General features: G+C 46.6%; 2 protein-coding genes across 2 annotated transcripts; both read right to left on the reverse strand.

Annotated features, from left to right (window-relative positions):
* Positions 1–1,950: 1,950 nt before the first annotated feature.
* On the reverse strand, positions 1,951–35,560 carry CASQ2 (calsequestrin 2). The gene is made up of 11 exons (XM_066340996.1): positions 35,078–35,560; positions 21,048–21,132; positions 19,485–19,585; positions 17,140–17,251; positions 15,711–15,784; positions 15,120–15,250; positions 10,476–10,521; positions 7,682–7,736; positions 6,897–6,997; positions 6,442–6,516; positions 1,951–2,779 (listed from the first exon to the last, which is right to left on the reverse strand). Exons 1-11 carry the CDS (start codon positions 35,309–35,311, stop codon positions 2,570–2,572), a joined length of 1,224 nt encoding a protein of 407 aa, XP_066197093.1. The 5' UTR covers positions 35,312–35,560; the 3' UTR covers positions 1,951–2,569.
* Positions 35,561–68,793: 33,233 nt separating this feature from the next.
* Positions 68,794–70,166, reverse strand: NHLH2 (nescient helix-loop-helix 2). Its single transcript, XM_066338869.1, has one exon. It carries the CDS (start codon positions 70,089–70,091, stop codon positions 69,660–69,662), a length of 432 nt encoding a protein of 143 aa, XP_066194966.1. The 5' UTR covers positions 70,092–70,166; the 3' UTR covers positions 68,794–69,659.
* Positions 70,167–71,150: the final 984 nt, after the last annotated feature.

Here is a 71,150-nt window from a genome sequence, read left to right on the forward strand (position 1 = left end):
GCCTGCTCTGCTGGGGTAATCTGTGCCTCTCAGAGCAACTAGAGTGGGGCACTTGGGAACAGAGGGGCATCCACAGTGTAAGAGGGGCACACAGAAAGCACTCAGGCAGTCGGCCTGTCTGGAGATTATGCCAGTTAGGAACGGCAGTAGAGGAACTTTTCATTATTCTTCATGTTTGGAGTGACTGATGAGGAGATGCACGGCCAGTGCACGCCTTACCTTATGTAGGGTGAAACTGTGCATGTTTTGCTCCTGGGAATAGCCCAAAAGTAAAGATGAGCTAGTTCTTTTCTCAGGTCAGTAGTTATTCCCTTAATCACAGACCAAGAGACTACCAGAGGGCTACTTCTACCTCTTCTTGCTCCTTACAGTGCAGGTGAATGAGACCTTGAGTCCTGCTCGCTCCCTCTCTGAGCTCCAACAAAACTCTTGAGGAAAAAGCAGAAGGATAGTGCTGGGCACCCTGTTGGCCAGCAGACAGTAGGGTGTGAGTGGAAGAGAGGAGGAGACCTTCATGCTGAAAGCACTTTGAATTTCAAAACTTTTGAAAGTTTTTCATCACTCCAGAGCAACCAGTTGATTGTTCTCACTGAACAAATTTAGTTCATCCTCCAGGCAATCATAGGGAAGCACAGAAGAGAAAATGGTTGAACTGGGGGTTTTGCTGCCTTGTCTACTCTTCTAATAGGCTCTATATGAAAAGCACATGTTGAGGGTTTGATGTTCAACAAGGAGCTAACTTGGCCTACAGTCATCTACCATGTTAGCATACTATTCATTCAAGTGCACAGAGACAGAGACAAGTCCAGCTCTGTGTTGCTCATACTGGCATTTTTCACCAAGGGGATATGGCACACATGGGAACATTTCAATACTTTAGAATTTTAAAACTACTGGTATAAAAGAGCTATTTCAGCTAATAGAGAAAGTCAAAGAAACTGATCAACAGGCCGGGAAAAAAAAAATCTTATAAAACCTTGATTTGCAGTTCATCTGAAAAAGGAAATATATAGTGTGTAAACCTTGTTTCTTATCAGGCTGATTCACATTTGTATAACTCTGGTTTTTCTGTCCCTCGCAATGTTATTTTGCCTCACATCACGCATTTGTCCTAAGCCCGTATAAGGATGGTCAGAACAATGTGGGGTTTTTTGCAGCAAGAGAGGAGATGTGTACACTACCTATGCTAGCAACCCTGAATAACTGGAGAACATCTTTATAAATGTATTTATAAAGATAAAACCACCTCTGAACTCTCCATTCATTGCACTATTGCCAAACATAAGAAGCTAAGACAATTGAACTCTTCCAGCATGGGAAAGCAGGGAGACCTAATGCTGCCACAGTGAACTGCACGTGGATGGTGCTGCACTCACCAGGGCCGTGGTACGGACCCTTGGACCCTTTGTGAGTGACCCCCTTGACTGCAGACTGGTACCCTGAGCTCCTTCTCAGCCTGCAGTCAAAAGAGGCTTCTCACATGGGATATCTGAGTCTCTAAGGAGGGAGTAACTGTGCAACTAAATACTCAAAAGCCAAACAGCTTGAATCCCTCTGCTTGAATCCCTCACACCCCAATGTACCTCATCCACTATCTGTTTGGATAGATGTGCTCCCTCCCAACATCTCGATAAGGGGAAAAGATGCATCATGGGCTTTGGGCAAAGAGTCAGCAAAAGCTGGAAGGTCATGGGGAATGCTTCAGGGTGGGCCCCTATGGATGTTTCTACTGGCTTCGCTCAGTGCCGTGATCTTCAGTCTCAGTGTTTTGGACTCACATTGGGCTCAAAGCTGGACCAGCCCATCGACCCCAGTTCAGGGACTCGTGAGCTTTGTGTCTCATATCAGCCCCCTGCGGTGACTCCAGCTGTGGCCTGATCTTTCAAGAAGAAAGAGGTTCAGACAGGGGACCCCGTGTTTGGTTTTGCATTGTACTGCCAGACAAGAATATCCTGTCGTTATGTGGAACCACTGAAAACTTTAATAGCATCCCTAAAACCTCCCTCCCCTCCCAAAGCATTTTTCTGGCTCTTAGCATGTCAAGGAGTAGCTACAGACTCCCGCAGCAGAACTTGCAGGATTGAGTGGTCTTGGCAGAGTAGCTGCAAAGGGCATTGTGTTTAATAAAAGGGCTAAACTTTACAGTTAGGGTTTTCCCTTTGTCTTGAAGTGAAATTTGGTCTTTGGATGTTAAGTGCTGGGCTGATGAACACAGAAAATACAAATGGGCTCCCTGCGTCCCTCTGGCAGCAAGCAGGCAGGCACTTTTCTCCTGCCCGGGACACTGGGGGCAGATTCCCTGCGGATTCCTACTGTCCTTACTAAGGAGGCATGATTGGCAGCGGTGCTGTGCGCCTGCGGGCGCTGCCCTCCCCAGGGGCAGTCCCGGCGGCTCAGCACCGCTGGGAATCAGGCGGGGGGCTCCCGGCAAGGGCGAGGGCAGGGGGCTGGGGCCGGGGGAAGGAGGAGCAGCGGTGCTGGCTGATGCTCAAACGGGTCTTCCGATGGAGGGACCTGCCGCAGGGCGAGGGCTCTCGGGCCCCACAAGTCAAACTGCACGGAGCCACAGTTAGTCATCGTCATCGTCGTCGTCGTCATCGTCGTCGTCATCATCGTCGTCGTCGTCGTCGTCATCGTCGTCGTCGTCATCGTCATCTTCGTCGTCGTCGTCATCTTCAGTGTTTATCTTCCCAGAAAGCACGTCCTCTATCCAGTCCTCCAGCTCCTCGGCTGTGGGCAGGTCGTCATCATCTCTGATGTCCATCCAGACGCTGTCAGCCTGTGGGGACAGGTGATGAGGGGTTAGCTGCCCTCAGGGACACGAGGAAGAGGCGGGAATGCGGCTGATGGAAGCAGAGGGTTGGAGCACGGGGGGGATACAGGGCATTGGCTCCCTCTTTCTACAGCCTGCGGACGGCTCAGCCAGAGCGTCTCTGCCCATGCATGGGGATCACCACTCCCCCTGGAGTGCTGCTGTGCCCGGCCAGGGGCTGTGGGACTGGTCAGCAGCTTTACAGGGGGCTGTGTGCCCTGATGAGATGTGTGCCTATACCTGTGAGCAGGAGCGTTGCTCACCTGATGCATTCCTCACTCTATCTGGATAGTTCTGTAGAGAGATATCAGAGACCTCTGCCAGCACCCACTGTGTCAGCCTGGTTTGCAGGACATCACAGTGTTTCCCTCCTTCCATCCAGAGCCCTTCTGGGACCTCTTCCTCGGAGCCTCCACGAGCCCCTGTCAGCAGCACCCTTTCTCCCCAACATCTTTTACAATCACCTTTGCCTCAGGACCTCGCTCTGGACTCTCCATGTGTGATAATGATTCCTGCTCTTGGAAGGCCCTTCCCTTAGGTCACCTCAGCCATGCTCCCATGCGTGGCTGAGATGGCACACTGTGCATCTCAGCTGAAGAGTGGTGAGAAACACTCTCTGGCCCTCTGGCTGTCATTACTTCCATAAACCAAAGGAGAATTCAGTAAAAGAAGACAACAATAAATTTGTGACTGTTGCCCAGGGACAGCAAGCTTATTTGGTCTCTGGGGTCTAGAAATGAAAGTTTTCCTCTCTGCTTTGCTACAGGTTCCTTGGGTAAATTCCTGGATAAGCTCCTCCATTAAAAAGGATCAGCCTCCTATTTTGCTGAGGCACTGTGAGGTTATCTTATTCAGAATTTGATGTTGCAGAAGCATCCTCACATATCAGAAGATAACTATCCATTTTTGCCAATGTATCCAACTCCTTTCCCTGTCTGTGGCACTTAATTCTCTTTGATTTATGGCTTGCTTAAAAGCCAGACCAATTTCTGCTCAAGGAAAGCTGTGTCTCCCATACAATATTTTTCTCCTAAATCACAAGAAGTGTAATAAAAAAGAACCCCTGGAGAGGCATGCAGCTCTTGCTTCACTCAAATGTTTATGTCCCTAACCACAGGACTGTTCGTGTGGCAAAAAAGTGACACTTTTAAATAATGGGAGTAGGAGGGGCTCCGTTTCACCTCGACAGTGTGCTGTGCAAATAAAGCAGTGATATTTTGCAGGGCATCATGGCCCTGGTCCTGAGCCACAGTCACCACAATGTGATGAGCCAGTTGGGGCTGCTGGGAGCTCTGGTGTTTGCATTGGCAGGTTTTTACAAAAGTGATGGGGTCACGAGGGTTATGTCCACTGAAGCCAACAGCAGTGTTTATTTTCACTCTGTTGTGTAAGCCCCACTTCGTACCTGTGTAACTTGGCTGAATGCAGTGGTATAACACTGAAATAACAAAATGAGCTCAATGTTTGTTTTAGGTATCACCCACCAACCTAGAACTTCCTTAAATCTCTCTTGAGAAATAAAGAAAGGACTTAAGAGGAATGAAATAAAACCTGCAAATACTGTAATCAACAACCTGAAACATTTACTATATCAAAGCCAGATAATGCATGAGTTTTTACAGGTCTCTGAGTGGCTGCTGAATAATAAGGCACATGTTCTCACCTAATTCTGCTTTCTATATGATTCTCATGCTGCTCACAATCCAACTTCAATGAATTCCCATTGATTGCTGTTTAAAGTAGCTTTGACATGACTTAAACATGACCAGTCACAGTAAATATAATGAAGGGAGATACTGTATTAAGGGCATAAGACTGGAAGAATTGGGCTCTCTTCCTATCTCATGATCTTAGGTGACAGGTGCTATTTTGCCCCTTTTTTCTTTTGTATCTCCCTTAACAATTCTCCTAAGAAGTGTCAACTCACTGCTCAACTCTCTAGGTGTCTGTTTCATGGTCTGGTGGAGTACTGCTCTATTACAGGTAAAAAGCTCACATTGCAGCCAGGGCTGAAACTACCCTGTGACTCCCAAGTCAGCCTCTCAACTCCCTTGGTGGCATTAGCAAGATCCAGGGGCTCTGCTTTCTTCATGACATCGTTGCTTTGCCTTCCCCACCACGTCTCCCATCTATAGCCTCGCAGCATCTCTTATGACAGGAAGCACAACTGATGCTGTCCCTCTTTTTTCTGGGGTGATACAGGAGACAGGATGTGGAGGCTGGAAGCAAGGTCAATGTTGAGCCAAACCAGCAGCCAGCCCCACACACTTGTCCCAATTTTAAGTCCCTCACTGCTGTCTTCTGTTGAAACCTCAAGTTCACTTACGACTCAAATTTCAAACATGAAGTCAAGCACCAATTTACAAACCCCACTCCTGCGGTGGAGAGATTTCTGCATCCAGAGACACTCGCATACCCACACAGGTTCAATTCAAAGAGATTAAAGCAGACACCCAGCACTTAAACATTCAAAATAAACTAAGGTAATAGGTGAGTCAGGCAGGAGCATGCTGCATTACGGGCTGTCTGATCGTCTGGACTGTCATTGTCAGAACGAGGAAAGAAAGGTTTTTCATTGCATCAGGACTGTGAAGCATGGTACATCTCACTCAGCAGCTCTCCTGAGACCCTACTGATGAGGGTCAGATGAGGGTCAGATGGGTCCCTCTCCCACCTGCCTTAAAAGCTCAGAGTGTGTGGGCAACACGAGATCAGTCCCATGGCTTTTTGGCTTGAAGGCAACCACAGTGAAAACAGAAGCTGCTAGAAAGTTGTCCCAATAGCATAGCTGTGGCTGCTGTGGGTACTGTTGCTCCCTCAGCTGTGCCACAGTAGCACCTGCCTCTGCAGGTTTCCCTCTGCAGCTGCAGCCTGTGGGATGGTGTGGAAACCTTCACTGCCACCAGGTGTCGGATGGGCAGGTCTTCTTTTCCCACCCAAATCCCTCCAGCAGTACCTGCACAGCAGTGGCTGAAGGGGATGATGGCCTGGATGAACCCCAGTGCACCCTCTTTACCACAGCAGGAGCCCTTGATTACCAGTTTATGCTGTACTTCGGTTAAAGCTGTGTATTTATTTAGCTTTTTTTCCACGCTGTGCAGTTTCTCCCCATCATCTGTTGGGGACAATCTTTCCCTCCTACACTCAAGCTGTGCCCTTTTGCTTCTGTAGAAAAACTCAACCTCATTTTTCTCCTCTTCTCCTCCCCTAAGCATGGCTTTCTTTTCCCCCATGCACAAAGCCACCAAGCTGTCAGAGCAAGGAATGGACAAAGCTGTGTGCTGTGAGTTGTGGTGGAAATGCAAGAACTTAAAAACAAAACTGGGCAAAGCCCTGAATCCCAGGCCACAGAGGCTGGTGGTGTCCTCAGCAGATGTGGTTTGTGTGTGATTCGGCAGCAGAAACACACTCAGACTGAAGCCCTCAAACCCAACCTTGGAGGCGTTAGAAGCCCTCTGGCAGGTGTTACAAACTCCTGGTGAGTTCTTCATATTTTTTCCCCAGGGGAAAAGCCTGTTCTACCTGCACTTAACAGTGGCAATCCCACTGATTCCAGTGTACCTCAGGACCCAACCTTTCCAACACCCTAATTTTGGGATCACTGAATTTTCTGGGCACGTGCTACTCACGTCTGTGACGTTCACCACCCCGATCTGTGGTCTGAACAGGTCGATCTTGAAGGTCTTCTCCCAGTAAGTGATGAGCTGCAGGAGTGAGACACAAGGCTCAGACTGTGGTGTTTGCAAGGCCCCATCGCATTAGTTCACTCAGCTGTGGAGCGAGGGTGTGCACCCATGTGTGCACTGGAGACAGGAGAGGCTGAACACAAGCTTGGGCTGCCACATGTGGCAAAGGGAAGTGCCGACTCCGGGGCTGTTCCCAAGACAACGCCTCCTTGGGAGGCAGAGCCAGACAAGCAGCTTCCAAGGGGATGGCCTATGGTCCAGTTTCCCATCCTTCCCTGTCCCAGATTCCCTGGAGCAATTTCTGCATGCATGTGTGCACACGCACACTCCCACACCCCCCCAATGCCCACCCCATCCATGAATTAAACCAAGAAAGGCAAAGAGCCTCTGCCACTCACCAGAGGAAAGTCGTCAGGGTCAATCCAGACAATGCTCAGGTCAGGATTATCGGTGTTGTCCCTGGCAACCTGCTTCAAGATTTCCAGGAACTCAAAACCATCTGAAATGATATATGAACCACTGCAACTCTCCTGCAAGTGCACAGGCACTTTTTGCTTGTGGGGTTTCCAGCTTCCCTGGCTCCCCTAGGCACACAGGAGTTGTTTATAGTTCTCATTAAAATGCTGTCTCCCAGCGCTTTCTTTTGATAATAAGGCTTTTAATTTCAAGCATCCTCCTCGGGTATTGAAATTAGTTACACATGAATTAAGCCCCATAATCCTTCCGTGGAGTGGAACAATGTCACTATTTTCTTGTGGTGAGGGAAGAACTGAGCCCCCAAGAGGCCAAAGCTTTCCAATTTGCTGATGCCTCTGAGAAGCGGCGATGCCACAGCTTTTCAAGAGTTGGTGGCTTTGGGTTTCCTGAATGCTTATCCCACACCCAGCCCTCAGCACTCTCCCAGAGCCACACAGCAAGATGGATGCAGAATTCAGGAGTGAATCCTGGTACTGGGGTAGAGGAAATGACTTTTTTTTCCCCAGGCAATCATCCATTTCTATCCAAAAATTGAGTCCTGGCTAGCACACCTGCTAGCATAAACACCCAGAAGCATCCTGGCTCCCACCCCAGTAGGCTGGGGCTCCCCATCCTGGCCAGGGTGCTAGGCTCCACAGTCAAAGCACATGAAAATACACTTTCTTGAAGGATGGAGAGCCACACAAGGAAGAAATTGGCTTCCTACCTGGGTCATCTTCTTCAGCAAAGGCTACAATGTGGATACCCTCCATGTCATCCTCCTGGAAACAACAGAACAATTACCGATGGACCAGGGAGGGAGGACAGAGTCTGGGTCGTTCCTGGAGATGAGGAGCAGTGGGGTGCCTTCAAAAGGGACAATTACAAAGGGAGGATTGACTAGAGCCCCACTGAGAAACAGAAATGGGAGCTGAGGTGAGGCTGACACAGGAAGGTATTTAGTGTTGAAGGGTAGCGTTAGGGTAGTGTAGGTAGTGCTGAAATTCTTCAGATAAAAATGAGGTGGGCACCATAATGGCAATGGCAAGGGAGCTTCTGATGGTGTGAGGCAAAAGCTGCTCTGCAGAAAAGGTCAAGGGCTCTCTGGCACGAGAAAAGAGGCTCCCCCTTCATCCCTGAGGCCACCTACCCTCATAAATTTTCAGCTACCAAGGTATGGTTTGCAAGGAAACAAATATCTGCCACTATGCTCAGCCCCAAAACATGCTCCTTTGGGGCTCACAATTGCCTAACAATATGAGAGGCAAGATGGCTCATTTAGGCCCCTTTTTGGAGGTGAAGCGTCCCTGCTTTAGGTGAGGGTCTCCGTGACCAGTGAGGGAAATTGAGTGGGGGGGGGGGGGGTCATTTCAGGACTCCAATGAGCGGAGGACAAAATTACAGCCTGGTGGATTACTTTTCTCTATGAAACACATGAGGAATGACATTGGCAAAGGCCAATGGATCTGCTGGCCAGTTCATCATCTGCCTGCTATGAATGTCATCTCTGAATTATCCCATGGATCGGTTTCGCCTTCCTCACCCGCTGTCGGTCCCAGTTTCCATTTCAATTGGTTTTAATGCAAGAAAAAATTCCCATCTAAATGCTAATTTCTTTTCCCTTCTGAGCCCAGAGGTGACAAAGCCACCATCAAATACTGAAAGGGAAAAAGCCCCCTGAAAGATTAAGTGGAAAACATTATCTTTAAAAACAATAGCGGATGCTCAGCCTTTGTGGATGTCTTCAGGGAATATGTTTTCACCAGGACATTCTAGGTAGATTTACTTGGGATCCAGACCACTTACAGCAGGAAAAATTTACACTGTTGCTTTTTCTTCGTATTTGCCAGCAGCATTGTCAGACAGCAAAATAAGAAGTATGTATCTATGTGCTATATATAATTACATGTATATACCTATATAATGCAGCTCTATTCCGGCCTAAAAGGTAGCAAACAAAACTGGTCTAACTCCAGTGAAGGCAGTGAGGATGTTGTGAATTTGCAGTGAGATCAGAATCCAGCCCCTTGTCTTCTGTAGTTATGAGCCCACTGCTCATAGCAGAGGCAAGCTCTGTATTCCCAGGCTGCTGGTTGAGCAAGCATCCTACCACTGGGAGTTCACACTTTTTGTGAGGCCATTTTAGAACATGGTCAGTATGAAAGAGACACCACTGCATGTGAAATTTGGATCTCACTGAAGCGCCATTAAAAAAGCCTTGGAGGGGTTTTGGTGGATCTTGGAAGCTGTGTTCTATACAGAATCTGTATTTCAAAACAAAATGAAAAGCTATTTTCCTTAAGTGACTCATAACTCTTGGTTCAGTTTTATTACCTCTTGCCTTGCTGTATTAAAGGCTCCCAAGGTTTTTGCCACTTTGGATTGCTGCGGCGTTTCATGTTACACAGCCAAGAAGGGGATATCTGAATGCTGTTATAAACGTGTTGAGCCTTTTGGAAGAATGACTGCATCTTCCTTAGTGTCTGTAAAGCACCTGTTCAACCTTTTTTTTCAGCATTCATCTGGCACTTGAGAGTCTCTGACTAGTTTTTAACACCATATTCACTCACAGTGAAGGGATAATTTGTTATACAGTTTTTCTTTCATTTTCACCCTTCTCTTCTTCACCACCCCTGCAGACCTTGAGAGTCCTCTGTGTGTGATAGGGGCCAAAATGTGGGTTAGTTCTTCATAGTCGCTGATTTGCATCTTGCTTGCACTGTGAGAACTGCAGTCAATGCATGGCCTGCTTTGAAATCTGTATAATAAACTGTGCTGCCTGCCTTCACTTCCATTTTGAATTGTACAACTGCTCCGGTACCTTTACAAGGACATGTAGTGACAGGATGGGGGAGAATGGCTTTAAACTGAAAGAGGGTAGACTTAAACTGGATGTTAGGAAGCAATTCTTTACTGTGAGGGTAGTGAGGCACTAGAACAGTTGTCCAGAGAAGTTGTGCATGCCCCAGTCCCTAGAAGTGTGCAGGGTCAGGTTGGATGGGACTTTGAGCAACCTGGTCTAGTGGAAGGTGTCCCTGCCACAGCAGGGAGTTGGAGCCAGATCATCCTTAAGCTCCCTTTGAACCCAAGCCACTCTATGATTCTGTGAGTTTCCATGAGACATCTGCACAATCTCCATAGCTCACCCAGCTTGCAGGCCACAGAAATCACCCCACCAGCAGCACTGATGTCCCTTAGCTGAGATGGAGCATCCTCAGGCAGGATCACTACACAGGCCCCACGCCTGCCTGGCACACTGCTTAGCTTTCCCTCTCTTTTCTATAAAGCAAGGAGGAGCCAGCCCAGCTCTCCATTGCTGCTGCACAAAGCATTAGAGCACCCTGTGTGAACTGAGGCACCAGGCATCGCAGCCAAGGCTTTCCCTTTTCCCAGAAGTGAGGGAGTAACTTTGCAAGAAAGGAAAGGTAATGTTTTGCCCAGCCAGAGGCTGGAGCTCTTGAGTAGCAGTTTCTTGTTGGAAGCTGGCAGGGGATACAATGGCTCCCACCACATGTGCTTACCCACGTCTCAAACATGTCCTCTGGGCGCAGCTTCCTCAAGGTGGCCCTGGAAGGAAGACAGAAACACTCTCTGAGGACATGTCCAGCACTGCCACACATGACACTGTCAGCATCACGGGAAAGGTCACCACGGCACGCTTGGCTGGTGGCTGGAGACAGCCACCACCTTTTGAATGCAAGAATGGGGGCACTGTAGGTCAATTTATGCCTTTATTTGTGGTGATAAAACCCTGCCCATGGCTCCACTGGAGTCACTGCAGCCACTATTTCTGCTTGGGAAGATGAGACGGTGTTCTGTGCTGGGATGTGCTGATGAATTAGTCCCACACCTAGCAGACTGTTCTGTCTATGCTGAGAGCATAAGACAACATCCACTTTTGTTTTGGAGTCCCTGGGACATGCCTAATGGGCTTGTCCTCACTTTCTCCTGCTTTCAGCCCGGCATAATTTCAGAACAGAAATCCTTCCTGCCTCTGCTGAAGCAAAGAAAACAGAATAAACTCTGGAAAGGAAATTTGGATCCTAACAACCACTGACAAGAAAATTTAAACCCTAAGACTGGTCAAAGCAAATTTTTTTTGAAAAGTAGTTCATAAAGGAAAAAAGATTCACAGCAAATATATTCAGACACATCTGTAGCAGGAAGCCTGTCAGAGAGCCTGGCAGGCTGAGAGTTGACTGGGGTGTTAGAGGGGCACCCAAGGAACACAAAGCCATAGAAGACAAACACAAATCATCCTTTGCACATCTGCTTGCTGTGTTATTAGCTGTTTGGGGAGGATGCCCCAGCAGAGCAGGTCTCCCAGGATGACCTAGGACCCAGGACCTACTGCAAAGAGAAGTGTCAGTCTATGAGGTTTTAGAACAGATTGGTAGGAGTGGCAGCATGTTGCCAGAAGCAGGTGGAATAAGTGAAATGTGTAACCTGTCTCTTCAGTTTGCCTCATAAACAAAGCAATGGAAACAAGGGAATATTTTTTAGAGTTTCCTAAAGGACCTGAAGAGCCACAGAATTGAGTTCCAGTTAGATCAGAGGAGGGAAATCTCCTGTGGATTAATAATATTGAATATAATGGAAATGAATGGCCAGTTTTCAGGACAGAGGAAATTATCCAATTAAGATTCATAGCATATTATTTGGCATGATCATATGCATAACATATCCTCATATAATCTGAAAAAGATAGGAAATAGGGATATGGAAGTATTTGCTTGCCATATCCAATTTTTTGGCAACCAGCGAAGGCCTGACTATGAGTTGGTACAGAGGATCCCCTGAGACTTGAATGTCTGCACGATAGACACATAGCAAGTAACACACTTGCAGAAAACCAGCATTGATTGTACAGGTGCAGCAATTGGTTCTAAATTAGTTATAATTAAATATTGCCTCTCAGGAAAGGGGCCCAGGTGTCACAAATTGAGAAAAGAATCATCTCCAAAGGAAAAAGCCCAAAAGAAGGTTGCAAACAGTTGGGAAATGGCCAAAAAGTAAAACAGACCATTATGGCAGTGGACAGCTACACCGTGAGCCTGCACAGTGAAGTTATGTGTAGTTCTGGTCATTCCATCCCAGAAATTATATGGACAACTGAAAAAGGCACTTGGAAATGTGGGAGTGGTAGTGAAGGTATGGAACGACTTCTATTTGATGAAGATTAAATAGATAAGAATTCTTTGTTTTGTGAGAGAGGTGACTGAAGAAGGTTTTGGCAGGTATTCTTAAAAAATTGGAATGGTAAAGAAAACATGAATAGCTCAGAACATGGCCAAGGTTCTAATACCATCAAGATGGCAGGTTTGATTCCTGCACAAGTCATTCACTTAAGAGCTGTATTTGATGATCCTTGTGGGTCCTTTCCAACTCAGAATATTCTGTCATTCTCCCCCCATAGATTACCTTAAATGTTATTTGATGTTTCTCTTAAGACAAGAGTTAGTAGGTGCCCAGAGAAATTATTAGGTAGCAGGTATAAACTAAGCAGCTAAAAATGGTCTTTTGACACAATGCATGTTTTAGCTGCTGAACTCATTACAATTTGGTACATTCAGCATCAAAACAGAAGTAAGGTAAAAACGGCTATAGAAATAGCCACTAAACACAGGATCAAGGATACAATTTTTGAACCAGTAAGTCCTTTCATTGTTGATGGTCCAAAACCAGAGATTTAATCAGGTGAATGCATATTATGTATTTAGGCATAATTGTACTTGGCTTTTAAGACACTTTCCCTAGCTGTTCTCTGGGGGAGGCTCTTGGAGAAAGGAAACTCAGTGGGAAGGATCTGGCCACAGCCAAGTGTACTGATTGCTGTGCTGATTCTGGATACTTCCCTGTGTTGGAGGAGTGAGGCAGGTGGGGTTTGGGTAAGTAAGAGAGAGCAGAATTCAGCCCCCATGTCGCTACACCAAAATTGCAGAGAAGTGGGGGTCCAACCCCAGCCTTTTGCACGTGAAAGAGTCATCAACCCAGAAGACTGAACCATGTAATTTGTATTTGTGCAACTGAGAGTGAAATCTGGGCTTAGACCTTGGAGTGGCAGTGACCACCATGCCCAGATGGACACCCATCTCTGCAGCCATGGACGAGTCACCCCACGGTGCTGAGCACCAGCTTCCTGACCTTCTGTGAAGAGGATGAACTTTCCCACCACAGCCTGCAGCTGCAAAGAGAAGCCTCAGCTGGGAGGCTGTGCATGAGCTCCTCCTGCGTACCTGCTTCAGCTCCTCTCTCAAGGTTGTAATGAAAGCTCAGCAAATCCTAGTTTCTGTGTAGGGTTGGAGGAAGTGATTTTTATCATCACTGCCTGGGCACAGTAGTGGGAAAGCTGGTTTTGGAAAGGCTGTTTAAGGCATGCCAAGGAGTCTGGGTACAGCTGACCAGCGGTAGCTCTTCCCAGTGATGTGGGGGGCTCCTTTAGTGGAATGGTAAGGTGGCAGTGGGGCTTTGCACGTCTGAGGAGGGATAGTCCCTGCCTATGAAGAGAGAAAGTCTCCTGTGTGAGGGGGAGGGAGCCACTGGTCCTCCATACCTTCCTCAGGAAATATCCTGCTGAGCTGTCTAAAGGGAACCAGCACATGGGAGCTGCTGAGGTGGCTTCATTTAATCTACAGCTCATCTCCATGTCTGACTAATTCCAGCCTGTGGTTTTAGGTTCTTTACTGGTGGCGAGGCAGGATGAAACACTTCTTCTCTGAAAAGCTCAATATGAACTACTGCGAACATCACTATCACTCCAGGCTTCTTCCCCTGCCATGGCAGCATCTTGGCAGGTTTGGGATTTCAGACATATGATTTTATGGACTCCTTTTAATTATTTTCTGAGCTTTGGCACTTGCAAAACACACGGCCCATCCCCTTGCTTCTACCAAGCACCACAAAACATCTAAGACTTGGGGGAATTCCACTGCAATTTTGTGCTAGTGAAGGATTTGCCTTATTAGGATAGCATTTAGATGGCTGTGTTTAATCAGCCTTCTGATGCTGCTGCTTGACAGAAGGAGCTTGGGGAAAAGAAAATGGGAAGGACTAAGGCCAAGAAGCCTAGAAGGTCAGCAAAGTGAATTGTGGGTACATAGAAAGTAGAGGAGCCCTTCATATTTCATAAAAATCAGAGAACTGTTTCTGGTGAGTCTCAAATTCTGGAGATGATCTCCTGTCTCTGTGAACACAGATCTCCAGCTGACCCTGATTTGAGATTCCCCCCTCTACATATATGGCCCTGCGTTCCTCAAACTCATCTAGTCCCTTGATTGTCTGCTGAGAAATGCAGTTGTAGGAGCAGCAGGTAGCCTGTGCCACTCTCCTGAGAGGTTTTTCTAAGGGTATAAAAATACAGCACTTCCGGGGAGTAGTGCCCCTATTCTTAACCCTGTGCCTTTACCCAGGATCAGCCTCCCCGGTGACTTCCAGACTATTTTTGTAGCTGAGTCCCTAAACAACTGTGCAATAAACCTGATTGCAAAAAGCATGAGCATCCACAGCTCCTGCTGAGTAGATCAAACACTGTAGATGCTCAGCATCTTTCCCACATGAGGTTCAACAGAGCCATAACAGCTGTGGCTTCTTCTCTGTGCTTGTGGTCAGCAGGAGCCTCTTAGTCCCTTGTGGTTCCTCTGAGCTTGGTCTGAGCTCAGAGACTGCCTCCAGACATGTCTTACATCAGGAGAGGGATACATCCATTAGCAAAGCTGTTTTCAGGAAGGAGGGGATTGGACAGGATTTGGATTTGGCTTGAGAGGCCTTGGAGAGGGTCATCTTCTGTGCAGACCTAAATTAAATGCATGAGCAATTAGGGTAAGGATTTCACTCTCCACTGCCTTCCAGCCTCACTGCTTTTTGAGAAAGGACTAACCAGGGAAAGGGAAGAGCAGGAGGAGGGAAGCTGTGATATCACAGCTCCATTGTGGTGAACTATGACTGCTGTGTAGATACTTGCACCTTGGGGGAGTAAGAAAAAACCAGATTGAAAAAACCAGTAAGAAAAAAACCAAATTTCACAATTTAAAACCTGGGTTGGAAAATCATCAGAAGTGGTCATCATCCTAATTTTTTTTGAGAGCGATGCCCTAGAGAGGCAAGGTCACAATGACAGACACCTTAACCCACTTCCCTTGTCCAGGAGCATCCTGTGTGCTACATACCTTCTGTGCTCTCTCACAAAATCAACCAGCTCCTCTTCTGAGTAAGGCTTATCAGGGATGTGAACAGGCTCATCCATAAAGGGTTCATAGAAGTCCACCTCATTCATCTTTAGGCCCAGCTTCTTGGCAACCTGTTGCAGTGCAGAAGTCACAGGTGAGAGAGCTTCATGTGCCTTTTTGCCTACCCAGAGTCTTTGCTGGTGGCAGAGCTGAGATCAAGGTGCTTGCTCTCTCTCTCAGAGCATGCACTCCTAGGGGTGACCCAAAATAGAATGGATCTTTCCTTGTTTAAAAACCCACTGATGCCCCCTACACTACTGGCGTCAAGCAGTGAGGCAGAGCAAAGCCACAGCCCAGGGCCTGAAGACATAGAGGGGCTGGGTTCCAAACCCACATCGGGACCTGCCTCCATGCTGCAGAAATGGCCTTTTATCTTGTGACAGGGTCAAAATATCACTGCAGAAAACAACAGAATCCAGGAATGCTGAAAATGGGAAGCTGAAACCAGATAATGAATCTGGGAACATCCTGAGCCCTCAGAAAACAGGTGGTGGCATATGTGAGCTACCACGAAGATGTGTGGATGCTTACCCCTTTGTCAAAGGTAGCAAAGAACTTGACATAGGGCTGGAAGTGTTCAGCAGCTTCTTCAAATGCCTTGAAATCTGGAAGGAGAAAAGGGGAATGAAGAAGTTGTTTCACAGACAGCTGGCCACACTCTGATCAGCCCGAAAGGTATCGGGGAAGGACAAATACAAACTACTGCAAACTCCATCAGATGATACACAATGTTTTTTCCTCCCTTCTGGAGTGTACAAAGAAGGATGATCTCATGTGTAGCAACATGCTGTGCAGTCCCACAGTGTTCAAGAATGCTGTAGAGCCCAGCATGCCACACTTAACTGGGGCTGAAATCAGCAGCTCTGTGAAGCAGGTCCAGGGTTAGTTCAGACTGGGAGCTACATGGAGTTGCTCCAGCATTAATGATGGCTGCCATTCCCTAAACAGTCACCAAATGTGATTAGGCATGCTTTTCCCACTGCAGGAGAGTGGGGCAGGAAGCAGGTAGGCTTTTACTGTAACTCCTACCAGGTCCTCCTGCACCTCAGAGTTCAGGAAAAATGCTCTGAGCCTAGCAGGGGATTTTACAACAGGCATTTCCCACCTCTCTTCCGAATAGTTATAACTGAACAGTGTTAGAGTCACAGAGCCCTGCCCAAACTGCCCTGCAGCCCAATTTGAGAAAGATGACGGGAGAGGTGAGTGTGCTGTTGCATTGCAGACCTGGTGTTAAGTGGCTTGTGTAGGTAGGAATGCCCATCTTTCTGCTGAAGACAGGACATGCCAGGGTGGGGTGCACACTGCCAGCACTGCCCGGATAGCAGGGAGAGCATTTGAGGCTGCACGGCTTAACAGGGAAATTCTCACGTGAGGATTTTTCTAGGCTTGTGAAAGTTGGGTTTGCCCAGAATGGTCCCTGAGTTGTATGTCCTTCAGGGCATGGGACCAGCCTCTTCCCAGTGTTGGGAGTTAGCAAGGAGGAACAGGAAAATGCCTCTGCCAGGCTTCCCCAAAGGGCTCTGCTTACTGCTGCTGTATGTTTGCCACAGTAGTATGTCCCCTTTCCCCTTCCCCACCCCCTTCCCTCCTTTCTTCTTTGATTCTTTGGGCTCACTGCTCACACCAAGGGGCACTTTGCCCCTTTTAGTTGCTCTCTCAGTGTAACTGTAACCTCAGCTGATTTTTGGGTGACGTAAACTCACTTTACTGCAGGAGTCCCTGGATTATGGCCCTCTTCTCTTGCCAGCACCTTGCAGAAGGGTCAGATGTTGGTGTAGGACTGGGCTTATGCATTACACAGCAGAAACTTGTCTGCAAATGCACTCATCCTCCAGCAATTTTCACTCTCACAGGCTGCCATATACCACAACACCCTTCATGTTCATGCAGAACAACCAGTGCCTGGCTCCTACAGCCCCCAGGCAGGCTCCAAGGCCCACAAGGAACACGTTTATCTTACGTTCTGAGTCTTCTCCCTTGAAGTAGCCAATGAGTTTGATTTCGTCGTCGATCTGGTCAAAGGCCTGAAGCTCCAGCTTGCTGTTTATGACCTCCACGGGGTCTTCTAGCAACTGCCATGACAAATGCATGTGGTAATGCAGTGATTTGCAGCACCAACCTATGCCTGGCAGGGTGTGTCACAAGCAGCCTAAGCAGGGAGAAAGAGGTCACCCAATTTCTCTCTGCTGTTGGAAACCCTGCTTAGTGCTCTCTGCCTTAGCATGAGGAGCTGAGAGAAGCAGGTCACCTTCAAAGGGAGATGTTAGTAGGTTCATTGCAGAGGTGGAAGCATGGAGAGGGAGGCTGATAGAGGACTGGGTAACCCAAATGAATGCTGAGGGACCTACAGTGATGAGGAATAAGGAGTAGCAATTGCAGCTGGCTTTAAGGAGGCCAAGAAGAAAGAAGAGCAGTTGAAAAGAAGTTGGTACGATCATTGTGAACATCTGTGAACGATACCTGTGTATCTAAATCTATATAGATGTTTTTTCAAGTGTCATTTGCTGGAAGAGGTCATTGCAAAGATCTTGCTTTTGAGAAACATTAAAACCAGCATGCTGGAGGGTGACCCAACAGTGGTTTGGAGCAGTAGAAAGTCTGAATGAGAATTTTCCTGGCTAGTCCTCCTCGTATGCAAAATAGTTTAAACCTATTCTTTGGTCCTACACACGTCACAGTGTTAATGAGGAAGTTGGAAGACCTGTCTGGCACTTTAGACTGTCATTGATCCAAACTTTGTTTCTCTTTTCTTAACTAGTTACTGCTGGTAAAAAGGTTCAGTCAGATTATTTTGCCCAGAAATAGTGGTATAAATCAAGTGTGCTTTCACTAGAAGGAAAAAAAAAAAAAAAAAAAAAAAAAAAAAAAAAAAAAAAAAAAAAAAAAGGCAGGTAAGCCACTGCCTACAGAGGAGAACCTCTGAGTTTCTTTTACTTTTCAGATCAGGCTGACAAGACACCACAGACATGTCTGGTTTGTCTGGTTTTATTTCCTTGCTTTGCCAGGTATTTTTCTTCCTGAGCGGAAAACAGAAAACCAGAAATCCTTGCTCTCTTTCTTTTTTCACAGAACATGATTTTTCAGTGACACACTCCATGACATAGCAAGCAAAACCTCATGAAGTGCCTTACAGTATCCTTGAGACCCATGTTCCTGTGTGAGGCTGTGCCTCTGCTGTGCCCGCAGCAGCATGTGCAGTTTCCTGCTGCCGTAGTGGCCTGAGCCATGGGAACCTGGGATCCCACTGCTGCAGGGCCATGGCAAAGCTCTGCCCGGTCTGTGGCCCTGATGGGACAGATGCCCATTTCTGACCGTGAAGTCACTTGCATGTGTTTCGGTCACAATAGCCAAAGCACATAACCACAGACATTGTCATGGGAGAGCTGAGGTCCTAGGGATCTGTTTTAATTCCCTGGCCATGCCTCTCCTCACCAGCGGTTTTTAACCACAGGTGACTATGTAGGCAACCTGCCACCCTGGGAAACAAACCTGACCTCCCTTATCTGCATTACTGCACGGCCACTTACAAAGAAAGCCTCACTTCAAAGGAAAGGCAAGCCACTGCAAAATGTTTTCATTTATAAAGCAAAGACTATGGGTTTAGTCTGTTGCCTCTCCTAGGAATAAAATGTAAATAAAGATAAGTGCAATGTGTAGATGTGGGATTCAGCATCGCTTTTGCATTTAGGCACAAAGGTGAGTACATCATTGTGCCCATGCACAAAATGATCCCAAACTGTTTAGTTCTAAGATCATGATCTTCTCTCACTCGTGGCAGTGCAATTTGGCAAGTTCACTGAAGAGATGATATGTTGCTTGTGCCTAGAAATGGGCAAATAGTTTGCAACATAAACTTTTTCAATGCACTGAGCTTTTTTTAGTTGCTCTATGAGAATCCTAGTTCTTGGATAGTCTTTTTTTGAAAATAGCTCTTTTTTAAAAAAAGAAAGAAAAAGCATGAAAGATTTTGCAAATGGCAAAGTCTGCACACAAGCTTGCTAACTGAGGTGGCTGAACAGCAGTCAGTTATATGGATTGTAGCTGACTTCCATTCAAATAGTCTGTAAATAGGAAAGAGGGGAGGTTGCCTCTAAGATATAAAGTGTGTAGTGGCATATAAGGGTACCACCTTTCCTGGGAACTCATGGTCAGACAGGTATTGGGGAACATGCCAAATGCCATCTCTACCTGTGAATAGCAGGGATGAGATTTCAAACAAAGGCACACTTGGTTTTTTAGCAAACTAAGTGTTTGCAAGGTCTTCTCTGAGGGATTTTATCTAGCTCTGAGCTTATTTGTGCTTACATCCAAGAGGAATTCCACCAAGACATCTGCAGACAGTTCTCCATCAAATTCAACCAACCGCTCGTCCTTAAAGACATAGAGACTTCCCTCTTCAAGCAAGCCTGAAAGACAAAGAGACGAAACAATAAGTGGTTAACATGTTGTTAAATGCATGTTTTGTGCAGAGTGTCTTGCTTCTTATCCCAGCAATTCCTCCTGGGAAAATGCAATTGCCAGTTTTCTGTGTTGGTCTAGTTGGAAACAACTAAGTAATTCTCTGACTGATGTTTCATGACACAGGGAACAGACTTCAGCTACAACTGGTGCGAAATTCTTCCCAAATGTTGAACTTTTCATTCAGGTCACAGTTTGGTCTCAGCTGGAAAAATTCTGCACTAGGAACTTGTTTTAGTTTGGCTGTCTATCTTGCACTAAATACTGGGCTCTAACTGACAGCTCAGATTTTAACAACCTGTCACTATATGGAAAATGGATTTTGATTCGGGTTGTGTTCAGTGTCCGGAGAAGACTGAACTATGTGAGCGTCACCCGTGACCTGAAAGTGAGCTTCAAACTGTCTGAGGCTTAGCTGGCCTTGGCAAAAGCGTTAGAAACCAATGATAGAGATACCACAGACTGCAGGGTGACAGATTTCAATGCTGTATCACTGGACTGAGCTCTGAGTGCCACAGAACCTTGTTGGAGGCTCCAAAATCAACAGCATTGGCCTCCTGCAATGTAGGTTGGCAGGGCACCACTGGCCAAGGAGGTTGGTAGTTTGTTCCTTCTTGGAGAGGCAGAAGCTCTTGTCTTTAGTTTAGCTCCCATTAGCACCCACTAATGAGTCTAATTTAGGAAAGCCTGTAATTTAGGAAAGAAAATTACAGTCCAGAATGATTAAACCTTAGGTTTAGTGGTATATTTGTGTACTGTTGTATTAATGTGACACAGTATTTCTGTACTGCTTTGTGGGCTGAAATATGAAGGGACTGCCAGCCCCTGGAAGGGTGTCCAAGGGTGGGCAATGCAGCAGCCTGACACCTTTAGAGCAGATTTCCTCTTTCACTGTGGGGAACAAGATAGAATGATTGGCACCTGACTACCAAGCCATTGCAAGGCTGTGGCTGCCCCAGTTGTTGATGGAGTCACTGTGTCATAGGGCTGATGACATTTGGGGGACTAAGTGTTTTCCCCATATGTTCTGGTTCTGCACTGCTGCGTTGGTCTTATCTCTGTGTAGGAAGAGCAGGAAGGTACTCCATGGCACCTATTTACAATTTCTGCACAGAAAGCTGTGAACTTACACCCTGTCATCATTACAGCATGAATTGCCTCTCTTTTTCTCTTGGTTTGGTTTGTTTTGGTGGACAGACCGCTTTTTCTGGAAGGGTCTTGGCTTGTCTCTCTCATCCTCACCCCCACCCCCGATCCTGCCCCTGTTGGGGTGGCAGGTGGTCAGTGTGCAGGTGCCACCATCATCCTCCCCATCCTGGAAACAAGGATTTGGCTGTCCTCCATGGGGCTGCCTGTTGGACATCACTCCCAGAGATGGGACATTCCAGGGACATCAGACCTGGGACTCACCTAACTTTTTGGCAAGCTTGGCATCCTTCTTGGAGTCCACCATCCCAAAGCCAATGCTCCTGGGCTCCAGGACCTGAGCTGCCAGCTGTGGGAGAAAGCAGAGAGCTCAACATTAATAGTGTTAAACACCACAGGGTAGCTAAAGGGCATCATGCCCTGCTAGCATGACAAGACAGACACAAGTGACCCATATTCTGCTGTTGAACAGCACCAATGGGTGGGATGTGTCACATGCTGCCTCTCTGCTGAGATAACCCAGAGGTCACAAGGGTTGGGTTTCTTCCCATTGTGTTGCAGCAGGGAGTTTGCTGGCACTACTGTGTGCTGTTCACTGCTGTTTGACACTGGCCTCAGGACAGGGCTCCTGAGTGAACTGGGGACACCAGAGCAGCGGGGGGTGGCTGGAATAAAGTCCTGTACCACCAGCACAGAGCAAAACTTGTTTCCTCTGTGGTGCCTTGGTGGCCTCCTGCAGGGGAGTGTGACGTGGGCACCACAGACATTTTAACTCTGGAAGTGCATGGTGCCAGGCAGCAGTGAGTGCAGGACTCTGCAGCATCATGTTTTCTCCATGCATGTTATGGGGTGGCCAAAGCAGGCTCCTTTTCCTATGAAGTGCTTGAAGTCATGCCTCCTGTCCAGGCTTCAGTAAGCCCCCAGATCCTGGTCCTCTGTTTTTACTAAAGAAATGCATCTAAGCCCAGCCATGCTCATGTTCACCTTCTCACAGCTATACAAAACCACTGCACCCTGTTCCCACCATCTTTGATGAAGGGGCCTCTTGAAGATATCAAGTTCCTGCCTGTTTTGTGAAAATAGATATGTGAGGAAAGGAGAGACGCTCTGCAAGCGCCCTGTGGTGAGAGCGACCCTGGGCGAGACCCTGTGAATTCTAAATTGGCTCCTGGAGATGTAGTGACCCTGGTAAATGGATCCACTTATGCACTGGATGACTGACAGCCCCACCATAAGCATACTAGAGACCCTACAAGGTAGTAATGATGCTCTGAGAATGCAACTGTAAGAGCCTCCTCCTCCCTCTCCCTTCCTGCTGCACAAATGCCTTTGATGCTGATGGTCTTCTTGCTGTTCCTCCTCCCAGCCCTGCCGGAGGGTGGGGGGATGATGGAGATGAGGGGTCAGGAGCCTCTGGGGCAGGAATGTCCCTATTAGGGCATAGCTGTCAGTGCTTGGCAGCAGGAGGCTGGAGGGGGGCAGAAGAAAGCCATAGCCAGAGAGATGGTGGGTTGATTTATGGGGAAGCTCCCGCCCTGCCCCAGCTCAGTTTGGCTTCCTCCCCCAGACTCAAAGCCAGTTTGAATGTCACCCAGCGGTGCTGCCACCATGGCCACGTGGTCCCTTGGCTCCCCTGCTATAAATAGCTTCTGCTAGTGCCAGGCCTCTGTGAGAGAGAGTAGTAATTAGAGGCATTGGGGAGAAAAAGTGGCAGGGCAGCCACCTTGCCTGTGCAACGGGGTGTCATGGGGCCAGCTAGCTCCCTGTGCCATCAGTGCACAGCCTGTCCCTGAAATTCTGGGGGATGGTGGCACACACCCTGGTGATCAAGGCTCAGCGACCTTGCTTGAGCAAAAGGGAGAGATGGAGATTGTAGTTGCTTTCTCCCTTCCACCAATTACACATCCTCAGGCCTTTCCCAAAGCCCTCTAGGAGGACACAGACTCCACCAACCACCACAGCATTGCTGCAACTTTGATCATCCTGCAGCCACCTGCTCTGTTGTCTTTAGGGGCAAATGCCACCATGGGAGGCAAAAGGGGTGCCTGTGTTACACAGGAAACAGGGGTGTCGATGCTGCTTCCTGGCTCTTTGCCAGTGCTTTGAGATAAAGGTAAGGCTGGACGTTCAGGGCTTGTGCTTACAGTGGACACCGCCTGAAAGGGGCAGAGCACTGGTTTGCATTTGCACATCCATTAATTAAGTTGATAAGGCACTGGTCTGGTTTGGTGTCCTACCTGGTGACTCAGGCCACCTTGGAACACCTTGGAACCCCATATTTTCAATGAGAGATGGACACCTCTCATGGGCTCTCTAGACAACTGCAAGTGAGTGGTGGTAGGAGATTTTCTGTTTCCCATTATGGGGATTTGCCCTGACTGGACAAAAGGATGGAGCCTTTAGGATCATCAGCTTTCTGGGATATTGTCAGCACATCCCTGCTTGCTGGTGGTTGTGTACACCAGTAAGAGATTCCTGGGAATCACGACTTGACACTCTGGCTGCTCTGTGACCCGAGGAAAACACAGAATGGCCATCGGAAGAAGGCTTGTTCAGTCATGTCCATCCATACTTGATTTAGTTACTTACAGTTATGTCAGCCATGTGTCAGGCAACGTCAGGGAAGTTTAAGCCCACTAATTCTTGACTCCTGCACACAGGAGGTGGTTAGGGTTTCTTGTGGGTGTTTGAAGGTCAGAAATATGCAGAAAAGCTGCAACACCTGCTACAGACAAGTGGTTGGATGTAGCAGGGATGTGTGCAAGAGAGGAGGCATTGATCAGGAGTCATGTACGTCAGCACGCTCTTCAGAGGGGTGTGGGTGCAGCTCTTGTAGATGTGAGCATGGAAGCTTGCTGGGAAAGAGTAAAAGTGTCAAGAAAACGTGGGTGATGTGATGAAAGCCCCGTTGTGTGAGACTGTGGGAGCGCTCAATGGTCAAAAATGGTCTCAGTAATGCTGGAGGTGTCCCTGTTTGTGTGGCAGGGCTTGTGTGACTGTGTCTAGCAAGACTGTCTCCTGGAGGTGTATGTATGGTGGGTATGAGTGTTTGGAGGTGCTCCTCTGAAAAGGCTCTTCCCCAGAGATGTGCAACAGTTTGGGCATGTAGGAGAGTGCCTGTGTATGGTGTGTCAGTGTGCCTGAGGGGACAGAGGTGGGAGCTCAGTGGGCAGCCTGCCTCCTCTGCAGGGACCTTCATGCCAATGAGACAATGAGGAGAACAGTACAGCCTGAGCTCTCCAGAGCTGGGTCTCACAACAGGGAGATCTTTGTGCAACATGAGACTTTCAGGAGCCATTCCCACTGTGGCAGAGGCTGGAGGCAGGAGAATTTGCAGGATGTTTATGGTGGCTTTTGCAAGTGCAAGCTATGCATGGGCTGGGCATTGCTCCTGGCCTTGCTTTCCCTGCTTTCCACTCCAGCAGGTGAGTCTAACCTGTGCATAGATGATGATACACTCCCACATCTATATTTGAACCTCAAAAAGGCAGCAAAATATGGAGTATGCCAGAGGCACAGCAGTTTGGCTAATTGCCCCCTACTCATTACAGTATCAAGCATTTATATATCCCCTTACAGTATTTTCTGATTCCATAATGCTAGTGGGATTTGAATGCAGATAATGTTTCTAATCTTGACAATCCTCTTGGCTCAGGACCTTGGGACAGAGGCATCTGTAATCTAAGAGCACAGCCCCTCCTCCTCCTCCTGCTTTTAAATTCATATTGCTTGAAGTCTTGGCCAGCCAGAGCCCTTGCCTTTGTGTCAGCCTCTATCTCTATAGCATGTAATTTAGCTTCAACAGCTGCACGGAGACATGGAAGAACTGGAAGAACTGCCCTGGAAGAACTGGACATAACAGACCATGCAGTCTCTGAGGTAGAGCAGGAGCTTTGGGCTGTCAGAGATGGCTGACAGCATGAGCAAAGAGCCCAGTAGGTTGTAAGTGCATGTCCCATGTACATTTTACAGACTTACTCTCATGCACACGAAGTCTTCACAATGCATACTTTCTACCCATAGGATCCCAAGCTGGGCACTGTGCAGCACTGGGAAAAGGAGGTGTAGGTTGGGCAGCATTCCTCCCTCAGGTAATAACCATACTTGAATTTGGATGAGCATGAGGGGGCAAATGGCCCTCTGGGATGTGTGAGAGGTACAGCCCAAAGTGAAGTTTGAGTACTACCAAGAATGCAAGAACCCTATCCTCCTGGATGGTGTCAGCAGTTACAGGCACTCAGAATAATGGATATGGAAAGGCACAACTCCCTGCCCAACATCTCAGCTTTACACCCACTATACCTATCTGAACCTAGGTGTGATGCTGGGAAGTTTTGGAAGATTTAAGAAGTCGAATAGGGTAATTTTGAAATTCTAGGTTATGCAGCAGCAGAAATGTCACTGTCTGCCTGACCATTCTCCTATTCCAGCTGCAGGCACCACTGATTGTGCCAAACTTTTTTGGTGCTAAATGGCAGAGAAAATCCTTTAGAGAAGGTTAAAAATGGGGATGGGAGGAGTGGCTCTCTCAGGATGGTCAATTTTCATTATGAAATAACATTATGGCATTCTGGCCTGGATTTTCTTCCCACTTCTCTAGCACCTGCCCAGAGCTCCCACAGACAGTAAGGCTCATCTTTCTCAGCTGCTCAGGCTGGGAGGATGGGGGCTTGGGGCATTTGGATGTCTCTGAAAGCCATCATGAGTATACTTCTCTTAACCATCTTCTCTTAATCTGTTTTGCTGTTTAGCAGTGGAGGAAGAACAAAACTCCAGCAATGCAGGGAGAAGAGCAACAGGACATGATGAGAAAAAGCCTCCAAAGCAATCTACAGTCCTCTGCTGCTTCTCTCCTACTCTCTTTAATGCTGCAGTTGATGCTGATGATCAGAAACTGGTTGATGAAATGATGATAATTGTATATCCCCAAATGTTAGGTTTTTATTTTCAGAAACAGCAGGAGGAGATGGCAAGTTTTTAGTGTATTACCCCAGAAGTTTTGAATCCTTACTCAGGACTCCCCGCCTACATGCTACAGTTGGCCACTCTGTTTGAGACATCGGGCAGTTTCTTGGGAACAGAGGTTGTTAATTTCTCATTCCTAATGCTGTGCTGTCCTGACTAGCATCCCCTTGCATACCATGCTAGTAATGTCTTAGGCTTTTCCATAATTCAGGCTGTCCTGAAGCACTGTGGTGATCAAAGAGAATGGCCAGAAGCTTGCTGAGAAGCTGCCACTAGAAAAGTCACTTTGCTGGCAGTGGGGACTGAAGGAGAGTATGCTGGTCCCACCTTACTACACTTTTCCACCACCTGAGCTGCTTGGAGAGGTTGAACCTCCCCTCCTAGGGATCACTGCTCCTTCGACTAAAAGGCAAGTCCCCAAATATGGAAAATGCAAAGGTCACTCCCTCAGAGCTGGCTTTCACAGGTAATGCCTCAAAAATGCTGCCCTGGAGCTTTAATTGTTGCGCAGCCACTCAGCGGGGTCAGACATACGGCAGCGTGCTCTTTGGCTGCCTCTCTAAAGGTTTCACATAGCTAGGGCTGTATTTTTATCTGCTCCTGGCATCCCTAATTTTAGCTAGCTGCAAGCCAAAGCACAGCCTCCCCAGCCGTGAGCTAACCGAGGCTGGTGCCCGTGCCACCGAGCACCCATGGGTGCAAGGGCCACCTGCCACTGCTCCCAGCCAGTCCCTGCTGGCACCACATCGCAGATGTTTTGACAACTCAGCTGTGCAACTTGCACGTCAAGGGCAGACAGGGGCGTGTGTGTGTGTGTCTCTGTGTGTGTGTGTGCTGCCCCAGGGGTCTGGGACTGGGCAGGGGCCACACCACTAAGATGCTCCTTCCAAAACAGAGACTGATGGTGTAGTTTGGGGGCTGTCCTTGACAAAAGTGAGGCTGTCACTTCCTGGTTCTCTTTCTGACCTCAGAAAAGCTGCTTTGAAACTGAAGGCTGGAAGTTGCTGTGAAACCCATGCAGGGCAGAAAGCTGAGTGCTTTTAGTGGGTGTTGGAGGAGGGAGGCATGTTTGGTATTAAGCCTGTTCACCTACACATGCCTATGTCATTTCCATGCCTCTGGCTCTCAGGAACAAGACAGATTTGTCCAGTTTCTGACCCAAGTGAGTGTAAGCCTGCACCTCTGAAATCCAAGAAAGTCCAGGATGCTGCAGATGAGAGCTGTGAGCTCCCATTCTGCATCCAAAGAAAGGATCAGCCAGGCAGGGCCCTGGGGCAACAGAATGGTCCTTGAGACAAGAAAGACCTTTTCCTCAAGGAGTGAGCCGAGAGAAATAAGAACTGAGGAAAGCTTTAAATATACACAGCCCTCCTTGCACTGGGTTCGACGTGTCAGAGGTCTGCTAGCTGGCGGCAGTGTCTCCTGCCAGGGCTGGACAGCGTTCCCAGAAAAAGAACATATCATGTACAGCAGCTGGCCTTCACCGGAGCTGTGTCAGAGAGCACGCAGGAATGAGCACCATCAGCACTGCTCAGGAGGGAGCGCTGACCCTCTGGGGTGCCGGGGAGGGACGAGTGACTGCCTGGGAATTGAGTTCTTGGTTGCTGCTCGCTCTATTTCCTTGGGCAAGATTTTTTGTATTTTTTTTTCTCATGTATGTAGGTAAATCCCAATGTGCAAACGGAAAATACAAAAAAAAAAAAAAAAAAAAAGAACTTGGACCTTGCTAAGTCACTTCTTTCCTAGGGCATGGATTTTGTGCCTGGTTGCCTGTTATTTAGGGACAGAGGCTGCAAAAGGACATCTTTGATCATCAAGACTCAGAATCGTGTCATTCAATCTCTGTCACAAAGCAGGCAGTGTCCATTTAAAACCCATTGGACTGTTCTCCCCTTCCTCCTCTGGTGATGAGGGACTTTGTAGTTCCAGACTTGTTTTATTCATAGCCCATTTGTCCTTAGGCTTTGCGCTTAAATAGCTCTTCTCCCTCCCGGGTGTTTAAAAAGAATTACCATATCCCCTTTCCACTCTTCCCACAAATGAAGGTCAGGAACAAAGGAAGGACAGTCATGGACTTTGATTTGTTTGGTTTTAGATGAAGGGCACTGGCAGATGAGGCTCTGGAGTAAGGTCATGGTGGGTGAGCATGGTATGGCCGCCTCTACCCAGTCTGCCTCATGGAGCAACAACTGCCCCAGCCTCTGGTCAGCTCCTGAGAAATGTCAGGGTCCAGGGCGGAGAACTTGAAGTGGTAACTATGAAACCACATATGTCCACTGAGTAGGTGAGTGTGAGCTCAAGCTAGCCCTTCCTGGGCCCCTCACTCAGGATAAGGCCAAGAAAAAAATTCTCCACTGGAGCCTGGTGAGACACAGGAACAGGCTGCCCAGAGAAAACGTGGATGCTCCATCCCTGGAAGTGTTCAAGGCCAGGCTGGAGGGGCCTTTGAGCAACCTGGTGTGATGACCCACTCTGAAGAGGAAGTCACACCTCATCTAGTGGAAGGTGTCCCTGCCCATGGCAGGAGAGTTGGAACTAGGTAATCTTTAGAAGCCCCTTCAAATCCAGACCATTCTGCATTTGTATGAAAGGCATCTCATTATACAAAAGTGAGACCCTGCCTCCTGAGAACCAGCCCAGCACAAAGACACTGGGGACCCTTGTTGGCACTTTTAGGGGAACCTGAATAGCATGGCAGGACATCAAAGCCAAAGAGGATAGGCTTTTCCACATTTTTCCTCAATTCCATTTCTGAAGAGAAGAGTGACTCAGAAGTTTCTGAGTCCCCATGAAGCTTGAGGCCTTGAATAGAAGTGGCCTCAAATTGTACCAGGGGAAGTTTAGATTGGATATTAGGGAAAATTCCTTCTTTGAAAGGGTGGTCAAGCCCTGGGACAGCTGCACTGGGAAGTGGAGGAGTCCATCCCTGGAAGTATTTAAAAGACATGTAGATGTGGTACTCAGAGATATGGTTTAGTGGTGCATTGTGCTGGGTTAATGGTTAGACTCAGTGATCTTTAAAGTATTTTCCAATCTAAATTGTTCAATGATTCTATCACACCTACAGAGATTGTCTGCAACAGCTGGACTGTGATAAGAGCTCCATACTTCAGGGCCAAGAAAGGCCACAAAACCTGAGCAGACTTGGCCTTGTACTCTGCCAGCAAAGCAAGCCCAAGCTCACAGGGGTCTGCCATGTCTCCAGGAGACATTTGCATTCTTTAGATCTTGGAATTACAGCTAGTTTCTGCTCGTGTCAGAAGAACTCATGTCAGTACAATCCTCTCCCAATCATAATTTAGCAGATGAGAAAGGTGCCTTTCAAAACACAGTTATGGCTGTGAAAGTGGGGTCTTATAAGAGCTGCTGCTCATGCAGCCCATCCAAAGTCACTACTGGGAACTGACAGAGGTACTGCAAAGAAAGAAACATGGCAATATCAGGTAATTCAGCCTTGGAACTTATTTTTGCCACACTTATACAGAAAGATCAAGGAACACAGTTGTCTCTAGATGTCAATGTGCTCATCTGTGAAGCAGGTAGTTTTCTGTAACCTGTTTTTGGGACTGGCATATCAGTGAGTGGAATCCCCCTGGGTGCTACTGCTAAAAACCAGTACGCTGCTGGCTGTTGATGAGTTGAGACCTACTTACATGGCCTCAAAGGGGAAGTAATCAATGCACACCTTTTCTTTTTCTTTTCCTTCCTCCTTTCCTTATTTTTTACATTAACTTATCTGTAGTGGAAGCCATTTCTTTTGCAGGTATAGAAGCAAAAACACCTCTTTTATTACAGGCTTTTGCACTGTGAGTTTCTGCAAATACCCATCCAGCCAGATGTCCCTCATATCTCACCTTGAGGACTTGTTCTGTAGGGACCCAGAGAACTGAGAATTTCTGTGACACTCACTGAACACGTCTTGTATATCCATATTTATACTCATACCTCAGCACTAAATTATGTTGAGGCACTGTCCCATAAACATGGCCATTTTCAAAGAAAATGTCTGAAATACGAATTTGAGAAACAAACAGAAAAGGGTGCTTAAAGAAAGGGCTTGGGTTTATATCTCTAGTTTTACTGATATTTTATATATATTTTAAGATTTTATATTTATATTCCTAGAGATGGGGATAAGGTAGAGTCTCATCTCCTGGTTCCTATGGATTTTTGGGATAAAGTATACAGACCTAAACTGGTAAAATTTTATTCTGCATTGCATCAGAAGCAGAGAGAGACTTTTTGCTATGTATTACATAGCTCTGAACTCTTATGAGAATATCTGCTCTCAAGAGAGTTCAAGAACATATGAGTGAACCTACCTCCAAACCAGCTGATCTTGTATTACTTTTTCCATCCTGATCTGGAAGTTGCAGTAGTTTCAGCACTTGGAAATAAACGAATTACAAGGTGGAGCTTACACACAGTTTAACCCTTGCCTTTTACTGGACTCAGAATCCTTCTTTCCCTTTTACACCATGGGGAGCTACTGGCTTTGTTTCCATGTGTTACAGAATTGGCCAGATATGTTCAGGTGTTTAACTTTGTTCTGCCATTTATTGCTAGAGGCAGGACTGATCCTAGGCCTTATCTGGAGAGGGGAGTACCATACCCCTCTTCTCTTTCCTCTTACCAGACTAATTTGTGCTAGGGCAGTTGTCCATGATCTTTCAGTCCAGGGGCACTGTTGCATTGAAGGAACTAAAATATCTGGGCTTGATGAGCCTCTCTTTTTTAAGAATATTACACATGCACACAGATGGCAAGGGAAGAATGGCAGAGGAGCGGGGACTGAGGGAGTTTCAGCAGAAAGAGGATACCAGAGTCCATTGCAGGCAGCCTGCTATGATACTGAGAACCCCTCAGCTGCTGGAGACAGCTTCTCAAGTGCAGAAGGAAAGCCCCTAACACCAGTGCTCATTTATTCTTGCTACATGATTCCTAGAGACAGGGGCTGGCCCACTGGAAGGCCAGACTCCCCTATTTAGGAGAGTCAGAGATGAGAAGGGAGAATGTCTTAGAAGTGATGGTATGAGACAGGGCGAAATATGGTAGAGGAGATAGAGAAGAGAAGAAAAGCAGAACAGATACTTCTCATCTTCACTGCTTTGATCTTTTCCCCTTTTAACTTTTCCTCATTAAAGCTGAGACCATTTAATTCAAGTAGCTTTTTCTTTTACTTGTCTGTTAAACAATTACTGTGATTGCTTGGCTGTTTCTTCCTCACTGTGCCCACCTCATGGAGAGTGCAGAGTTCTCACAAACATCACCAGCAGAAATGGTGTAGAAATGGCTACTGTTATCTCTGGGACTGCTTGGATCAAACTCTGCATTGCCCTGTATGGAGGCTTTTCCTACTCAAGGTGCAGGTAGCCAGTGATGCAGAGTGGAGTCAGAGGAGAAAGGTACATAAAGGAAAGGAACCCTTTAACCTGAGCTGCAAAACAGACTGTGCTTATGATATCTCTGTCCTGGGTTGTCTTCCCCAACTCTTCTCCATCATAGCCAGAAAGCAGTAGGCACCTCCAGCCATTCCTTTGGCTATTTTTCCTGACAGACCAAACCAACAGCTTCCATCTTTCCAATCTGGACCTGGGGGGTTGGCACCGCTCCACTGGAGCTGTTGTCATGAACAAATGATGGTCCAAAGAAGCTGCTTTTACTCCCAGAGGGGTTCAGTTGTCCCTGGAACCTGTTGTCACCAGGTGGCACCCAGCAGTGCAGGTCACAAGAGCTGTTAGGTCTGCTTCACAATGATCAACACTTTCATTCCCCTTCTAAACTGGAAAGTGACCCTGGGCTGCGTGGGAATTTGTTGATCCATACACCTGGATACAGGGAGCTGAACACCCCCACGGGCTGTGCCAAATGCAATATCAGCTTGATGACATCATCCCTTTTCTGGTGATAGTAGGTGTACACCCTCAGCTTTCAACAGTGTCAGTCAGTCTGAAATGCTACTCTTTTTTCTTGGGAAGGAAATTTTTCTTATCATATCACTTCTTGGTCTGCTGTACATAGTTATTGTTTAGTAAAGTCCTTAAATAAGTGCTTAATTTTACTCATGTGGTATCAGGTTGTCAGTTTGATTTCCTAAGTAAATGAGAGCCTTGTGATTCTCTTCTCTCTCCCCGGTCTATCAGCTGGCTTCCCTAATAAATTTTCTAGTTATTTGCCCTTTTCAACCAAGTTTTCCAGAGTCAGTGATATCAGACATAATGAAGTTATTGCAAGTTTTGTGAAGAGCAGAGCCTTGGAGGGGAAAAGGCTCTGAAAGTGCCCTGAAAAAAGGAAACATTGCTATATGCGCTCAACCCCCATGGAATTTCAAAGGACCCAGTTAAGAGAAAGTGTTCTTCACTCCTGGGAGAGGTCACAGTCAGAGCTTGTTACTGATGAGCTACATATTTCAAGGTGCCATGGTGGATCTCTCTTGCTTTTTCTTTGGTGTCTAAGGTAATTCTTTATTTCTTTGATCTTTGGAATTGTACATTTCTTACAAGGCACATATGAGAGAAGCAGAAAGAGTGGACTATTTGGAGGTTTTCTGGACATAAATTCATTAAGCCCATGTGCTCACCCACGCATGTCCATGAGACAATCGGATGTAACAGCCCTTAACCACCAGCTCAGACAAAGCCTGTGTGTTAGATGGAGGCTCACTTTTATTCCTAAGGACGGAGACTGATGACATTGTATGGAAGGGGGCTAAAGACACAGTGTGTTGCCAGGCTGTGAAAGCAGCATGTCCCAATGTGAAACAGCATGAAAACTGTCAATAAAATAAGATGGAAAAACATGAGGTGCTCTAGAAAAGACCATCTTATTACAGGCAGCACCCTGTGCTGGGAACCTCCCAAGCCAGCTGGCAGGGAATAGTGAGGGCTGGAGTATTTACTTCTTAGATATGTAGTTTCAGGTGTAAAGGACCGTCAGCACTCAAAAATCCTGATCCCTCTACTGAAATTAGATATGTAAAGCCTTCCTGAGTGAACTTTTTCAGGTTTGGCTGGAAGAAGAGCCCTGTCACTGCTCCTGTGTCTACAGAGCAGCTCACTACTCTAAGACTTGCTCAAATTACAAGAGAGCTGGGTTCAGCTGCTGACTGCTTCAAGGAATACTGATCCCAGGCAGCTCATCTCACAGGCAAACAGCTCACTAAAGGATCCACTGCAGACATTTCTTTCCTTCTACCTGTGCTGATGGAACGTGCAGTGAAGTCCGGCAGCTGAATGAGCTCTGACAGGGAAAATGAAGTGACCCCCTGTGGCACAACACATTATGGCCTGAACTGAGAGAGTTGAATGCTCTCACAGGAAGGAGCAGATTACAACCTGGCTTGCCCACTCCTTTCCTGAGTGCTCCCATGGTGGAGTTAGTACAGAAATTGGGAGGAGTAGCACCATGCTGACCTGTGTTCTATGCAGTATAAACAGATCTTCTCTGTTGCATTCTGAGACCCTCTCCACTTCTGATTCCTTCTGGGTGACAGAAGCAAAGAAGTGCTCAGTCTGCAGATTTCTCTTGTGCTTGGGCTGTCAGATTGCTGCTGCTGCAGTTCCCAGTCCAGGGCAAGGACTGTCCTGAAACTGTGATATATGCACTGAATCAGCCTTGCAAGTGCTTTGGAAATTTTGAGGTCAAACCCACAAGTGCCAGTTGATGCATGGCACGGTTAGCTAGAAGCTGAGCACTAGGGAGCACTACAATTATGTAAAGTCTGCTGCAGGTCTAACCCTCAGTCTCTTGCCCAAGGTCACATAAGAAGTCCATAGCAGAGAGCAATTGGAAACCAAATAAACCACCAGAATTCTAATCTAATGTACTCATGGCTGAATCCAATCCTAAAAAGTAAAAGCTTAAAGCCAGATTGTCTTACAGTTGTTGCACGTTTGACATTGGTCATTGTTAGTGTGGGTAATGGTGTCATGAGGACTCAAACTGATGGTAGACATCAGACCATATAGTCATGGAAACATAGAATGGCTGGTTGGAAGGGATCTAAAGATAATCCAGTTCCAAGCCATGGACAGGGATACCTTCCATATGCCAGGTTGCCCAGTCCTCCATACAATGTGGCCTTGAACATTTCCAGGGATGGGACATGCTTCTGTCAGGTTTCTATAAATACGTATCTAGTAACTGTTTGACACCTATCAAGCTACAAAGTAGCTATCCTATTAAACAACAATGTGATTATACTACCAACAATACTCATTTCAGCTGGAGCTCAAGCATTAATTTTTTCTTTTCTTTGTCAAATGTTATTTGATCACTCACCTGCAGAAAGTAACCACTGCCTGACAGGTGAGTAAAATCTGGTTAGTTTTTGGATCATTCTTTCTGGCAGTGATCAGGCTTGCTGAGATCAGCAGACCTTGAACTTGACAGTGGACTTCTTTGGGTCCTAGCCCTCAGCAAGCATATTTTCTTATTCACATTTACTATGCTCTCAGGGGTCCAATGCATTTTCTTTCTGGATCAGATAAATAAAGATGAAGTGCTTTTTCTGCAATTCTGAATTCACTTTCTTTTCAAATATGTCTTTTAGTTAAGAGGGAGTATTTGCAAGCCCCTGGTAAGAAACATGCACCTAACAATTGAGGCCTGAAGCTGTATCATTCCTTAGATTACAGCTACACTACAAGAAAGAATGCTACAAATCTACATTGTCACTTTTACCATGATTTATTTTACTGAGGATTAATAAATCACTCATTCACACAAGAATTAACAACACTCTTTTTCCAGCACATAAGTGAATAGTTGCATTAACAAGCAGCTATAGACTGATTCCAAGCAGGCAACCAAGTGTCAGAAAAACAAAAAGGGATTTAATGCTGCACCAACAGGGAGCTTTTGAGATGGGGAGCTAGGACACCCGTTTGCTGCACAGCTTGATAAGGTTTCTTGGCTGACTGCTCCTAGTGGGATAAAAATGGGACTCAATCCAGAATCCAAGCGGGATACTGGCTTACACAGAATGAGAAAGGATCAAAAAATTTCAAACTATGGACTCAGGTGCTGAGATTTGGGAAAGCTCAGCTGAGCTGAGTTCATGTTTATGAGGTTTGCAAGGTTACTTGCTACTGCCTGACAGACAATCCAGAAAAACTATTTCCCAGCAAACTGAGAAGAGCACAAAAGAGGCTTTTTCCTGGGATTTGCAGAATTCAGGCAGGGGCTAACTGAAATCCAACTAAACAAACTTTTTGATGCCCAATCTCCCTGCATGAGACCATTTGACTGTCCTGTCTTTGTGGCTGCTCTCCACAACTCTGAGCAGTGCTGTGGTACTGACCCCGACTGCGACATGCAGCAGCACTTACCTCAAGGACCATCTCTGTCATCTGGAACTGCTTCTGGGAGACCTTGTCTGAGCTCACAGGCTCATGGAAGAGCAGGCAGAGCATGTCATACTTCTTCAGTGCCTGCTTGTAATTCTTCTCGTTCAGGTCGATCACTCGGTCTTTCCCATCATAAGTAGGGAAGTTCAGTCCCTCTTCTGCCTTGCAGCAGAAAAGCAGGTAAAAACCTGCCAGGATCCAGCAAATTGCCTTCATAGGGGCACCTTTGGAGTGCAGCAAAGGGTTGGTAAGTGGCCCCCTCTTTCTTAATTTGAGAAGAGAGGGAGACCAAAGACCCCAGGTGAAGTTTGAACTTAGTTTTTCCTGGTTTCTCTAAGTTTCTCTTTGCTGCTTTCTTAGTGTTGAGCCCAAACTCTGCAAGGCTGGTGGGGAGCAGCAAACTTTGCTGTCCTGTACTCACAACAAAGAGAGAGACAGACGGGAGAAGCTGTCAGGCCAAGCCCTGGATACCTTACATAGCTGTGTCCAGCTCCCGTGTCATTAGGAACTCCATTTTTAGGAAGCAGTTGTTTCAGGCTAAAAATAAACCCTGCAATGAATAAAAAGGACAGATATGACACCATTGAGGGACTTGCTGGCACTCTGCATCATCTGAGAGAGAGGGAGTGGGCAAGAGGGAGGGAGTGAAAGATGTCAGTCCTTGGGAATATGCAGCAGGGTTTGAGAAAGGACAGACTTCACTTGTACAGGGAACTCAGGCACAGGCTGTCCTACTAGGAATTGACAAAAATAGAAGGTATTTACTGCAATTTATAATAAGGGTATCTCTCTTTACATCCCTTTGGGCATCACAGTGATTAGGCTTTTGGTAACAGATTTCAGGTTAAACAGTTTCAGATCCTCATCTGCACCACTAGAGGAAAAGTCCTGTTTCCTCAGCACCAAAGGAGGTGAACACTCCTGGGACTTCTTTCTCCTGCCTGAAGCACCATTTGGAGCTACTAGCTGACATTCAAGGTGCTTTCCGAAGCACATTCTCAGCTTGTGGGGCAGCAAGAGAATTACTGGCCCTTGGACCTGTAATCCAAAAACAGAGGGAAGCTTTTGCTGCAGCCTCCCATTTTTACAGCAGTTCCCATGCAACACATGTTAGTGGAGAGTGGTTAAACCTTATCGTGCTACGGGAGCTGTCGGGTGGGAGGCATGTGCCCCAGCCAGTGTCTTGGGGCAGGAAGCAGGGCTCTCCTCAAGAGGATGGTCAGATGGCACCATCGCTGCCAGCTGCTCTTTCTGGGACCTGCCTTCTGGACTGGAGCAGGTTCTTAACCCTCTTGCATTTTCCAGCAAGCTGTCCTACGTATTCCTCCGTCTTCATGCCCCAGGGATGGTGATGAGTTCCTCCTTCTGTGGGAGCTCAGCACCAGCTGCTGCTTTGCTGTATCACCTGCACGGCACTGCTGGGGGAGAGCAGTTCAGAGGCACAGTCCCCCCACTCTTCCCCTCCCCTGACCACGGTGTCACCTCTGACCCATGACTGGCAGCAACAGGCAGGTGGAGGCAGGCCAGCTGGCCACAAGCCAGCCCTGGGGCTGGCATGGATCCACTGGAAAAGGCCTGCTGAGGGGCTGGCAGAGAAGAGCTTGACAGGGGGCATGGCTCCCTTCCCCCTGCCAAAGTGATGTGCAGACAAGTGGCCTTATCAGGTCTTTTCTTTGCATGCTGCTCCATCACAGCTTTCCTCCATCCAGGCCAGGGAAGAGACAATACCCCTTCTTAATGCAGTTGTTTTCATTTAATTCTATGTCTGGGATTATTTCAACATTTGCGGCAAAAGGTGAGCACCACTTAGCAATTACAGAATCATAGAATCATTTAGGTTGTAAAAGACTTAAGATCATTGAGTCCAGCCACTAATCAAACACTTCCAAGTCCACCACTAAACCATGTCCCTAAGCATCACATCTACATGTCTTTTAAATACCCCAGGGATGTTGACTAGAACACTTTCCTGGGCAAATTAAACACATCTCCTGGGTCATTTAGGAGCACACATCCTTCCACTTCCATGTCAGCATTCACTTCCCACCTGAACAGCCCACAACATACTGACTGAAACCCTCTGGGTAATAGTTTCCAAATCTGTCTTATTTCCAAAGCCTTTTCAGAAGTTCAACAATTGCTGGCAAATTAAAATCCTAATGACAAGGCCTGAGGAATCTGGGTAAAAGCCAAAGCAAGACAGCCTCCAAAATACACTTCTCAGAGGTAGCCTTCAGGGACAGGCATTTTTAGAGGGAGAGGTAAGTCTGAATCAGTCTGATTGCTTTCAGTGGGAGACACAAGACTTGTGTCACAGTGGGTGGCAATGGCTGGCTAAGTTTATGTTGAGTGTTTAGGATGTAAAACACAAAACCAAGTTTGTGGTTTTGTATGATTAGGCATACATTAGGCTGGTTGCTTGCCTTTGAAGGACCCCCATGGATGTGAGGTGCAGGACCAGGCTTCACTGGCATCACAAAAGGTTTTAAAAGCAGGAGCATATTAGACAGGGTGTGAAAAATGAAACATTCACAGCTCCTTCAAAAATTGGCTTATGAGGCTCTTGACCTCCTTTATTCTTGTAGATCTTCAGCAATTGCTCCACTTTGATAGCTTCAAGCTATTTTTGATGCACTTTTTCACTAGTCTGAAAAAAACTTTTAATCTGCCTAAAAATAGACATAATCAAATTTTCATTTTCTCCTTTTTTTCTATCAAAAAAGGAACAAAAATGCTTTATAGTCACAAAAATTGTTGCTTCATTAGCCCCACATGAATCTTGTTTATCTGCTTGTGGCATAAGTAGCAAATATTTGTGATTGTTAGGCTTCACCTCTGCAAGGAAAGGGAATTCTTCCAGCAGACCAACCCTAGGTGTCGTGGTCACTAGAGAGTCTATCTCTTTGTGGCTCCACTCAAAACCTCAGTGGGGCTGCTAGGGCTAAATCTAGGGGACATTTTCTGTGGTCTTCTAGCTCTAGCTGCATCTATATGAAATTCAAGACACCTTGTTCACCAGAAGTAACAGTGAATTCCTCAAAGTCAGAACAACTGCCTCAATTACCCAAAATTCCTAATTCCAATAAACTTCAGTTAAAGCATATGTTCTCCTTGCAGTCCTGCCAATACACATCTGAAGTCCTGGATTCATGTGTTTTGGGATGTTCAGAACAGCAGTTAAACACTTGAATCTGAGCAGAGCTGCACTGTTTTTTTCCCTGGGGAATAGCAGAGCTGAGACTGAAGCAGATGCTCCCACAACCTGACAAAGGCCATAAGTATTGTGCCTTTCTCTTCATCATCTCTCTTGGTGCTAACAGCAGCAAACTGAAATGTGCTCATCTCAATCCCAGAAGCAAAACTCCTTGGAATTTCAAAGCGTGTCCATCCACCCTCAGATAATGTTTTAAATTTGGAATTTTGGGCTAGGCTCATGGTCAAGAAAAGTACAGTGTGCAGACCCTATGCTTTTGAGGAACTTGAGTTTTGTTGAAAGCCCATTTCTACAGGACACTGGCATAAATATTCTCTGTGTGTCAGATCCTCTTTCACAGGGTAGGAGCAATAGCAGTTCCACATGGGAGGGAAGGGTGATAGGGGCAAAGAAATTTCACAGGCTTCTCTGTGAAACTTCAGATGTTGCACTCTTCTGTTCACTGCAAATACTTTGTGCTATCTTTGTGCATAGTGTAGTGTCTTCCTGATCCCATTTAACTGCCTGTGGCTTCAACACATGTGTTTCTGTGGGCAGTGTCATACGAGGGAATTATATGGTCTGAACTAAATCCTGGGACACTTGCCTTTCAGCTCAGATATCTCACTTCCTGGCAAAGCTAGCTTCTGTTAGTCTCTGATATAAGCTGACTGCAAGGTTCAACCTTCCCAGCTCTGATTACTTAACCACTTACTCCTTCATCTACTCTGTTGCTGCACCTCTTAGCCCTGTCTCAAGAAACAAGTACAATGCTTTCCCGCAGCTAACTATCCCAGAGATATTTCCATGAAATCTTTCTGAGGAATGAACTGGTAGGGCTCACTGTCTGTCCACCCTGACAGGTGCCCATGTTGTTCAAACAGCCTTCAGAACTGGCCCGAAACTTGAGGCAAAGAGATAATTAAGAGGAAACACTGTCGGTTTATTCACTACTGTTGGCTTTCTGGGTGCATCCATCAAGCAAAATCCTAGCTCCAGGGATTTAGGTTGCAAAATCACCTCTAACATTCATTGAAGTAAGATTTTACTTTACTTCTTCCAATTTTGTGGGAATAGACAGTCAGTAACAGAGCTCAAAACAGTACAACCTTGTCCCTTCAATTCAGGCTTGCAGAAATGCACGGTGGGATAAATAAAAATTTCCTTCTTCTTGATTTTTTTTGCCCTATATGCATTATAAGTTAGGGATATACACTTGCTGTTCCTCCCTCCTGGCCTCTGCAGCCACACTCCATGCTGCTGTTCTCACCTTCACTGTCCTTTCTATCTCACACAATTAAAGATGTCCCCAGCCACAGCTGATGCAAATGCTTCAGTGAGCCTTTATTTCCAGGGTTTCAGGATTTAGGGTTCTGCTTTAGCTAATCTCTTTTCAAGCTTCTAAGACCTTGTATGTTTTGCAAGATAGGAGTATCCAGAAAATATGCCTTTTGCCACCAGCTTGCCAAGCAAGGTCACAGTGGGTAATCACTTGCAGCGTACTGCTATGACCAGGGCGGGAGCCTCAGAGACACAATGAACCTTCCTAAAGAGACTAAGGGGAACACTGTCATCCTAAGAAAAGCTCTGCAGTGGAAAAAAAAACCAACCTACTTCTCTCTCCCTCCAGTCCTGAAAAGTGTTAAGTCCTAATGCTTTGCATTGCTTGTACTCTAATGCAGTCATGCCAGTGAGGGCAAGCAAGTACAAGGCAGAGGAGCTGTATCATTGGCACTCCCTCCCTTTTTTACCTGTTACAAACTTCCAGAGATCTTTGTACAGTACCTGACAGTACTTTGACTGCAGTGTATTGAGACTTGCTGTGTAAGAGGATGCTATAAACCCTTTCTGACTCACAAGACACTGGTTTTGATGAGGAAAAACAAATACAGGACAGACAAAAGCATTTCTACAATATTATATAGAAGTCATAAAGGGGAGATCAACAAGATAGTCCAGGTGTCCTAGCACACATAGGCATTTCAAAAAAATCCTGTGTTTTTTAGGCATTTGTCCCCCAAAGCAAAGTTGCTCTGTGCCACCTTAGGGGGATCATTGCATCTCTCTGCCTTTGGGATCTTGTCTGGCACCTGTGACTTATACATGTCAAAAAGTAATTTAGAAGGTCAAAACTGGGACTGTCCCAGAAGGATTGGGACAGTTACCTCTTAATGAGCTAATAATCCCTACACAGCACGAAAGGATTTTACTAAGACATCACTGTGGCCAAATGGAAACATGCCTATTGGCATGTATTGAAACGGGAGGGGAAAAGCAAGAAATGAATTGAAAATGAAAAGTGTTAAGAGAAATTCTGGAAGGAGACAAGGCTGTTGCTTCATGCAGAGGTCTGACAAGGGACACCTGAGGACAACCTGTTGTGGTGGTTGGGGAACCCATGAGGTGGACTGGAAAAGGTGGCAGAGAGTTTGCAACAGGACACAGAGGCAGTGACCTGCCCACCCCTCCCAGCTGGGCTGGAAGCTCTGCCAGCCTGTGGGAGCAGGGTTGTATTTGTTCACATGCAACTCACCCTGGAAAAGGTGGAGAGGCTCCCTGGAGGGCTTCCTGCATGTAGCAGTGGGATGGGAGAATTTTGTGCATTTGACAGCCATAGGCTGGTTAGTAAAAGCTTTGCTTTGCTGGTAATCACAATGAGTTGGGGCCCTCCAGCTGTGACTCAGAACTATTCCAGTCATGCTGAACAAAACAGCCCACAGAGCCCTGGCCACAGTGCCGCCTGCAGTGGGCTCCTGCCCGTCCTCTCTTCTGCAGGACCTGGGAGCAAGAAGGGGTCTGGCACCCATCTGGTGCTGGGACCTTCAACCTTTGTTTGACATATAAACTCCTAAAATACATCAATGTCAGTGCAGATCACTGCAGAGCAATTTTAAGCTGACTGATGAGAGGTGGTTTTGCCCAGCCTTGGCCACGATTGGTATCTCTGAGCATGTGTCCATGTGTCTGTCTGCATGCACCCATGCACGTGTGCATTAACCACTGGCACTGCTTCCACCCAGCTCTGTGGGGCCAGCCTCTAAAAGAAGGATCCCACATGGAGCACACCCATTTGGGGTGGACAGGTCTGGGGTGACACCTGCACCTCTGGCTTCTCCTAGCCATGAGAGCAGCAGCATATTTAATAACATCTTGATGACTGGAGGGGTGTTTAATTTAGTGGCGTGGCGCCTGCTGCTGCTGACGGAGCTGTTCCCAGCAGATTTACACCTGTTTCAGTGGAGTGGCTGCTCAGCTCTCCTCTGCTCCCGGCCTCTTGTGCTGCCCCTCAGAACCTTCCTCCTCCCCTGCCTGGACAGTGACGCCTGTTGGGGCACAGCTGAAGGGCTGGGAAGCACTGGGGTGAGCTCATTGTACCACCAGGAACATAATTCCTTTCGAATGATGAGCCAGACAAGCTTAGAATTCTCCTGAATTTTGTAAGGAGACAGAGAAGATTTGCCGCTCTTGAATTTCTGCTCCATTTTTACCACCTTCTTCTCCTCTAACAGGGTTTCATACTGTCTGGGATGGCCCCGAGTCTCTTTAAAAAGTCAGTTCATCAGGCACTTGCAATTCTGAGATGAATAAGTTTCCAGGCAGTCCAGGAGTCTTCCAGGCAGTCCATTATGCATGCTTTAGGCACGGATTTTTTGTTTTTGTTTTTGTTTTGGTGCCAGGCAAATTTTACAAATCTTTCGAATTCTTCTATGTGAATAAGTCCCAATGGCAGCAAACCCACCATGGATATTGGTGTGTAGCCGGGGTACAGTTACACAGTGTTCCCAATAATTCAGAGGTAATGACTCAAGCATCCCCTTCCCTTGGATCATTAAGTCAGATTAGAAATATGGAGATCTTGCTTGTGAGATCTTTCTTTGGCAACTTCAGGGTGCCTCTGCTCAAGTTTTTGCCTGCAGTCACAGAAGAGAGAAAAGCTTCTCTACTAAAGCATTTCTGTTTCAATATCAAAGTGAAAAATGTTTGGGTAATAGCATAAAACATGTCATGAAGAGCCACAGAAGGATCTGAAAATCACAAACCGTAGGATGATACGGTGGAAATTTAGCAAAAAGTTGGAGACCTCACCCCCCTCCTTAGGCATGGCTGAAAACTGCTGCTGAAGCTGATGATGGGAAGAGGCCTTTAAAAGAATCACAGAGTCAGAGTAGTCGGGGTTGGAAAGGACCTTGAAGACCAGCTGGTTCCAAACTCCTGCCATGGAGCAGGAATATGTTCCACTAGACCAGGATGCTGAGAGCCCCATCCAGCCCGGCTTTGAGAACTTCCAGAGATGGTGTATCTAGAATTTCTCTGGGCAACCTGTACCTCACCACCCTCAGAGCAAAGAATTTCTTTCAAATATGTAATTTAAACCTACTCTCCTTCAGTTTAAAGCCACCATCCCTTGTCCTATCACTACATGCCCTCGTAAGAAATCTCTGCCTTATGGAAAAAATGTCTCTGCCATACTGAAAATCAGCCACTCCCCACAATTCATGTGGTTAGCAGAAACATTTGGGCAGCAGAAACATTTTGCAGCTTCTTCTGAATCTTTTTGCCCCCTCCTTAGAAATGGGCACCCACTCTTGAAGAAACATTGGCTTGCCTTGGTGAAGAGTCTCTTCATCTTGGGACAGAGCACTGGCCCATTGGCTGTGCCTGCTGTGGAAGGCTGGGAAACAGAGGCTGGGAAGCAGAAGCTCCAGCTGGGTAGGCTAGATGCTCAGAGAAGCCCTGCTAACAGGAAGATACCTCAGCAGCAGCCTTCTGCACCAGCTCTGTGCCAAGAAAGAAAGAAAAAAAACCGCCCAACACCCCAAAAACATGTAGCCAATGCTTTCCTGAAGGAAAAAGCAGTAGCTGTGTCTCTCCAAGCCTGGGGCTAGCAGGGTGTTATGCCAGAGTATGATTTGGCTTTTCTTTCTAACCTGAGGTTCCTAGTTAAGTACCACCTGGCAGCACCCCTGAGCTGCAGCCTGGGTCATGGTTTCCATAAAGGGCTGCTGGGTTCACTCATATTTATAACGCTTGCCCCTGGCACAGCATGTCAGCTTGCAGAGGTCAGCTCTCCCCCGGGAGCAGGGAGTCATTCCACAGGCTGTGCTCCTGTTTCCATCCCCGTCTGCCAAGGGGCCTCCCACCCCCTGGCAGATGGGACCTGGGGGTGGCTGGCTGAGGGGCATGGCAGAATGGTCTGAGAGGTAAAGAGCAGGAGGAAAGAGAGTGCACAGGAGATACAGTGCCTGGTTTCTAGAGTAAACTCTAGGAAGTAGGTGTATGGCTTTCTCTAGTGCTCCAGGGAAAGTGGGAACCACTACATCCTTGTGGGAGACAGGTTGTCTGCAGGCAGATGAAGAGTTTTCTTCTTCAGGTGCATTTCAGTCGGTACTGTGGGTAAGGAGAATCACATAAAACTAAGGCATGGCTCCAGCTTGGTCCCATCTTCTCTGAGTACATCAAAGATGGCTTCAGACTAACTCTTAGAGCTGCCAGCTGTACCACATGGTACACTCCAAATGGAATTGTACCAAAGAGAAGATCAGACCACCAGATGCCAGCCTGTGGCAAACATTCAGACATTCCTCATGGCTTGGCAACAAGCCATGACATTGCTCTCAACAGGCACCTTGCTGGGTGCTATGGTCCTAATGAATGCTGAAGATCCCTGACTGAGGGATATTTTGATGGGCAAAAGGCAGCTTGGGGAATGTGACAGGTTTTAGAAGTCAAGCTGTACAGTGATGGTGTTCTTCATCCTCTTGTGTCTCAGAGCACGTGCGTGGGGTGAGGAACCAGCACTGCCAGCTCGGCTCTTCCGCCTCTCAGGAGCCGCACGTCACAGCTGTGTGCGGCACCCGCACGCTGACGGCTGCAACTAAGCTCCCACAAAGCTCCCTGGATTAGCAGGTGGGATATACAGGGCAGGGATGCAGTAATTTGAGCTGGAGTAGTTAGTGCAGTCAGGCAAATGTCACATGTAAAAAGAGGATCTAAAATGATCTAGCACAGCAGTTTCTGCTCAGTTCTTACTGGCCAGTAGCAGAAACCAAGATAGCTTTATTTTAATAAATAGAACTGACACCCGTTCATCCTTGGTCAATGTATTTTTCTTGTTGGGTTTATTTTCCTTTTTTTTCCTATGTGTTGGTTTTGTTTTGTTTTGTTTTCTTTCCATTTCAATCCAGTATAGAGGGAGAGATTTCCAGGAGGATCACAGAGCTTTCATTATGCTCTCTGGGATGTTTTGACAAAGATACAAATACCTGTCTCATCATAAAGTGGTGTTTTCTGAACTACTTATATTACTATTTTGCCAGAGTTATAACCTCTAGATTTAAGAACACAATGCCCCTTTAAAGACCAATTTCAAGCTGCAGTCATTTCAGAATTATTATTTCATTTGTAAGTAGCAGATTTTTGGGGTTTAAACAGCCAATTAGATACTTAAGGCTAGTCCTGTAAAGATGTGAAACTGGGATGTTTTTTTCTGCTCCTAGAGTTTGTTCTGATAGCTATTTGTCCAGATCAGACCCACAGAAGAGAGATTTAGGCAGCTAAATGAATCAGAACAGGGCCTGAGTTACTGATGCATTTAATTTTTTTCAAATCTGATGAAGACCCTGAGTATTTAAGACTTAAGTTAGTCTTTTTGACTTGCATGTGTTGTGATCATATACAGAACTGTGTGGCTGAAAAGCATCATTTATCCGGACAGTGTCAACCCAAATAACTGCACATGCTGAAAAGGGGAAGACTATCCAGCAATCATCTCAGGCAGGCTTTCAATGACATTAATTGAAGTGCTAATTGAAAAATAACCAGCTAAAACTCTCCAGTGGCAGAAAGAACAGATCCTGCAACAGAAAGGACTTTAAAGTGTTTTAATTCAACAGAATGATTTGGAGTGAAAGTATGTCTTTTCATGTTTTGAACTGCAATATTTTCATTTTTATCCAACATTCCCTTCCTGCACCTAAACTGTGTCGCAGATGAGAGCTGGGAGACCACTGCTTGAGGATCAGGCCCTAACACGTGCACACACACACACACATGCAAATTTACTGGAAACATTTTGAAGGAAATCTGGGAAGCCTGATACTCAGGAAGAGGTTGCAGGAGCGGTCAAACTTGCCCAGAGTTTTCCAGCCCTGAGAGATCTCACTTATAGAAACTCTAGTGAACCAAACACTACAACCAGCTGCTGTCTTAGAGCTATCCTGTGACAGTAGCTTGGGTTTTTTTTTTTTTTTTTTTTTTGGCTTGTAAATTACTGTACACAGGTGGGGAATTTATTAGCATAAGTAAAATTAGGAAGCAGCACTCCATCTATCTCCCCACTGACACTGACAGGCTGTGAGATGTTGACCTTCTCTGAAGTGTTAGTCTGGATGGCCCTGAACCCAGCAAAAACACTTAGGCCTGTGCTTAATTTTGCATCCCATTAGGTCTGCCCTTGTACTAGAAGTTAAGTATGTGGGTCACTGTTTTCCTGGATCAGAGCCCAATTCCTGAAGGTCCTTCAAGATTTAGCTAGACAGAGCTTCTTAAATGATACGATACAATTAATGGGATTCTGCTCTCTTTTCTGTTGGTGGCTGATTTGTGATGGGGAGGCTGGGCTGCACAGAAGTATACAGCCAGCCATCAACAGTTTCTCACAAACTAACATATTAATAATTTTTAATAATCAGTGTCTCTGGGAGATCAGCCTTTTTGTAGCTGATTAAAGCTGTCCCTCCTTGCAGACCCAGCATCCACATGCCAAGGTCTAATTTAAGAGCCAAACTCTGAAGCTCAAAAGTGACTTTGCTTCAGCTAGGAGCTGTCAGATGACTTGAGAGCAGCTACTGCAGGATGGCCAGGCCTTCAGACTGTGCTGGTGGCTTTTGAATCTCCTTGGTGGTGGGATATAACCCCCTGTATCCCAGGTATGGTGGCACGCCTAGCATGGCAGGAGATAGGGACTGGTATTTCCTTCCATCTCCTCCAATACAGGCAAAAGAGGTGACCGTGACCTAGAACCATAGAATCACAGAATGCTTTGGGTTGGAAAGGACCTCAAAGATCATCTGGTTCCAGGCATCTGAGAAGCGTCTTGCTCATAATATTTCTCCAGCATGGCAACTCCAGGGTGCCTCTGCTCAAGCTTTTACCTGCAGTCACAGAAGAGAGAAAAGCTTCTCTACTAAAGCATTTCTGTTTGAAAATCAAAGTGAAAACGTTTGGGTAATAGCATAAAACATGTCATGAAGAGCCACAGAAGGATCTGAAAATCACAAACTGTAGGATGATACGGTGGAAATTTAGCAAAAAGTTGGAGACCTCACCCCCCTCCTTAGGTATGGCTGAAAACTGCTGCTGAAGCTGATGATGGGAAGAGGCCTTTAAAAGAATCACAGAGTCGCAGAGTAGTCGGGGTTGGAAAGGACCTTGAAGACCACCCGGCTCCAAACTCCCTGCCATGGGGCAGGAACGCCTTCTACTAAACCAGGGTGCTCAGAGCCCCATCCGGCCTGGCTTTGAGCTCTTCCAGAGATGGGCCACCTAGAATTTCTCTCGGCATTCTGTCCCAGTGTTTTCGAGACCGTCAGCTCTTCCTCAGCTTTAGACACCTGCGTGCGGCCGGTCCCCGTTCTCCCGCCGCGCTTCCCGCGCCCGCGGCCGCCGCCTCACGGGCCGCCGCCAGGGGGCGCTGCCGCCCCGCGTGTGGCGCCGCGCGCCGCGCCCGCCTTGTCCCGGCGGCCGCGCGTGGGGCGTGAGGGGCGTCCGGGGGGGACACGGGGACAGCCCGCCATGGGACAGCCCGAGGGGCCGGGGACAGCCCGCCATGGGACAGCCCGCCATGGGACAGCCCGAGGGGCCGGGGACTGCCCGCCATGGGACAGCCCGCCATGGGACAGCCCGAGGGGCCGGGGACAGCCCGAGGGGCCGGGGACAGCCCGAGGGGCCGGGGACTGCCCGAGGGGCCGGGGACAGCCCGAGGGGCCGGGGACAGCCCGCCATGGGACAGCCCGCCGTGGGACTGCCCGCCATGGGACAGCCCGCCATGGGACAGCCCGAGGGGCCGGGGACAGCCCGAGGGGCCGGGGACAGCCCGAGGGGCCGGGGACTGCCCGAGGGGCCGGGGACAGCCCGAGGGGCCGGGGACAGCCCGCCATGGGACAGCCCGCCGTGGGACTGCCCGCCATGGGACAGCCCGCCATGGGACAGCCCGAGGGGCCGGGGACAGCCCGCCGTGGGACAGCCCGCCATGGGACAGCAGGGCAAGCCGCGCCTCATGCTGCGTGTGCGGTGCCGTGGCCTGCCTCGCCCGCTCGGTGCTTCCTCACCCCTGCGCAGCCCCGTTCAGAGAGCGGCCCCGGTTCTAGAAGCGCTTTGGCCGTGTTTCGCTGATGGTGCCAGCAGTGTGCGCTTATGGTCAAGAAGTCCAGCAGTATCCTGGGGTGCTTTAGGAAGAGCAATGCCAGCAGGTCGAGGAGGGTGATCCTGACGAGGCTGCAGCTGCAGTGCCGTGTCCAGGTCTGGGCGCCTTAGGACAAGAGAGACATAGACCTCCTGCAGCAGGTCCAATGGAAAGTTGATTAGATGATTAAGGGACTGGGAACATCTGCCTTGTAAAGAATGGCTGAGGGAGCTGCACCTGTTCACCCTCAAGGAGAGAAGACAGAGAGAACGTAATCAATGTATTCGAATATCAGAAGGGAGGATGCCAAAAAGATGGAGCCAAACTCATGTCGGTAGTGCCCAGCAACAGGACAACAGGCAGAAACTGGAACACAGGAAGCTCCGCCTGAACACAAGGAAGAACTTTACTGTTCAGGTTGCTGAGCACTGGGACAGATTGCCCAGAGAGGATGTGCAATCTGCTTCCATGGAAGTATTTAAGAACTGTCTGGACACGATCCTGTCCAGTTGCTTCCCACCCCACTTGAGTGGGGAGGTTGCGCCAGATGATCTACAGAGATCCCTTCCAGCCTTACATATTATGTGATTCTGTGTTTTAACCAAGATCTGTACAGAGGTCTGGGCTCCAGAGTGTCCATGGACAGTGTTTGTGCAGCTGACAGAGTGTCTGCAGTGTGAGAAGAAGTGGCAAAGAGTCACAGGACATTGGAGGTAACTGCTAGAGTGAAATTCAGATTTTAAATTCTGAGGCTCTGCCTGGCCCCCAAAGTTGCAGAGGACAGCTTGAGGCCGTGACATATGGCAGGGTTTAAAGGGTCAGAAACCAAAATGTCAAAAAGCTCACTCCTTCCTTTACACACATAAAAGTCTATTTATGTAAATTAAATCTTACGATTTAAAAATGGTCGTGTAACTTTGACAGCTGTGATTTTTGAACAGGTTAAGATGGGTCTGCTGCGGTTTAGGGGTGTGATAAACCCGTCTCTCAAGGCTGAATGCAGCCCCAAGGCACACCCCCACCTTCCCCACGATGGGGATGCTTTTTACGCGTTCTTCCAGCACTGATGGAAACAAAGCTACACGGCCAGTTGGGCTCAGGTTTAGCCTTGTCTGCTGGGGCCCCTTTTCACACCAATTCAGACAGCCTGGCATCAGTCTCCCTCTTTGTACACCGGCGAGAGGGGCAGGTCGGGGCACACGGCACAGCGAGGAGCGGCGGGGTCTCCAGGCAGCGCTCGGCGAGCGCTGGCGGGCACAGATGGTGTTATTTCCCCCCGAGGGCCGCGGGGTGCCCGCAGCGATGCTGGTGCGCGGCTGAGCAGGGCGCTGGGATTTGCATGTGCTCTTTGCACGCCAGGCGCCGGCTATTTAAATGACAATGGGGCGAGGGGCAGGTTAGGTATATATATAGACAGAGAGATATTTCTCTGTCTGCATGGGCTGCTGCTGGCAGCTGCAGTCCAGCAGCCATCCTCGCCTCCCCTATCAATATCCTTTCCCCTGAGCTGGAAGGACTAAGGGATAATTTAGTCTTTATGCTAGTTTGGACTTTGTCTGATTACCAGCTGAGCCTGATTACACAGGCCTTGCTGTCCCTTCTGGGAAATAGTCCAGACAGCACAGAGGGGCCACTGCTCCTCCTGCCAGTTTTGCCACTGCCAATCCCTCTGATTTTATTTTGGACTGCAGGAGGGGTGGCTTGTTCTCTCTGCTGTCCTCCCTGTGCACCCACTGTCAGGGACCAAAGGACCTAATTTTTCTTGAGGACCATAAATCACATTCGAACACAGGGCTTGAATACGAACATGTAGAGCCAGCTGGTGGGCAGCTGAGCTCTTGTGACTACTGATGACATGGGGCTGGGTCCTGCAGCAAGGAGCAAAGTGGGGCCCATCCTCCACTGGGCCTCCTCACCCACCCAGTTTCCCATTCCTTTCACAGTTTGCTCTCTCAGTATGTGTCAGTGGGTGCCGTGGACATGTGTGTAACTGAGAGCAAGAGTGAGCTGTCAGGTAAAAACCAGTCCAAGCAGCAAAGCTGAAGATCTGCTCCAGCTGAGCATCCCAGCTCCAGCTATTTCACTGAGAACAGAGTGAGTGTCAGGCCAGGCAGCGCTAAAGTACTAGGAACTGACAGCAGCCAGCAGTTGCAGTCCAGCAACCAGCCCATCCTCCCCCACCACTTGCCACTTAGGAGCACTTGGATCAGCCAGACACAAGATTCAGATCTCCATCCATATCTACAGTTCTAACACAGTTCAGAGGAAGTGAAGTTTTGGCTTTGGACTTATGCAATTTTCAAAGCTAATGAACAGATGGTGTTTTACTTGCTGTCTCCAGCCCCTTTGTATTAGCTGTGATCCAAATCTAAACACCATAGATGAATTAGGATGGTCATGTTCCACATTTGCTTGGAGAGGAATTATGTGGGGAGAGGGAGGGACATAATGCAAAAAGTCCTAGAGCCAGGACCAGTTTAAAAACACCTCTGCGCTGCTGGAGCAGTATGTGGTGCACAGAGGAGTTACTACAACTTCTGAAGCTCAATGAAAACACTTGACCCATGACTTGACCTGAGACCTCTGGTTATTGATCCCAGGAAAACTTTGGAGAGAGGGCAGTTGCATTCTGGCTGCAGCAGCTCTGGCTCCTGAATGGTTCCTCCTGTTTGTAGGAACTGTCATGCTGAGCTCTCCTTTCTGCCTCTCTGCACTGTCTCCACACCTTGTTGTTGACTAGGGCTATATGAGAGTTTGGCTCCGTCATCTCTGAGGCTCCCTTTGAAATAAGCGTAGGCTGCTCTTATATTGCCTGGCACCTTCTCTTCACCAGAGTACAAGCCCAGCTCCTAAAACCTTTTCTCATAGGTTATGTGCTCCAGGGCCCTCAGCATCTCAATTGATTCTTACAGGTTTTTCAACATCCTTCTGGAACCTGGGAGGTCCAAACAGAACAGAATATCTATGCACAGTCTCACCAACACTTAGACGCAGATGAGGGTAATTTCTCTCAATCTGCTGACCACCTTCCTCCTGATGTGGTCTAGAATGCGGATGGCATTATTGGGAATGACAACACTCTCCTTGGCCTCCGCTTGTAATCCCCTGGTCCTTTTCAGCTGGGTATAAACAGGTATATCTTCACTGACAGTTCACACTAGCCTGAGGAGTGTTCCTGATAGCATTAGTCATGGGTCTAGGTGGCATTTGGGATTTGACCCCCTGAGTCCCATTGGTGGTGGCACCATGGCCAAGTTTCTGTGTTCTGTTCCAGGAATCTGAGACAATATGGGAGCTTGGGGAACAGCAGCATGCACCCAGCTGCTGAGAACTGATGCAAGCGTCAGAGGATGGAGCTCAGAGCTCAAGCAGGGGTTTGTCTGGTGACACCAGGGGGTGCTGACCTCTCCCCAGGCACTGCAGGCTCAGGTAGCACAGTGTTGTCCCGAGCTCTGATGCACAGATGGTCTGAAAGAGACTTTCTTGTAGAGAGAAGAGCAAAACAGGAGAGGTGGAGCAAAACATCACACGCAATGTTGTGACAACTCTATTGGAGCAAAGATCTGTCTGTCAGCATCCTGTTTCCAAGCATGACTAGCAGCAGCTGTGTACGGAAAAGGTTTAGCTACCAGGAGGAGGATCACTGTCAGGCCTGTCTTTGTAGCTTTGGGACATTTTGGAAATATCTACAGAGAGGAGTTTGATCAATCTTTCCATGACACAGGCTGAATGAAGCTGGATAACTCACAGCCCAAAACATTTGCTGATTTTGTAGTGGCACTCTGAGCCCCTTTTCATTGTACATAGGCGCTTGAGCCCTCATAGGTAGTTTAAAGGGGGAACATCACATTATTGAAATGTTCTGTATTAATAGTTCATTTTCAAGCAGCTTCTTTCTTAAGCTTTCTTTAAGGTGAAGCAAACTGTTTCCATGGATCTGAAGCTCACTTCTTTGCAAAGAGTTTTTTCTAGATGCGTAATTTCAAATTCCAGGCTGCTTTTCTGGTATGGGTAGAACACAAGAGTTGAATTTTTAAAATTACCTCTGGTGAAGAGACAGAGGAAAACTATGGAACCTTGATATTCCTAGACTTCAGTTGACCCTTCTGTTAACTTTGTGGGGGGGAGGGTTGTTGTTGTAGTGGTCTGGGTGAAAGCATTGCCATTTCTTGCTAAGAAGAGTGCAAGCTTCTGAGCTGTGTCATGTTTGACAAACCCAAACCTCAAGTGTTTTGCTTTGAAGAGCTCGGGGGCCTGCGTTCCTTAGTTGGCTAACTGGGATTTTAGGAATAGAATCTATTTTTGAGAAATGATGCCATGTGGACATGCTAATGGGCAAAGTGTCAGCCTCCAGATAACAATATTGTTCTTACAAAACAATTGTTCTTACAGCCTGCTGAAAATGGTGCTTGGTGGTTTGGTCTCTCCTGCTAACCATTGCTTGCCTAAAGTGCAATTAAAGCTGATGCGAAGTCCAGTCGTGGGCTGGGAGCGCTGCTAGGTGTGCTGCAGAGGTCTAGGGGTTTCTCCCAAACATTGCTTTGTTCCAAGTGTTGTGTCCTGACTCCTTTTGCCGTGCTATTTGTGCTGCCATCACTGAGGAGAGTCGTGCTACACTTGCTTGCTGCTGCTGGGCCCCTCCAGGTTCATTCGCTGTGCTCTGCACCGTGCTGAAGTGATGCTGCTGCAGGACACGAGCTGTGCTGCAGCTGCTGAGAGCTATTGTGCTTGGGGTGCTGTGCCATGAGGCTCGGTGCAGGGCCTCCACCTTCATGATGTAGCTCACGTGCAACCTGGACCCATTGCCTGCAAGCCTTTAGCTTGCTCTGTGCTAGTCTGTGGTTGGGTAGCAGGGGGCTGCATTTGGGCTCTGCCCCCGGCTGCAGTTATTTATGGAAACTGGGCAATTGTTCAGGGAAAAAAGCTAGCAGAGGGTGCCTTGCCAACCGCCCTTCTGCTGGCAGTAACCTGCAGAGCACGTGTGTGTGCAGTGGTGTTCAAAGGAGGTGTGCGGCTATGGAAACCTGCCTCTGCATGCCCAGAGAGTGTGTGAGAGCCTGTGAACAGAGGTACTAATGCTCCTCTGCCTTGGCTCCCCTGTGATCTTCTGCAAACAGCCCTGCGGGGAAAACCACTTCATTTTCTGCTCTGCATTCCCTATGCTCACAATACCTGGGGAAAAAATGACAGCTCTCTTTTCTTGAGACTACATGTCAAATGCCCGGGGCTGTAATGAAATATAGATCTACCTGATGCTGGACATAATACATGGGTGTTTCATTCTTACACTTGAGGAAAGAACCTGCCATATCTCCAGCTCACTGCAGCCTACTGCAGCTGGAGGAGAGCCATTCTCTAGCTTCACTTTGCTACCAGACACCTAAAGTAATAATGTGGCGCTCTTTTGGGTGTAGTGAGGCTCCTTGGGAAATATGATCGACTACAAAAATCAGTCGGGGGCTTGAACCAAAGACCCTATTTGGGGAATTGGCTCCTGATTACTCATTTCACCAGTGCTTGTTTCAGAGCCACCTCAGTGTCTGTTGTGCTTCTCATCTGGGAGGCCCTTGTTAAGCAGCTGCTGATGTCTGGGACATCTTCCTTTCAGGCCTGACCCATTTAATGCTGGGGAGGACAAGCTGAGCCAGAGCTGACCTGGAGAAGAAGGAAGAGACAGGGAGACCTGAGTTACCCAGAAATGCTTTCTGCACTGCAGTGATGGTCACCACGCAGAAAGAGGAGCAGCAGAAACTCTATATCTGGAGGGGCCTGCCATGCTCAGATAGCAACCCATTCTGCTGCTGCTCCAAGCATATTTGAGGCCAGTGTGTGGCTGCAGTACAGCAGCTTAATGAGTTGCCACATGTCAGCCACACTGTGGTAGCCATCTGTGTGTGATGGATGTGTGGTGTGCAGTGGGGTGCTGACGAAGCTATCTCACCTCCCCATCTTTGCTATTTCAAGTGGCTTTGAGTTTGTCACAGGCTGTGGGCATTGATCTCTGCCCAGCTGCCATAGGATGGTGACCCACAAGGCTGCAGAGCTTGGAGCTGCTTGCCCTTTTCCAAAGTGAGGAGTCAAGCTTTGCTGGAAGGACACATTTCCTCGCATACTGCCTGTGAAGGCATTCACTGTGACAGGAGATCACTGAGGCCAATGACTATGCCCAATTCAAAAAAAGCATCAAATATTTATTTAAGTGGGCCTTCCAAGTGATCTATCAGTAAATATTCAAAAATATGCAAGAGCCATGAGGGGAATGGAAGAACCCAGTTTTGAAGCATTACAGCCCACCCTGGTCACTGTGTTCATGAGATATTTTCAGTGGACAGGTAGTCCATCATGGAGGACAGCAGGTTTTTGAGCACCTTTTCCAGATGAGGCAGCCTAGGCCCATGCCAGGGGACTGAGCTACACAAACCTTGTCCTTAGTCTGGCAAGTTCAGCCTGAAACCTCTTTACATAGCTCACATCAGACCAAGACAAAACAAATACTCCAGCTCAGGTGTTAGGCTGATTTAATGACAATCTTTCTTTTAAAACAACCTCAACACCATGTTAGTGAAGGTTATTTTTTAAATTGGGTGGCTGAAAAAAAAAAAAAAAAAAAAAAAAAAAAAGAATGACCTGTAAGGACTTCTATTAAAAAAAATTAAATAGTTGGTGAGGAGTCATCTTTGGTAAATGCCTAGTAGCTGGCTCGATGTGGGTCTTCTGTCTGCCTTTGTGTGCGGGTACATATGGTCTCAGTGGATATGTGTGGAGTGGAAGCCGTCCTGTTCTGTAGGTCCCCTGTGCTCAGGTTTGTGTTTGTGTACTGGGAGCGTTAATGAGAACAGACTGCCTTTCTTTCCCTTCGTTCCCCAATCCCATCTGTTCAAACAAAAGGCTGAAAGGGAGAGAGAGCTGAGACCCTGCTGGTCAAGAGGGGATGGATAATAACACATATCCTTGGGCTACATTTCAGCACATGCAACCCTTTCAAGCTGTGCTAAAGCTTTTATTCAGGCAAGAGAAAGAACAACCAATATAAAATAAGGATTTTTTTTTCTTCTTTTTAGAAAAGCTACATCAGGCCTGAAGGATGCTACATTCCGTTCTGTCCCTCTAACGTTTTATAATGCTGGATTATCAAAAAAGGGGTCTAAACCCATACTGATTATATATTTGTGTGTGTACTGACAGAGCATGATACTGGGCTAGAGCGAGTGACATATGCAGAGGGGCCAGGGATGGCTTAGAAAGTCAATTTTCACTCTGTTTGCACATGGTAACAGTTCCAGATTCGTGTAATTAACTATACATCAAAAGGGTGTGAAGGAAGATATATTCCTCTCCACCTTGGGGATTTGATAGGTACTTTGCAATTCATGGTTAACCCCCCGTTCACATATTTGTCATTATGGTCGTGCCAAACAACTCATCTGAAGATCAAAACAGCTTTCTTGGGGGCTGTTACAGCGAGAGCAGCACAGGAGATGGCACCTCGAATCCCAGAGCGGGCACGGAGTGGCAGAGAGGGATGCAGCCCTGGATGGCGGCGCTGGTGTTCAGCCCTCTGCCAGCCGTTCCAGGGATGTCATAATGGTTTACGGGAGAAAAATGGTCTCAAATGCCATTAGTTTAATGCTTCATAATGTCGTTGTGTCTGTTTTAAATGCAATCACCAAGCTCAGGGGACACCCAGGACTAAAATAAAAAAAAAAGAGAAAAAGCGCTTCCAGAAATGTAACGATGGAAAAGGAGGCAGGGAAATCTTTGGCGAGTGAAGAAATGAAATTCACTGGTTCTTTTTCACTGAGCAGGTAACACATGAGTAATTGGTATAGGACGGCTAAAGGGATATTCATCACGAGAACTGATTGCACTCAGGTTGTAATAAATACACCAAAGTAACATAATCAGTCTGGAGGCAGAGGAGAGTTTTGCAAAACACAAGACCTGATTCTAGCCAAGATTTTCAGAAAGAGTCATTTCAAGTGAGATTTCTAGTGCTGTGTTACTGTCTTTGCCTCGTTTTCAGAAGTGGCACACAACAAATCCCACCAAATGCGTCCATCATCCCCTACCCATCCAGCAAGTTTATTGATGTGTATGTGGGTGCCTAACTCCAGGGTGCACTGTCTCAAAGAGAGGGAGCCAGAAAAAATGAGACATATCAAAACCAGCGAACAAGCTGAATCTGATCTGTTCACATTAAGAGAAATGCAAATAAATAAATTGGAAAAGCAACGAGTACAAGCAGTGGTTGTGCTCATGCAAGCCTTAGAAATCTTTCAAAGTATCTTATTTCAATCACACAGGTGGAGCTGTTTCCTTAGGGATGAAATCCTCCCTTGTTGACATCTCCCACTCCGAAGGAGGCGGGTTTGTGTTCATTTCAGACAGGAGCTGTTCGGTTTCAGCAGTCATCAGTTATTCTTCTCCAGGGAGGGATTAAACAAGGTGAAGGGATCATAGGACCATCTAGCACTGCTCCTTTATGTCCTTTTTCTTTGGAATCCTAGCAAATGGGAGCAACCTGCTCCTATGCATTGATGCTGGCAGCTAATCTAATGTAGAAAATTTACATGAGCAGCAGGTAAATTTACATTTACCCTCTCATCTCTACACCTCTTCTCACAGGGCATCCATCTCACATGTAGGTTGCACACTGTGGCTGCCCTCATGTCTATCATTAGAAAGCAGACCCTTGAGCCTGGCCTAACTGTGCACCACTGATGTATTGCAGGACAGGCCTCTGCTGAATTCATCCATCAAGGAACCGCAAGAAGTGATTTCTGCAGATTAATGTGCTGGTGGGTGCATGCAGAGGTTGAAAGAGGAAAGGTTCATGGTAGTAGCTGGCTTACTGAAAAGACAGAGAAATGAATGTGGCAGAAATAGAGTCCTTAGCATTGCAGATAGGTACAGATCAATAGGTTGTTGCTTTCAGCTCTTGTATTTGCTTTCTGCTACAGCTATTGGTAGAAAATAAGAAAAAGGAGTTTTTGACAATGCTTTCTGCAAGGCTGGTTTTAAGAGTCTGTTCCCAGTCTTACAACCCAGCTGAATGTAACTGTGGAGACTGAGATCCACCATGGTGGATGTCTCTGGTGATTTGGGTTGGGGAGCTGTGTTTAATCTTGGAAAGAGGTTAGAGTAAAAGAAACAGATGTATCTGTAGTTTAAAATTGACTAGCAGTGCCTTTCTTTGAGAAGATCTAAAGTTTCTCTGGAGCAGAGATTAGAAATTTGGCTTGAAAGGAGCTCCACTGCAGGGGATATGACTTCTGTCATACCCTGAAAAACTGTCCCAATTTGGCCAGATTGTGAGTCTCCAAAGAAAACCAGATTAAGTTCTCATTGGCACTTGGCAATAGAGATTTGTCAGAGTTTAACAGCTGAACTACTGGTCCATCCTTGGCATGTATGACCACAGTGCCCAACCCACCCCTGCAGAGCACAGCCCTGAGCTGCATTTTCCTTGGAATGCACTTAACCATGTGGGACTGCCTTGGTGATGGGTACCACAACTGCAGATTGTGGAAATACAGCTGAGAGGCACACAGAGAAAAGTTTATTTTGCATTTTACCAATGGCTTATAGGTGTAGCTAGATGGACTTAGAGCACCAGGAATCCCTGAGTAAGGAGAAAAGTCAATGAAGTAGCTATTTCCTGTAATAGATGAAATAGATAAAATTCTTCCATTCGTTCCTGATGTGAAACAAATAAACTAAGGGGAATGTTTTTCACTCGAGCCATCAGAGACATTTGTTGTTATCCTCAAATATATTCCCTGGATGTTATCAGCAGGCTTCCGGCACAGGCCTTTAGAAAAAAGGAGTGTTTGTTGGCAATGTGTTCAACACCCTTTCTAGGAAACATCCTTTCATTCTTCTGACATTCAGATTGTGTTTCATATCTTACCCTGCCTCCTAGGAAAATAACAGCAAGATTGGTAATGTTAAGATACTTACGTCTGCAGAGGTGGTATTTGGATATGGGAAAGATCATATGGATAGCATGACTGGTGACTTTGTAACTTTGAAAAAAGCTGGAGGTTCCAGATGAGCTAACAAAACTGTTCATTTCTTATGATGGAAATGGTGTGCCTGAAAGAGAAGTTAATACAGCCAGGTAGGCAAGAAAAATATGTTCAAATAATTACATCAAAGGTGTTCAGGAACTGAAAAAATTAGAGAGAAAAACCAAAGACGTTTCATGCTAGCATCAGAAGGTCAGTGGCATCAAGGAAGCTGACGAAGCTTGTCAAATATCTAGGATAAGTAACAGAAAGAGTAGGGTCACCATGAGTGAAATAGTAAGATTACTGTAAATGAAACATGAACAAAAGTACTAGTTTACGTGAAAACACAAGAAGCAAAAAATAGAACCAGGGTTGTTAGGCTGGTCTGTATTGAACATCAAGGTATGACTTCAGCAATCAAACTGTAGACACTGAGAAAGATGTTGTTTATGTCAGGCCTGGACAGGGCCCCAGCACAGACAATTCCTCAGCAAGTACTGGTTCTGATAAACTGGAGGATGGTAGCAGGGTTGCAGCACATTGTATGTGCCATTGCTCTTCCCATTATCCCAAAGGAAGACAGGCAAGTAACCACGAGATGCTCAAAATTAGAAAACAGAGGTGTTGTGTGCCAGCTGTGCCTAGGGTTTATGGAGACTGAAGTGAACAAGACTGTGAAGCAAAATCTGCTCCCATAGATTCTGCTGACTCTGAAAAAGTATAAAGGACCCATTCCAAAACCAGGTAATTGTCAGCCACCAAGAGGATTCCAAATGCATGGAAGAAGTTTTTCCTGGATACAATATACCTGATGCCAAAATATCTGTACTCCACAATCTATCTGACTGTGTACTAAATCACTTAGTGGGGATGGACATAGACCCAAATTCAGACAGATGATTAACACTGCTACAGTTCAGAGTAGTACCTCAACAGTGTAGGTTGCCACATGGTCTGTAGGAAACTGAAGAACAAGAAAAATCCTGACAAGAATACTGGGAATCAAAATCCCTGGTGACTCTAACATAAAAAAAAGCCAAGATAAAAAAAGTAATATGTGATTCATGAACCCAAGAGTTGTTATTATGCATCCTTACAATCAGAGGTAAAGTTGCAAATGGTGAGTTTAGCCCTGCTACTAGGGAAGACCGGTAAATACATCCAGTGAAGAAATAAGAAGGAGTTTCTCACAAATCAAGTGAAAATGAAGCTGGAATGATGCCCTCTCCATTCTGGAAGGGCCTCAGACAAAGACGGCAGGATCACAAGGAGACAGTTGATATTACATGACCATGAGCAAGCTTCCTGCTGCTTGCCAGCCATGCTACTGCCCTCTTAAAGGAGACATTAAGACAGAATAGACTCAGCATTGTTGAATCAGCTAATCCAGAGGCTCACTGGATATTTCTGCTTTTTGTAGGTATTTTTTTTTTTAAGTTCTGTGCTGGAGGGATGTCAAGCAGGGATCCTATTATATGGTGAAGCACATCAGTAACTGGCTTTTGTGATAATCAGCTGTGGTGCAGCACATATGGAGACTAAGGTCGTGCTGTACCAGTCCCTCCAGGAGAAAATGATGGTAACCTCCTTGCTTCTGAGTGCTTGCTGAAGGGTGCAGCCTTTTACTCACACTCCGTAATTAGAGACAGTTTCTGCTCTCATAAAGCAGTAGCCAGCAATAAAGCAAGGCTAACCCACAGCTCTGAATCAAAACAGCTTGGGATGTTGATCTGTTTGAAAGCTGGCTTCTAGTTTGGTGGATGAATCTATTGCCTTGACAAACTGGCTGACTGCAGATGGGCATACACAGGCTGCTCAGCTCCTTTCTTTATCTCTTTCAGATGTCACTGCTAGGAACGGTGATTAAATCCCCATGTGATTTACTGATCTCAATCAGTAAGAGCTGGTCTTGTTTCTCCAGAGGCATGTACCAGAGTGGCTCAGTCACCTCATAGCACTGAGAGAGCACCTGTGTTAGCCAAGGATTTAGATACTTCTCATGGTGGGATGAAGCTAGATGGGACCGGTCAGTTTCACAGGCAGGGTGGGACTGGGCAGGTTGCAAATTCTCCTGCTGTGTGGGTCAGGTCCTTACACTGCTGATAGAGCATTTGCAGTCAAAACACGTAAAGGGTGGAAAAGGGAAGCATATGTTGTCTCCCAGGAGGATGTGAGACACAGAGAAATACCAGACTGGCTGTGAGATTCAGAGATGTAGAGAAATGGCTTTGCTGGTGTCAGTCAAGCCAGAAGCTGCAACTCTTAGAGAAACTCAAGGAGCCACCATGCAAAGGAGGAAGGAACCAATCTGCTGTGGACACTTCTCTGAGTGTGATAGTAGTGTAACTTCCACATGACAGAAATTCCCCTGATGAAGATGCTGTTGTTTTGAACGCAATTATCTTTCACAAGGTTCTTCCAATCCACCTAATCGTCTTTATCTTAATGTGCTTTTCCTTTCTGCATTGTAACATAAAATCCATTTCCTTTCAATTTATTTCAGATCTATCTGCATCTAGATTACTGTAAGTTGGATGCACGGTAATTAAATGCGGTTTGTCTGACTAGACAGGCAGTGAATGCTATTACAGCTTGTTTATGCTAGCAAGCAATGCAGGTGTTTCTGTGCCATCCCACCAGCATGGTTTAACCCTACCCGAGAGAGTCTATGTGCTAGGCCATGTGCAAGCTTCACCATGCATTTGGTCCTTGGGTCATGGAGTGACTTTGGTGATTAATGCTCCTTGGGTTTCCGATTCTGAGATTTCAAAATATTCGTCCCACTAGGATCTGCCTCAATAGTTCCTCCTGTGTCAGCTCTCACCTGAACCTCTCTTTCTGATGGGGGCATTGAAGAGACTGCTGACAATATCTGCATGTTTAAGGAAGGATACAAGGGTCCTACCCTTTGGCTCTACAATGCAGCCTTGTGCTAGAATCCCCATGCAACTGACAGGATTTGACCCTGGCCTTGGCCCCATATAGCACTCTGTATTCTGGGAGCTTGTTAAATATGTACTCTGAATCCCATTTCATGTTGTACTTTCACCTTTTGGATGCTACTGAGAAGCAAATTGTGTGGTAGCAAGAGTCATGGATGTCTTGAAATGATACAGAGGAGGTATTATGAGTGTCTGTAGTTCAAGCACACACTGTAAATGTACCACTGAGAGGTGCTTTAAAAATGATTCAAGAAAAGGTCAAGTGAGGTAAATTCACCTTTACAGAGTAAGGTTCAAATCGGTTAAAATCCCAGACACTGTTACACGGTAAATGGAATCGGAAAGTTTTGTGCTAATTTACTTTGCACATTGTCAGAAGATACTTCATGGGTCAAGAAAGCTCAGAGGTCTCCCTTAGAAATCCTTTGGCACTGATGAGCCTTGTGTGATAGAGCCTGAACTAGAGAGTATAGCCTTTGAGACAGTCATATGATGACGTATAGCAAAGTGACTTTAGTGTTTCAAGATAATTTCTGAATCTCTGTATCCTTTTTGTGTTTTGTGTCCCCATCAAGAAAGTGGGGTGAGTGCCCCCAAACCACTTTTGAAGACTCCATTCCTAGCTGGTCAGCAAGATCTGGCTCATACTGGAGGTGACCTCTGGCCACAAGATTTAATCTGGTCTGTACTGGGATTTCCTACATATTGGGGTCTGAGTGTGGTTGTTTGTCTGAGATACCTTTGATCACCCAAAAAAGCTCCAGTGGGATGAGCTTAGAAGATAATTGTCCATTTCCCCCACAGTTCATGTAAACCACTATTTCTACTCCTCCTCTCTTTGTTATAATTTTAAATTCTCCTTCATTTTCCTTGTTTCTTCTGCATTTTTGATGCTTGAATCTTAAGCATGTCAAAATTTACTAGGCTTTGATGACCACAATGGCTGAATCTAAACTCTGCAAGTCTCTCAGCAGTCCTTTCTTCTTTCAAACACTTAGATAGATCAATATTATTTAAGATCTAAGATCTCTAGAGCTTAGATCTTCTTGGGGCAATTCAAGCAAGATAAGAAGTTGTGACCCTGACTAATAGGACCTGCCTGTTCAGAAGTCAGTCCTGTCAAAGTAAAGTCTGAAAAATATGTCAGGACAAGGAGACTGCGACCGAATTCAAGGCAGGCCCCATCCTACATTTGACCATCCTACCATACCATGATTATCTTCAGGATCCTTCTTAATATTGTTGTTCTGGTGACAATCATAAGTAACTCCTTTGAGATCATGGTACTGTTGTAAACTTAACTTTATGTGCTTGACATCAAATTCCCTTTGACTTTCAGGAAAACCACATTTGTTATGCTTATGGTTCCAGGGAACAAGTACTCCTCCCTATTTAAAAGATCATATTTATCTTGTCACATTGACCCACTGAGGACTCACAGACAGCTTTTGTGGACAGCTTTTTATTCAGGTCCAGAGAAACCAAGGCTTGAAAGATGTTGGCATCTGTCATAGATCTGTATCCTTCAGATCATGAAGATGTAGACTGAGCCAGACTGAAAATCCATCTATCCCAGTGCAAATGGGAGCCAAAGCAGATGCCTGGGGAATATCACAATAGCAGAGGTATATATGATGCTTCCTGCTAAAGGTCTGCTGCCCTTCAGCCATTTGTGGTTTGAGGAGAACCGGAGTTGGGAGGAACTTCTACACATTTAAAAATCCTCAACAGATTTCTAATCTGTGTGCTTGTGTCCTTGAACTTGTATAATATTTTTGCTTTCACAACATCCTGAGAAAGGAGTTCCACAGTTTGACTGCACATGGTGTGACAAGACACATTTTGTTTATTTTGAGCCTGGCATCCAACAGTTTCATTTGACGCCTCGTGGTATCAAAGTATATTGAATGAGACAGGAAACAACTGATCCCTCTCCACCATCCCCTTGTTAACTGGGATGTGATGGCTTTCTGTAAAATCACTGCTGGTTCAGTCCTTTTCACTTAGTCATTTGCTGTATGGAAGCTATTCCATGCTTTGTGTTACCCTCGCTGCCATTATCAGATGCTTTTGGACTTTTACTTTGTTCTTGTTGAGACTGAACTAGAGCTGCACATGGAATTCAGCATACAGACTTACTTTGTTTTTATGCAATGGCATAATGATGCTCTCTGCCTTGCTCTCTACCTGTTCTGTTCTATTCTCTCAATGGTGATAGTAATATCTTACATTTCATTTTCTTTTTCCATGACACAAAGACCCAAGCTGATGTTATCATGAAGCAATATATCATAGCTACAAGATCTTGCTTCTGTGCTTGGCTTAGGACCGATCAGTTATATGTGAAGTTAGAAATGTTCTTCCCTGCATGCATCATCTTATCACTTTATTTAGATTGAATTTCTTGTGCTATTTTATCAGTCTCACACAGTCCTTCTGCAATTTTTCATGGTCAGTCCTTGTCTTTATTATCTTGAAAAGCAAAAGTCCAATACAGCTTTGTGGCTCTATCCTATAGGGATCATTTGTGGGATAGTCTTGAAGCCTGTCTTGAATCTTGAAATTGCTTAAATGCTCAGAAGACCCTTGCTATTAGCAATATTGGGTCTGATATGTGGGAAAGAGTTGTCTTTGAATGCTGTGACTGCACATAGTGGAATTCTGCTTTCTTCTGCTCTGCTCTGTTCTGCATTTCCTTTTTTTCTTTCTTTGTTTTTACCTTGTCTGTGAGCCCTTGCTGAGCTCTCGCCCTAGGGTTTGCAAATCTTTCTGCCACTTCTATGCACAGAATTATTTTGAGCAAGGAGACAGAGAATTTCTCTTGGAGGATAGATGTTATATGACAAACCCCTTGTCTTTTGATCCTTGAAAAAATGTTACTGTGCCAGTCCATCCCTCTGGCCATGACTAAAGTTGTGGTGATCTCTCCTGAGTAGTTTTGAATGTCTAGTTAACAACTCCTTCCAGTTCCCTTCCTGCCCGGTTCCTGTCTGTTCCTGGATTGAACTCACTTTTAACCCCCGAGCAAGCTGCTCTTTCTGACTTTGCTGGAGCATCTTCTCCCCATCTACCCATACCAGCAGCTCTACCCAGCCACTCATATCCTTTTCTTTCCTCATATTTCCTGCTGCCATCTTTTCCTGTGTTTGCTGCCTGCCTTTTCAGATGCCTTTTGTTCCTCATTATGCCCTAGTGTAGACCCCAGGTACACATGTACACCCCACCACCCTCATGGAAAATCCTTCATGTTATGCCCAGTCACTGACTGATGAGACTCCTCCACCTATGTGACCTGGCTTCTTCTGCCATTCATTCACTCCATGCTGCTTTTGCTTTGATTTAAGCGCTCCTAATGGCACCTTTTTTCATGCCTTCTTCTGAATCTCCTCTGAATTCTCCACAGATTTCTTCTCTGATCATCTTCTTGTTGTAGTGAGGAACAGCGGAACAACTGTTACCTGTTGCTTTCCAAGTGACTGTACCCAGCTACTACGAGAACAATCACTGCATACATCAATGTGTGTGTGCAGTCATATCTAGGAAAGTTTGGGAGGAAAAAACCAGCAGAAACAAGGTGGACGGTGGGGTGGGGTAGTTGGGAGTCTTTATTAATTTGCTAAGAATGCCTTAAGTGGGTTTGAGAAGTGTAAGTTCTGTAACATCACCTCTCTCAGATCAGTTGAGTAGAAGTCTGCTCGGATGAGAAGTGAGACACCAGCCCTGAGCTGGAGCACCAAGCAGCTCCCTGTGAGAGCAAGGACTGGCTGCACTGTAGGGCACAGGCTGGTGGGGTGGCAGAGGAGTAGAACCACCTCTGCACAGTTGTGCCACTCTCAGGGACCTTGAAGGGCAGGATGGCTGTAGGAAGGCCAGAAGGAGCAGCTGGAGGAAGGAGCACAGGAGCTGCTGTGAAATCTGGGCTGTGAAGACTTGGTGGAGAGCAGTGGTTGGCAGAGGGGCCTGCTCTGAAAGGACAGAGGAGGTAACATCAAAGAGCACAGCCGTAAGCTGAGAAAAACAGCAACTTTGTGCCTGCACTTGTGTCTGAAAGTGGACAGGGTCTGAGCTCTCTTTCATTTTGAGCCCGAGTTATTCCAGCCCAGTGACTCAATTTATTTCTGTCTCTGCTCCTGACATTTCTCTTTCAGGTGGCTGCTGCATGGTTTTGGGTGGGGCTGTGGGCTGGGGCGACTCGTGTTTTCAAGCTCTTATCGGCATCAGTATGATGTTCTGCTTTTCTTTTCTGTCATACGGCATCCCGCTCCCCTCCCCTTCCTCCCCTCCCTCTGCCGGCTCCCAGAGGAGGCGACAGACGGTCCTGTAATTTGGTTCCATTCGCTCGACTGGAGCAACACCTGCCCCCCTCTCTGGGGACAGGAGGGTCTCATCCCAAACCGTGCAAGGAGCCAAAGATGAATCTGAAGCTCACATGCAAATAGAGCCCAGGATAAAACAACACGGCCATTCTGGGCAGGAAAGGCAAAATCCGTCACCAGGGGAAGAGGCAGGAAAAACGAAATCAGCTCTGAAGAAATAAATAAGAAGCGCCAGGAGATTGCCTTTTCCTTTTGGGTTGGTTGCTATTGTGGTTATTGATCTGTCCCACCCTGGAGAATAAACTGAGAGTACAGAAAAATAATGGCTGATATTAGAACACATTTATTCACCCTAAAAGAACTGGGTTAATTGGGTTACAGGATGGCTAGATGGATAGATATGTGAAGAGATAGATAGAATGTCTCTGCTATTTCTTCACAGCTATATAATGGAAAAGATCCATTTCTTTGTTGAGTTTCATATACAACATCATCTTCAGCTTGCCACCCCCCCCCCCCTCTCAAACACACACACACTTCCTTTGCTAGAAATACAGCAGAGATATCAAATCACATCCAAGACCCTCAGAATTTATCTGCTGCAAGTATCACTGGTCATATCGTACCTGGCTCACACACTTTTTAATACAAACAATAAGACACGACTTTGTGGCTGGGGAGTAATATGATCCAGAATGCAGAGTACCACGCACTTTGCTGGACAGTGATGGTCTGTGCCTAGAAATCCTTCCTTTTGTATGTACATATGTGATAGCAGCATAAATTCAAGTCTATATTTTGGAATATTTTGTGCTCAAGATCTTTTAGTCTCTTAGGAAACTGTATGATACTCAGATACAGCTCCCCCTTAGCTGTACAGTCCTGTCAAAACCATTATGTTTATTTGGAGGAGTTACTTTTGGCTTGCTGTCTGTCCTCGTTTGCTGTATCAGGGTCAGGATCTGTTTCCAGGGTTCAGATGAATGCATTAGCTGCCCTGCTTCCTAATGATACCATGTGAGTGTGTACTGCACCGTGTCCCTGTGAGTCCATACAGGCCAGAAAATGTGTCTTAATAGGTGTTATAACCTGATGTTAGCATGCATTGGATATCCCTTGTACTGCGATATTCTAGATTTATCCATTAAAACTACTTGCTCTCTGTGAATGCTGGAGGTTCCCATTCAATGTTTTATATTTTTACATAATTTTTAAATGTTTTATATATTGTATTGAGTTCAAGCCTAAAGCCTCTCTCTTAGAGTAAGCTAAAGATCCAGAGATAGTGCTTTGCCTTCTCTGTCTTTGAGTGCACTTTCTTTCGTAGTTTGTAGGATGAGCTCCTCTTCAGTTGTGAAAGAAAGGTGTCTGAATGTAGCTAAAATGCCAGGAAATATTAACTGTGTCTCTTCCCTACCTACTGTTGTAATGGCTGAGTGTGATATAAACTTCCATTCAGAACTTCCAACCCCGTTCCTCCTATAGTATTGTCATTCAAGGTCATTCATTCCTTTATTGCTGAGGGAATATAGACACAGACAAAATTTGATTATATAATTAGATTTTATTGCTATCTAACCCAGACTTGCAATGAGATGGAGTTAAATTTGTTTACTCATTCTTCATAAATCCAGACTTCAGAGCCCTTAGCCATTCAGCCTTTTTTTTTTTTTTCTTTTCATAGGCCTTGTAGCTTGTGCATACTACTCAGATCCTTAAGAATAAAAAACGGTGTGGAATGTGAGCTGTTTTCAACGCTCATCAACTGCTAGATGAGAATGCATTTCCTTCTTGGTGCCAGCAGAAAAAATAGAAGTAGTTGGAGTGATGTTGTTGTGGGGACAGGATTTAAACAAGGTGGTGAGTGTATGGAAGTGAGACAGGAGTTGTAGGGAGAAGTAATTTCTTCCATCAGATAAAATTTAGGAAGAAAAGGACATCTCTTCAGGTCAAGTACCCTGCCTCTTTTGCAGGTTAATCTTGAGATTTGACCCTTTGGATACCACCAAAAGCAAAGCCCTTGCTGCTCTGCATCTGAGTGCAGATAGGCTCTCTCTTTTCTCTGGGATGATAAGAATGGAACAGCCCACAAGATCTTCTGACTTTCTGAGCCTCTTTCCATGCATCTCCACACTGTACTCTTCTTTGCTCACAACACAGAAGCCTTTCTGGCTTATCACCTGGGCACAGGATCACATGGCTGGGAACCTGAGACTCAAGCATTATCTCAACCTGTGCCTCTGACACATGTGTGAGACCCCCAGAAGGGGAAGTGAGGGTAGGGGGAATGTGGGGTTTACACCTACAACTGCCAGTGACTACAGCCATCATATTCACCTGGATATTGCAGAGCAGTCTTTTGTCCTAAAAGATGTATTCCCAATGGTCAAGAAGGAAATAATATGTTTATCTTTTTATTAACTAAGTCCTCCCAAATGCTGGTAACATGAAGGCTTTTTGAATGGCAGGATTTTTAATATCACTCAGGCAAATTATATCAAACTCAACACAGCGCACTGATATTGAACCTAACAAACAAAACTGTCCCAAAGGAAGCCAGCTCCAAAGTTGGTGGAGTTATTTTAGCCCTGAAATGCAGGATTTGATACCTGTGCATTGAACTACCAAACCAGTGTGTGCTCCCCTGGGACACAGTAAGCGTGTATTCGTAGGAAATGGAATTAACAGTCTCTGACAGGTTTTCTGCATGGAGCTTTTCAGCTGGTCAAGACCACACTTAATTAAATCACTGTGCAAAGTGTCAGCCATAAAAATGGGGTGGAGGGGAGGGTTTTATCTCTCCAGCAAGTAAGAAGGGATGACCAAGCCACCAGAGTCAATGGCAATATTCAAATTATAGGTAAAATTAACCCCTTGTGGTAAACGAGAAAAGGGTTTAATAAATGAGATAGTCTCACAGTACTCAGGTAATAACCTGTCTGCCATTGAGACTGTATCTATTCCATATTTCAAATGACAAGATTTGGCAATGAAGCCTTATATAAAAGATTATGTTTGAGCTTTTCTAAAGTGGGGAAAGGGCACAAGAGTTTTCCTTGGTTTCAGTAGAATAAGACCTGGCCTGAGAGGGATCAAAGCTGAACTTAAGAGAAAGAAAACCCAGTGCAGTCAGACAGGACAAAACATGTACATTTGGGTGGCTAAACCAGACATTTCAAAGAGTGAGGCAGCAAAACAGGTGCTTGCAAGCATTAGATTGGATTGTACAGCTTGAACTTCAGAACATGTGACCAGATGCCAGTCATGATGAGACTGGGAGAAAGTGACAGTGAGGGTCCCGTGTCTCCTTTGCATTTGGGCAGGGCAGCCAGCTGAGAGCGGCTGGAGCAGGGGAGCTGTGGTGGAGGGACTGCAGTCCAAGTCTACCTAGGAAGAGGCGAGTAACCTGTTGAAGCTTCCCATGCACTACTTGAGAAGCCTTTGCAATCCTTATTCATAAAGACATCTCACGTCTGTCTTACAGAAGGACCAAGAGGGAAAAATAATTAGGAAAAAACAGCTTTTATTTGATACTTTTATTTATATGCAAAACAGCTCACCATTCATGAGAGATATGAAAAACGCATCAGATAGAAACCAGATTTATCTATTTTCACTACAAAATATTGCATTATATAAAGCAACATAGACACACAAAAAAACCCTGAAAAAGACTAAAATCTTTGGATAGCAGATGTGTTTTTTTTTTTTCTTTTTCTCTTTCATCCCTAAAATGCGCTTCTTGTTTTAAGAGATTCACAGCAAAGAACATGAAATATTTTCAGGTTATAGAATTTTTTTGGTTGTCACAAAGGAAAGCAGTCCTGGATTTACTTTTCTTTCTTTTTTTTTTCTTTTTTTTTAGGAAAAAAATGTCCTTTCCTAAAAATATACCACACACATACACACCCACGCTCACTCCCACACACATGCATGTATACGCACACGCACATATACACCCACAAAGAAACTACTTCCCTTATAAACGATTTGCAAAGTACTTTTCAGACGCAACTATAGATCAGAATAACAACAAGTTTAAAAAAAAGAAAACCTCTCCTAGTTAAGTGCTAGTGGTTGTTGATCCCACACAAGGAAAGAAAGAAAGAAAAAAGGTCAAGAGCAAATGCCTTGATATATATAAAATATACTTATAAACAGGGAGGGAGGGGAGGTTTGTGGTACACAAGTGCAATATAATTGGAGGGAAAAAATAAATTAAAAAGAAAATAAAATGAACACTGTATTGATCCCAACAAACACTCATAAAGTCAAACATAATATTCCACAGGAGAAAGTGTAAACACCCGACTATAGAAACCAATTGGCACGAAGTATCCAAAGTAAAATTGCCACCACTCTGAAAAATAAATAAATCTTGAAAAAAATAAATTGTCGACTCCTTCTACCATAAATAAAAAATAGTTATTTTTAACTGCACCCATGGGTCACACGTTTAAGGTCACAAGTAGATGTTTTTGGATATATATAAAGGGGCACTTGACAGCCTGAAGAGACGATCCGGTTTTACACTTCTCTTCGAAAAGCGGGCTCTCGATCAGTCGGGAGCCCTCCGGGGGGGAGCGCAAGCAGCGGGGACCCCCCGCCCCGCCGCCCGCCCCGGGGAAGGCGCTGCCCGCCGCGGCCGGACCCGGGCCGGCGGGACTGGGGGTCCCGGGGCTCCGAGCGTCTGTCGGCCGCTACACGTCCAGCACGTGGTTGAGATAGGAGATGTAGCAGATGGCGAGGCGCAGGATCTCGATCTTGGAGAGCTTCTTGTCGGGGGGCAGGGTGGGCAGCAGCTTGCGCAGCTCGGCGAAGGCCAGGTTGAAGGCCTCCACGCGGATCCGCTCCCGCGTGGCGTGGGCCGAGCGGTACTTGGCCGTGGCGCGGCGCCGCCGGCGCTTCTCCTCCCGGCTCAGCGGCGGCGGGTGCAGCCCGGGCCGGCCCCCGCCGCGGCCCTCCCCGCCGCCGCCGCCGCCCCGGCCCTCGCCGCCGCCGCCCTCGGCGGGCTCCGGGTCGGAGACGCAGCAGCTGAGCGCCTGGGCGTCCGCGCCGCCCAGGGACTCCGGGTCGGAGGGCGCCGAGGAGGGGTGGTCGGAGTCGGCGGCTTGGTCCGGGCTAAGCATCATCTTGGAGGGGGCGGTGGAGCCTTCCCGAGACAGAGAAGCAGAGAGAGCGGGTCAGCGCCCCGGCCCCGGGATACAAGGGCAAGGCGGGGAGCAGGGACACGGGCAGGGACATGAGGGACATGCCGGCCCCCGCGCCCTGCCCCCGGCGCCGGTACCGCCCGACCGAGGCGGGGGGAGAGCCGGGTGGACGGGTCCTGGCTCCTTCAGGGAGTACTAATGAGAGCAATATCGGGGATAAACGATACCCCGTCATTTAACCATCCCTTCTCTAGCGTTTGACGGCAGCTTCAGCGGAATATGCACTTCCTGCCGTTATTCCCTGCGCTTCCTTGGATGTTGAAACAGACTCAGAGAGCAATAGAGGATTTTTTTTTCCCCCCCAAGCAAGCCAATATCCAGTGTTTCAATATTACGGTGATTTCCCCCGCCCCTCTCCCCCCTCCTTTCCAGGTCCCCAATTTTAATATTGTCCTTTCTGGCCTGCCAGTTTCTGCTTAACCGTTTCTCTTTCGGCAATGCTCCGTGGGATCCAGGCTACAGACATGATACTTTTAAATACACAGCTCAAGGCTCCACAAATATAACAAGGCCAGTGGGGAGATTTATTTCCCCAATCCCTACGGGATCTGATGTATCTGCTAGGCTCTCCCCTGCGCTCTTTTCTCTGTGCTCCTTCTTTTTTTCTTTTTAATTCTTTCCTTTCCTGCTGCTAATCTTGCAGATAGCGATTTGCTAGCGATCAAATGGGAATGTTTGGAGAGTTTCCGTTTCTTAAGCGTGGGATTCAAAAAGAAACAAAACCCCAAAGCAGAGGCCGAACTTTTCCATCCCTTTAAATTTTCCCTCCTCTCCCCTCCCTGCGTGAAAAGAGGGGGAGGCTAAATAAATAAATAAATAAATGAGGACGTGCCTTTCAAAAGAAAATTGAATCGTATCTTCTTGCGGCCTCACAGAGCACCATCTGTCATGTAGACAGCAATACAAATCCGAGCGCGTCCGTGGACATGCCGGCATGTAATAAAACAATACATCAGGCAACTAGTGAATAACCTTGGACAC

Source organism: Sylvia atricapilla, chromosome 2, assembly GCF_009819655.1.
Source record: "Sylvia atricapilla isolate bSylAtr1 chromosome 2, bSylAtr1.pri, whole genome shotgun sequence".
Lineage (NCBI taxonomy): Eukaryota > Metazoa > Chordata > Aves > Passeriformes > Sylviidae > Sylvia > Sylvia atricapilla.

Bases quoted from the DNA above. Each gene is read 5' to 3' on its own strand.
- CASQ2 (XM_066340996.1), bottom strand. From the start codon at position 35,311: ATGAAGGCAATTTGCTGGATCCTGGCAGGTTTTTACCTGCTTTTCTGC. The intron at 19,586-21,047 runs GTGAGTCCCAGG...TTTGTCTTTCAG, and splicing joins CAAGCTTGCCAAAAAGTTAG to GCTTGCTTGAAGAGGGAAGT. The intron at 15,785-17,139 runs GTAAGATAAACG...TTCTCCTTCCAG, and splicing joins CAAGGGAGAAGACTCAGAAC to ATTTCAAGGCATTTGAAGAA.
- NHLH2 (XM_066338869.1), bottom strand. From the start codon at position 70,091: ATGATGCTTAGCCCGGACCAAGCCGCCGACTCCGACCACCCCTCCTCG.